This window comes from Schistocerca cancellata, chromosome 1, assembly GCF_023864275.1.
Source record: "Schistocerca cancellata isolate TAMUIC-IGC-003103 chromosome 1, iqSchCanc2.1, whole genome shotgun sequence".
Taxonomy (NCBI): Eukaryota; Metazoa; Arthropoda; class Insecta; order Orthoptera; family Acrididae; genus Schistocerca; species Schistocerca cancellata.
The window spans coordinates 337,547,831-337,619,919 of record NC_064626.1 but is presented as its reverse complement, the minus strand read 5'-3'; the positions used below and the strand labels follow the sequence as shown (position 1 = coordinate 337,619,919).

At 42.9% G+C, this 72,089-nt stretch overlaps 1 pseudogene; it reads left to right on the top strand.

The window, feature by feature from the left end:
• Positions 1-40,083: 40,083 nt before the first annotated feature.
• On the top strand, positions 40,084-40,201 carry LOC126104555 (5S ribosomal RNA; annotated as a pseudogene).
• The last annotated feature ends 31,888 nt before the right edge of the window (positions 40,202-72,089 follow it).

Here is a 72,089-nt window from a genome sequence, read left to right as displayed (position 1 = left end):
ATTTACTCTCTGATTCATACGGCGTTCATCCATGCTCATATATGGAAATGGATTTTTCACACAAAATTCCCAAATGAACACGAACCATTAAATTACTAGTGAATCTATGAACACTACTTTCTTTAATCATTCAATAAAAAATTAAAACTCTTAGCTTCTAATTATACCACCTATTCCTTTTAAAGTTCAACATGAATCAATTTATCCTCGCGTTTGGTGCGAGTCTCTTACAAAGAATATTTGTATCGTCTATATCGATTTTAATTCTCGCGCTGACGTCAACTGTTTTGCGCGGGAAATAATCGTTGCGGCGTTAACCGTCACTCACGATTCACTACCACAATTCACATATTTACACATTTAAGCGTTCACATGAGATTATATACGAATCTTCACTCGAACCTCTTTAGATTATTCAGCGTCATTTGCAGGGAAACATTTTATTCTTCTTGAAGGTCAGTCAGATCTTTTATACATCTTGATAACATTAGCAATGCTAAAGTTCTATGTTCACCCAAACCACAGGTGAAGCCTATCTCCACTATCCTTTTTTACAACCCTCAATAGTACTAATTAGTCATTATTTCTATACTCTATGTCACTAACTAACTATTTCAATTTAAAGGCTTTTAACATTACACACACACAGTTTATTGTTATATTTTTTACGAGTGTTCATCTCTGTCACTCGGAACACCATTCCTCCCTATCTTCTAATCTTCATTATATCTTTTTAAGTCGTTATGAGGAAAAAACCCTTTTATTTTGTTCGATCCCGGGTATGCTAACAGATAAGCTCCAGGATTCGGAATTTGTAGGATAATGTATGGTCCAGTAACTCCCACTTCTTTATACTTTTCTTTATTACGGATGATTTGGTATGTCGTTTGACTAGTACCTTCTCGCCGACATGGTATGTCTGTACCCTCTTGATCAATTTGTCATATCGTTGTTTTCTTTGATCAGCCTTTTTCGTCATATTTATGATAGCTTGTCTTATTTTTTCTTCCCAAGGCATCTCGGTTTCCTGAGTTTTGGGGATATGGTGAGTCCAGAAGTTTTCCTCCTTCTCTTCGAACATCAATTCACGAGGTGTATATCCAGTTGAGGAGTGTGGCATGTTATTGTATATTTGCTCAAACTCTTCCACATAATTTGCCCACGCAGTTTGCTTATTATGGCAATACGTCCTCATAAATCGATTGAATTCTCTAAAAATCCTCTCGATCAAATTACCTTGTGGGTGGTAAAATGATGTTAGTACGTGTTTCACACCTACTTGAGACAAAGTCTGCTTCCACCGGAGTCCCGTAAATATTTTAGCATTGTCAGTTATGATCGCCTTTGGTATACCCACATGTGGAAGATAATCTCTTATTAATCTTAATACAATTACTTTTGCTGTAGCCGTCTTTATCGGGTATAGCTTTACGTATTTCGTGCACACATCCAGAAATGCTAACACATATTTAACACCACCTCTTGAAGTAGGTAACGGTCCATACAGATCGCACGAAATTAATCCTTTTGGTTCTTGTACTACTATAGAGCATAATGGGTGCTTAGTCCCTTTTCAATCCGGCTTTGTTTTTTGGCAGATTATGCACCTCTTTAAGACCTCGTGCACTCTGCGCTTTATGTTGGGGAAATAACAGTACCCACTTATCTTGGCTGCACATTTTGTCGCACCGAAATGTCCCCAGGTCAAATGAGTGAACCAGACAAGTTTCTCTATTTGTGCCTCAGGTATACAAACACACCAACGGACTTTGTTTGGCCTTCCACAGCGGAAAAATAATACGCCATTTACTAGTTTGTAATAATTTGCAATCTGATCCGAAGGTTGCTGTTGTAACCTTTGAATGACACTTCCCCATTGAGCATCCTTTTTCTGTAACTGGGCCATATCCACACACAAATTGATGTAGTACGTCTTATATGGATTTTCCTGCAGCAGCAATATCGGGAATTCTGAGGAATTATTTACTTCAATCTCTTTGGTTAAACCCTGCGGTGACCTTGATAGAGCGTCCGCAATAATGTTTTGCTGCCCTGAGACATGTACGATCTGAAACTGGTATTGTTGCAGAGCGAGAGTCCATCTAGCCAGTCTGGGGTGTAACAGTTTACACGTTTGTAAAAACGTTAATGATTGGTGATCGCAATATACGATAGTCTTCGACCCATATAAGTAATAGTGAAATTTTTTAAATCCCCAGACGACCGCAAGAGCCTCCAATTCTGTCGTCGTGTACGTTCGTTCACAGTTGGACAAAACACGACTAGCAAACGCAATCGGACAAAAGTTAAGCTGTCCATTTATCTTGCGTACTTGGAAAAGGCACGCTCCAAGACCCACATTTGACGAATCTGTTGACAAATAGAATTCCTCTTGCATGTCCGGATGGTACAAAAGCGGTGCATTTACTAATTGCTTCTTTATCTCTTCGAATGCTTCTTGACACTCTAATGTCCAGAGCTAGGGCACATCCTTCTTCAGCAAACTATTCAGTGCTGCTGCATTCATGGCCTGATTCGTGATAAATCTTCTAAAAAATGATGCAAGACCCATAAACCCTTTTAATTGCCTCCTATTTCTTGGTGTTGGAAACTTACTAATCGCCATTAACTTCTCCTTGGTCGGTAAAATTCCCTTTGCGTCAATTATATGCCCCAGGAACTTGATTCTATTTAGTGCAAAATGTGATTTCTGTAGGTTAGCAGTTATTCCCATGGTTTTGAAAACGTACAACACCCGCCTCAGTAAAGTAATATGCTCTTCCCAGGTCTTCGATGCAATAAGCATATCATCAACAAATACTGTTATCCTGCTTCTTAGTTCTGGGCCTAATGCGTAATCTAGCGCTGCTATAAAAATTCCAGCACTAATGTTGAGTCCGAAAGGAACTACAGTAAATTGGTAACTTCTTCCTGCATAAATGAAAGCTGTATATTTCCTCGATACCTCATCCAGCTTGACTTGCCACTAAGAACTCCGCAAATCGATGCTCGTCAAATATTGGACATCCTGGAACCGTTGTATCAGTTCGTCTATGTTTTCCGGGTGTGTCCTCACTGGAATTATAATTTTATTTATTTCCCTGGCGTCGAGTACCAGTCTCACAGTTCCATTTGCTTTTGGCACAACCAACAATGGGGAGCAGTATGGGCTTGTAGAGGGTTCGATGAAACCCCATTTCAACATGCGATCTATTTCCTTTTGAACTTGAGCCTTTAACCTCCAGGGAACAGGATAGAAAGTTCTACAATACGTTTCGTGCGGCTTAACGTAGAGATGGCATATGTATCCTTTAATCACTCCTGGCCTTTCATCAAACACGTTTTCATACGCTGATAATAACCCTTTGAGCTGCTTCTTCTGATCTTCCGTGATGCAGTCGGATTCATTTAACTTCTCATCCACTAATTGACCGAAATCTCCTTTGACTTTGAACTCATTATTCACGTGCTGTTTAGAATTTCGTGCAGTCCTGATTACTTGCACACTGATTCCACTATTATATTTTCTGGTAAGGCTTTCTTTTTTCAACAAGTCCAATTCAATTTCTTGTTTATTTACATCTAACCAAATTTTTCCTGTTTTAAAATCTATTCTGCATCCATATTGACGCAGGCTGTCGACTCCAATAATGCAGTCTACCACCAAATTTTTCACCACAAGGAATGTGCTTAATATTGCTACATTTCCTACTTCTACACTAAGTAGTGACTGCACTTTTACATTCGCCGATCGAGCCCCAACGGCGCCTATTATTTTGCAATTTTGAACTGGAAAAATTGGTACTCGTCTTATATTTCTGATCTTGTTGAATAGAGCCTCCGAAATGACATTTGTGGTTGCAGCTGTGTCTAAAACTGCCACTATAGGTACAGTTTCCAAAATGACTTGCACTTCGGCTACTGCCACCTGTTCCCTATTCTCATCTTGGGGTTCTAAGTCCTCGGTCAATTCATCTGCCAGTAATCGTCCATCATTATACGTTAGCATGGGTATACATATCCTGTTGCCCCTCAACCTATTGTTGACCGCTCCTCCGGGACACGAGTGGGTCCTTACAAGTTTGTTGGATTTTGATTCACCTGGTGGTTGACCTTATCCGTCACTTCGGTAATTACCGGTTGATTCGCGGATGTCCGTCCCCACTGATGTTGGTTATTTGAGTTTGTTCCCCCCGGTTGGTTCCACTTTCTATTACTGTTATTGTTCCAAGCTTGTGGTCTGAAATTCCTTTCGTTCCCCCATACGGGATTATATCGTTTCCCATTCCTGTTGTTCCTTGGATAGCCCCTCGCAAGACTATTGCCGGTATTATTATTGAGATTTTGAGGGGTTTCTCCACTATTTATCGATCTCTGTGCGTTCCCTTGCCTACCATTTGGCGGAGGTTCTATCTCCCGATATTGGAATCTGTTGTTACGGGCTTTCTGGTTGTTCTCTTCTATAATATCTATATGATCTAACGTCGCGAGGAACGACTCCAGGTCTTTATCGTTGCCGTAAATTAATTGATTCCGGATGCTCGTTGGTAATCTTGCTTTAAGTATGTTTATTATGTCTGGCAAAGGCATAGGTCTGTCCCAATATCTAGTTTTATTTATATATTTTTCAAAATACTTCCTAAGGCTTCCTTTCGAAAAGGAGAAAGGCTCTGGGTAGAGCACCTCCTGCCTTAGGCGTTCCTGTACTCCTTCTGACCAGAACTTTGCTAAAAACGCTTTCTCAAAATCGTCATAGGTCGAGCAAACAGAAGTCATATCCGAGGCCCATATCGCCCCCGAACCTTGTATATACCCAGTAACGAAACTGATCTTCTGCCACTCCGACCAATTTCTGGGTAGAACTCCTCTAAAACTTCGAATAAAAGCAATCGGATGGACCCCCCTTTTGTCAGTATTAAAAATCTGAAATTGCCGATGCTTTATCATTTTTTCTTCGGCATGGCAAAGGCGTTCGTAATCTCCGTCAGATAAAACTTCACGCGAACAACTAGCTCGTGGCAATTTAATATTTGAGTTACTCACACAAGTCGGTATTGTGTGCGAATGTGCAGTAACTGGCTCTATAGTTGCTGGCAACTTCTGCTGCTGGCCGGTATTCATTTGTTCTGAGCTTTGTTGTGAAACGCGTATCGACTCTGCTATCGTTTGTTTCCAATGCTCGAGATCAGCACCTAACTGCTGTCGCACTTCCTCTAGTCCTTTTGCAAACAAATTCTCTTCCTGTTTGCCGCACAGACTCTGGAATGCTTCTTTAACATTATGCTCAACGTTTTCACACATTAGCCTTTTGTTTTCTAATGTGATTTCGGATAATTTACCCGTTAATACATTAATCTGGTGGTCTATAACGTCTTGACGTTCTGTCAGAGGTTCCACACTTTCCTTTATGTTCGTCTGCGTACGTGCCAATTCAGGAAGTTGCGCAATTGCACACGACATGGCATCTTGCTTTTGTACTAATTGCGGAACCATTTCCACCTGTTCGCGTACGGTATCTATCTTAATAGCCACGTACTCCTTCATTTCTACACGTACGCGGTGAGTAGATTCCTCACATTGAGCTTTAACCAATTCGATTTGTGCAGTTAATTTTCGTTCCGTCTCTTCGGCCTGATCTTTAAGTTCCTTTGTCTTCGCCTCTATCCGTTGTTCTAATTCGGAAAAACTGTCGTGTAATTGCTGCTTAATCTCAGCTTTCAGCTTTTCCTGCCCTTCAGTAACTGATGCTAACTTCGTATTCAAATCATTTTGCCCATCAGTAACTGAGGCTAACTTCGCATTCAGATCATTTTGCCCTTCATTCACTGCGGCGAACTTCGCGTTAATGTCGGTTTTCAAATTTTCTTGCCCTTCAGTAACTGAGGCTAATTTTGTATACAAATGGTTTTGCCCTTCAGTAACTGAGGCTAATTTCGCGTTAATGTCAGTTTTCATATTTTCCTGCCCTTCAGTAACTGAGGCTAATTTCGCGTTAATGTCAGTTTTCATATTTTCCTGCCCTTCAGTAACTGAGGCTAATTTTGTATTCATAATATTCACGGTCTCCGTTAACATCTGCATCTGCCTCATGATAATGACCAATGGGTCTAATCCATGTTGCGTACTGGCTGATACATCTCCCGCCGTGTCTACCGGGCGTTCTATTGCGCCATCTGTAGCGATCGGTTCTACAACACTCCTTACTACATCATTATCATCAGTGCTCACAGCTGAAGGCTGTTGCGTATTGCTCTGCTCTGCTTGACTCATCTTAAACATTGCCCTCGTTAAAACCATATAAATGTTCTACCGTCAAGATATATATATATATCTCCCTTCACACGAATACTTCTGTGGCTACTTTGGTATGGTACTTATACAGGTAAATGCAACTGGTACTTATACAGGTAAATGCAACTAGGGCAAGTGAATCAAACTACTTCTGTTATGAACACAATTAGAAAATGTTCAAATCTACGACTACTTCCTCAATACTATCAAATTTACAAATAAATTATGGATCTCGCCATTTTTCTGCTTTTTTTTTTTTTTTTTTTTTTTTTTTTTAAAGGGGACTTGTAGTCCGGGGTGATAGGTTACAACAAATCTACGACTACTTCCTCAATACTATCAAATTTACAAATAAATTATGGATCTCGCCATTTTTCTGCTTTTTTTTTTTTTTTTTTTATTTTAAAGGGGACTTGTAGTCCGGGGTGATAGGTTACAATACAGCATCACCGGTCTATTGCGGTCTAACTGTGTTGGTGAGCCAGTAAATTTCCACTGTGCAGTGACTGCGTCACTGCAATTCACTTTGGAGGTGTGGCGGTGGGACTCGTGGTCCCGTACCACCCTCTGACGGTGATAGTACTACATGAGTCAGGCAGAATTTATTGCCTAACATGTGCAGGTGAGGGTGTGGCGGTGGGACTTGGTCCCGTACCACCCTCTGACGGTGATAGTACTACATGAGTCAGGCAGAATGTATTGCCTAACATGTGCAGGTGAAGGTGTGGCGGTGGGACTTATAGTCCCGTACCGTGGATGCCATTTTTCTGCGTCCAGCGTGCTGCTTTTATTTGTCGATGAAATAATGCGCCTGCGAGTATTTCTTCTCTTTTCCACGTTAAGTTGTCTCGTCGTAGTTCACATGAAACAAAGAACAAAATTATTTTAACAACGTCCAAAAACGTGTCCTGTCACGGATTGGCCATTCTAATGAATGCCCTTACTACTTAAATCGATTTTGCTGAAAGTCTTAAGTTACATGAAATCAGCCTATTATAATCTCTGGTGGAGCCCTTCTTCTTAATATTCAGCGGCTGGCTTGCTAGAAAAGATCTTCACATACGTTATTATTATTAAGCGCTGCATTCAGTTGGGAAAAAATCGATCGTTTTGAACACTTCGTTCAGTTTACGACAGATCTAAAATTTCAGATGTGGACGAAGCCTTTTTGGACGATTTCAATAAAACTCAGAGATTGCAGGTTCTCTTCGTCACAGCTGAAACTTCCCAATTAATTACAGGCCCCAGACAATCATCAACAATTCAGACAGAGAACGCATTCGTCATTCACTCTAAAATGAAATGGTCACAAACCTTATTTCTGAGGAAAATTGTATATTGAATCCATTTCCGTACATGTTCCGTTTCCGTGGATGTTTAGTCTCATGAAATTTACTTTTACAAGTCCTTCTTTCTCTTTGTCTACCCCGCTAGCGGCACAAACTTTCCTGCCTCGCTTTATCGCGAAGAAGAGTAAATAAATCTCCTTTTGCAATACGAAAATCTTCCAACCGATACTTTCCGAAGCTGTTCCTTTCTCTCTCTTTCTATCTCTCTTTCCATAACTATAATGACCATGGAGCATACACCTGTGTACCTCTGTTGTTCCAAAGAATAAACGTACTCGAAAAATACCTTGGCGTCGACGAGCTGTCGGCGCATATATTACTAGAAAATCTGCTCAGATACTTTTCATACGTAAATAAATGTGGATGATTTGATTGACCATTATTAATTATTGCGTGGTAGAGGGTAATTTTCCGTGGGGAGATTACAGAGTGTCGTGACTGTGTCGACATTTTAAATTTCTGGTAGGTGCGAAAAACATTTTTATCTTTCAGTTCAGGTTTTTTTCTAGTTACGTCCACTGATAGGTGAATTTCTTTATTTGTTATAGATCGAATATTGTGGTCGCGAAATAGGGCAGTGTCCAAGCAATAATTTGTCAAATTATTAAATCATGCCAGAAGAGAAGGAAATGATTTAAAAAAAGCTTTCTGGTTCAGAAAATCGGAAAAAAAGCTGAAAAAGAAAAAGTTCTTCAAGAAACTAAAAAGCACATGAATATTTATAAGTACCTTAAAGGAAATTCTAAGGCAAATACTTCGGATATTGAATCAAAAGTCCATGTATCAGCAAATATTTCTTCAGACTGTGAACAATTATACCCAAAAAATATACAATCACCTATTGAAGGTGATCAAATTGACCAGCGCAGTACATCTTTGCATGAATCCTCTGATATTTCTCCAAGTCAAAATCAACACATGACATCTGTGGTCGATGAAAGTATCAACGTTCTTGCAATAAAAGAATACAATGTTTCTGATGTAGGTACGTGGCCAAAAGTACTTAATGCTAGAGATATAGATCGCATTATAATATGTGGACCCTCACAAGTATGTCTAAATAACTTTCCAAAAGATGCAAATGGGCGTCATTTCTCTTCAACCCATTACACAAGAAAACTATCAAACGAAGAAACTATCAGACGACGGTGGCTAGTTTATTCTGTATCAAACGACAGTGTCTTTTGCTTTTGTTGTCGACTGTTTGATTTAAAGTCAACTACTAATTTGACTACCACTGTGGTTTTCACAAATTGGAAACATTTAAGTGAAGCTCTGAAACTGCATGAAAATGGTCCTAACCACTAAAAAGCATTTACTCAATGGACTGAAGCTGAAATCAGGTTTAAAGCTGGATTAACTATTGACAAGGAAGAACAAAAGCTAATTTCTAAAGAAAGTTTACGATGGAGCAATGTGCTTCAAAGATTGATGCACATTACTTTGTATTTGGCTGAAAATAATATGGCATTCAGAGGGTTATCAGATAAATTATTTACCCCAAATAATGGAACATTCTTAGGTCTTGTACAGTTATTGGCAAAGTTTGATCCAATCATGGAAGAGCACGTCAGACTGGCATTGAATGGTGATTTGGCTGACCATTATTGCGGCAAAAATATACAAAATGAATTAACAGAACTCATGGCATCACACGTTATGTCTACAATCGTATCCCGCATAAAGGGTTCAAAGTATTATGCAATCATAGCTGACTGTACTCCAGATATAATCCACAAAGAACAACTTTCGATAACTTTAAGATGTGCCGACATAACAGAGGATGGCGTAAGTGTAAAAGAACATTTCATCTCATTTCTGCAAATAGATGATACAACCGGTGAAGGCCTCACAGAAAGCATTTTAAAAACATTGAGTGATCTTGACCTTAACATTAATGACTGCAGAGGATAGGGCTATGATAACGGCGCGAACATGAAGGGGAAAAATAAAGGCGTCCAGAACAGAATTAAGAAGTTAAATCCACTAGCTTTTTTGTGCCATGTGGATGCCATAGTTATAATTTGATATTGTGTGATGCGGCAAAATCATCAGTAAAATCCGTGACACTGTTCGGAATGTTACAAAAAATGTGTAATCTATTTGCTGGATCGGTAAATAGATGGAAAATTTTGACCGACCATTTGAAGATATACACCCTGAAAAATGTAAGTGACACACGCTGGGAAGCTCGAATTGATAGCGTCAAAGCGGTTCGTTATCAATTATGCGAAATGCATGACGCTTTGGTTTCCTTGGCCGATGCTACTGAACAAAGCGATGCTGCGGTGTCACACGAAGCGACAACACTAGGAGGACAATTAAAAGACTTCAGCTTCATTGTTTCTCTCGTGACATGGTATGATGTTCTGTTTCAAATTAACGTTGTGAGTAAAGTAAGTCAGTCACCCACAATCAACTTTGTCGAGTTTATGGGAATCCTTGACAAATGTTGCTCTTATTTGGAAACATATAGACAAACAGGTTTCGAACAAGCTATTGTAACAGCAACTGAACTGGCTTCGGATCTTGATACGCAGCCATTATTTAAACCACAAATGCGATTAAGACGTATTAAACGCAGGCCGGGTGAAGAGGCTGTTGATGATCAAATAACTGACCCAAAAAAGAAGTTTAAAGTAGAGTTTTTCAATGCACTGTTGGACACCGTGCACATATCCATGAAAGAAAGATTTGAACAGATGCAAGAATTTTCTGCGACGTGGAGTTTCTTGTTTGACATTAAAAAAAATCAAAATAAAGAAGAACTAATACAATGCTGTTCTAAATTACAAGAAAAGTTAACTGTCAACATGAAGTCAGATATTGATGGAAATTTGCTGTGCGACGAAATTTTAGGCCTGCAACAATATCTCGAAGACAGCCAGGCAACGCCTATTGAAGCCTTAAACTTCATAAAAAAGCATAATCTTCAAGAGTTATATCCCAACATCTGGATAACGTTACGTATTTTGCTAACAATACCAGTGACTGCCGCAAGCGGCGAACGCAGTTTTCCCAAACTGAAGTTGATAAAAACGTACTTGCGGTCTACAATGTCTCAAACAAGACTAACCAGTTTGTCCTCACTGTTCATTGAAAATGAAGTTCCAGAAAACCTGGACTTTGCTAATCTGATCAGAGACTTTGCCGACAGAAAAGCGAGAAAAGTAAAATTTTAGTCGTTTATAATTGTTTTTCATTAGGCGTAATATGTTTTGTGTTCAGATGACTGACAGAAAATATAGGTTTATGGCTTACAGTTATATTAAATTCAATAAAAATATGGTACCCAATTCAAAATTAGTGTTTTTTCGTTATACATATTACCTCCTATATATAAAAATCAATTGTTGTGTGTTAGTCTCACCAAAACAAAGAAATGGCTTGACCAATTTGAATAATTTTTGTTTTGTTTTGTTCGCTTTAGTACAGGGGTGCTTCAGAAAAGAAAAGAAATATTTGGGATATACGAGCCTGTTTCAACCACATTTTACGCATCTTTTCTTTGTTTGGAACACGCAAAAACAGTTTTCTGGAGTTGTTGTAGATGTACAGTGCAGTACTACGCAATATTTTTAGACAATTTCCCAAAACGTGAATGCCCAAACAATATATCACTGCTATACTGACTGTTACGGCAGCGACAGCAGCATGCTGGACTGACGTCACAGGCTACACAAGACTCACATGGAGCGTCTTAGCGGGCTGTTGATGATCAGTTAACAGACTTGCACTTGGTTAATAACCTGAGAATCCAATAACAATCAAATAACGAAATTAGTAGCTGCAAAATTGGCTTGAAGTCCAACAGAAGGTATGTTTCATTGGTAAACTAAAATAATTTAAGTTACAAGTCGGTGCAATACAGTACAGTTAACAAAATTAGAGTGCAAGTCCAATCCAAATTTATTCTTATCAAATGCTCCAATCGCTTAAGCCCCAGTAATAAATGCCTACCATAATAAGGTAGCCGGCCGAAGTGGCCGTGCGGTTAAAGGCGCTGCAGTCTGGAACCGCAAGACCGCTACGGTCGCAGGTTCGAATCCTGCCTCGGGCATGGCTGTTTGTGATGTCCTTAGGTTAGTTAGGTTTAACTAGTTCTAAGTTCTAGGGGACTAATAACCTCAGCAGTTGAGTCCCATAGTGCTCAGAGCCATTTGAACCATTAATAAGGTATGCAACTGCAATGAGAATACAAAGAACAATTACAGATGAAGAAAATAAGTGCTGGAACCACCGATCGTACTTGGCAGTTTCACGAAATGGCCAATGGCCCACTGTAATCTACTAACAACGATGAATCATAAATAAAATCATAACTTTATAATACGTTTTCATAGACTGAACTTTAGCAGTATTCAGACAAGTAAAAAAATGAACAGGTTAACTGAATTAACGGACTTTCACAATGTAAACAAGTTTTGAAGTCGCTGAGTGAGCTTCAGAGTTTGCCATAAATTCGCCAAAGGCGCAAGCAATCCATTAGTAACAACATAGTTAAAAAGAATCAGGAGGACACGTCTATCAACGTTCGTTATATTAAATTTGTTTTCATTCATGCAGTACATTTGATCTTATGGCAAGACTTGACATCTTCGCTTTTAACGTGTGCAATAATGAAAACAAGACGCCATTAATTTGCTGTGTCACGCTGTACAGTGTCAGGTGACCTCTCAGAATGAAGTGACTACCGGTGTACCAGTGTTTCCTAGCAATGTACACAGATGACATTTGTGGACGTTATATTCAACCAAGCACATACGATGCGACATGTTAATGGAATGAAAGATGGAAGTAAGAACTTTTTGATCCGAAAAGGATAGACTTTCCGTTGTGTGGCAGCAGATGCTAATGTCTATCTATCTGTCATCGACAGGCTGTAGATACATATAGAGAGACAGGTCAGTACACAAGTCAAGAGACACCAGATCGCTGACACATTATTAACTCCTTGTGAAGACCGGTATCCGATCATCTCTGTGTTGCGACCCACTGCTAGACGATGTCAGAATGGCCAATGGAGCCGCTGCGTCACATGAAACTGTAATGAGCAGGTTACGAGAAAGGACCGTACGACCTAACTTGTTCGACTACATGCCTGACACGTTAACGTCTTGCAGCTGGTCTTCAGTTATGCCGTTCCCACGTCAACTGGCAACTTCGTCGCTGGCGAAAGGTGTTTTGCACAGAGGAATCTGGATATCCACTAACAGAAGGTGACGCCCGTGTTCGTGCGTGGAGATCCGTGATGAGCAGTACCTTATAAATGTTGTCCAGGAAGTTGGATGCTGCCCAAGGTTCTATGGTGTTGTTGGGACGCTTCAATGTCGACAGCAATACGGATCTCGCCGTTGTCCATGGTCGCCTTGTCGCCAGGCAGTACATTGAAGATACCCTGTTGGACCACATGGTGGCCCTGAATTTATTGTAATGCCGGGGCCTACGTGGCGGGCGTCAGCAGGGATGTCTTGCGAAGCCGGGAGATTGAGGTAATGAAATGGCCGCTGGTGAGTCCCGACCTAAACCCCATCGTGCATATGTGGGATATGACAGATGCGCTTGTAGTCGTGTTAGCTGTCCTCCCGTTCTAACATTGATTCTCCGCGAATTCTCACGAGCTTTCATTGAAGATTGGGAATGGATGCCACAGGTGACCTCAATCGACTCATAACGAGCATGCCACGTAGGCGTCAGGCAGTGATAAACGCTCACACAGAGCATACGCGTTACTGAAGCTCTCAAAATCAAGCGAAACGCATCCAGCATGACTGGATGAAAGATTTTTTTCACTTTGTTCTCGACACCTGTCGGATAGTTCAGGTTTTTTTATGTAAACGGTCGAGGCTGTAATGAAGTTTTGTTATGCACTTACTTTGTGAAAGATAAAGCTTTAAATCCTTAATTATTCATCAGTGGAGTACGGCAGACACCAAAAGGTATGTTACCCTAGTTCTTTGCAGCAATTTGTGTAGTCATATTTACAGCACAATGACCAAGCAACAAACTGGCTGAACTTGTATTCAACCAGCTCTCCTTTAGGCTGCATTTCTTAGACCTATAAATATTTTTAAAATGTTTACTTAAAATAAACCGCAATCTAGATAAGTGAAGAATTTCAAATGAGGTAAACCTCTAGTCATAAGCCGACAGATAATCATACAATGCTAGTAGTCAATCAAATACCCAAAAAGAATAGACAAGGCTCGTGTGCAGCAAGGTAAACACAGATACAACAAATAATATCACTCAGGCGGGTCGGTTCTAACAGGTAATAAATGACAAGCCATACGGGCTTGATGTAATCAGCTAACCATCTGCGTTATGAAACCAGGCAATTTTAAGAGTCGTGTAGCAAAACTGTTTTATGAATGCATCTGATTCATTAAGGCATACATTAAAGTCCCTGACAAATAGTTCGTTAAACAATGGCCGAATAGTCCTGCAAAATACACCTATCAGCAGAATTAAAAATCACTCTACATAAATATAAGCCAATACACAAGCTTCAGTAGGCCAAAATATAAAATCAACTGGGCCAAAACAAAAGGTTAAGTAGTACTTGAATGAAATCTCAAAATGAGTGGAGGCTGACAACTTCAAGTTAACACTGTTTTCGTTAAAATGCAAGTCACTATATAATGGTAATAAAATACGAGGTGCCTTAAAGGAAACTAGCAAGCATGGCATTAAAGATCACGCCATGAAATTTACAGGGTAAAGTTAAGGAAAGCGCCTTCAAGCTATTACAGGTCACCCACGCCGTTCAGTAATGTGACAACAGACATAATGCCCGTGAGACCTGAGTTTCTCCTGAGGTATACAACTTTCAAATAACTTCCGGGAATTCAGCCAGGTAACGTTTACTATCTGATTCAGCGTATCGTAGAATCGATGCTGACCCTACAAAAAGTGTTGAGAGAAAGACCAACAGCCTCCTGAAAAAAAGTGGTTTGTCGCAGGTCACTATCAAGAGTCTTAACACCTACAGTGCTGTTCCCCCTAGGTTATATGGCCTTCGAAAGGTTCACAAGGAAGGGATTCCTTTCCGTCCTATAGTGAGTAACATCGGCTCTCCGACATATCGTGCAGCCAAGCATCTTGCTTCTCTGTTGAGTCCACAAGTAGGTCGGTGTGAACATCATATCAGGAACTAAGCTGATTTTTCACGTCGTTTCGAGTGACTGAGGTTGAATGACTCTCATATTTTAGTGGGTTTCGATGTGGTCTCTCTCTTCACTCGTGTTCCTCTGTCTGATTCGTTGCGGTTAATAGAGGCCAGGTTTGGTGCTGAATTAACTAATCTCTTTCGGCATGTGTTGACATCCACTTACTTTTTATTTAATGACCAGTATTACGAGCAGACAGATGGAGCAGCGATGGGTAGTCCGTTGTCTCCAGTGATCGCAAATTTGTTCATGGAAGACTTCGAGGAATGTGCATTGGAGTCGTCGCCTTTGAAACCCGCCTGTTTCTTTAGATGCGTTGACGATACCTTCGTTGTTTGGCCACATGGGAGGGAGAATTTGATGTTTTTTTAGAACATCTGAACTCGATCCACGCGAACATTCATTTCACGATGGAGGTGGAAGAGAATGGTTGCCTTCCCTTTCTTGACAGAGCACATGTCGTTTCTGACGCTGAGACTTTGCCAGCTGAGCTGTCCCATCTTGAAGTTACATTTCGTCAAAATGGTTATAGTGATAGACAGATTGAACGTGCGTTGCGCTATCGACCAACTGTACATGATAATTGATGATAATTCTGAGTCAACACCTAAGTCTACTGCCTTTTTGCCTTACGTAGGAAACACGTCCAACAAGATCGGTCATATTTTGCGGAAATACGATGTGAAATGTGTTTTCCGACCTCAATCTAAAATTAGAGCACTTTTGAGTTCCGTTAAGGATGATCTTGGATTGCTTAAGGCGGGTGTATATCATATTCCCTGTAGCTGCGGCATGGCATATATTGGTCAAACTATCACGACCGTGGAGGACCGATGTACTGAGCACAAACGGCACACACGATTACAGCAGTCAAGTAGATCTGCTATTGCTGAATATTGCCTGGATACTGGTCACTCCATGTTATATAACAACACCGAGATATTGGCATGCACGTCCAGCTATTGGGACAGTGTTATTATGGAGGCAGTTGAGATTAAATTAGCGAGCAACCTCATTAACAGAGATGGAGGTTTCTGTTTAAACTCTGTTTGGAATCCGTCTCTCTCCCTTGTCAAAAAAACAGAGGGACAGGGTCAATGCTACCTCACCTGCGAATTCATAGTCTCACTATCGATAGCTCTGACTTTGGTCATCTTTGGTGGCAATAGCGTTCAGTGTGTGTATTATCTTTCCTGCTTCAGTCGGAGAACCGAGGTTTTAAATTTTCATGTACGCCGCCTGTCCATTGCAGTTTGCCTTGAAAATGGCGGTGTGTTCTACCACCGAAATATCGGCGGACGGTGAAAGTGTTACCTGGCTGAATTCCCGGAAGTTATTTGATAGACATAATGCATGTTCTCCACAACTTGCGAAAAATTGCCTTACATGAAAAACACAAACGAGCACCTTTTGTAACAACACCACACCGGAGTAATAACACAAATATCAAATAGAGGTGAATGGAACCAGGATGCAGTTATTAAGCACAAAAATTATGTCTATTGTCAAATGACCTCACCATGGATCACGGTATGCACAAGCAACGCTTTCCCCGAGCAGACTTGCTTCCATCAATGGTCGAGTGCAAGACAGATAAATTCCCAAACGTCGTGACAGAGCCGAAAACACTCCACAGGTGACGCCGCCGCCTTGCAACAACGTTCGGCGAAAACGGAGCGCTCACAAGCCCCTGTTAAACGTGAATCTCCAACCGCCACCGCTGTCAGTCAGTCACCTCCATGTATGTAGCCTAGCGGGAACGTACACGGCGTCTGCTTCTGCATTGTGCACGATCTTTCGGCCAGGTCTCCTCTGGTCTCCCAGCAACGGCACCGTGACAAGCCACCGCAGATCCAATCGACACTACAAAAAGACATCGCACACGCACGACACACATTTTTCTCTGTAGAGAGGAGGTGCTGCTGGAGACAATTTACCTGAATTTTGCAAAAATTCCAAATCGGAGAGGCACCCTATCAGTGTTGTCTTTTGACTGACACTCAGTATGTGCAAGAAAAGTTGGCAGCAGCTCTTTCTCTTGCCGTAAGATTTGTAAAAAGCGATGCTGTTAACTCTTTCTTTGTTGATACTCAATTCATTAAATTTCAAGTCCTATGACAGATATCTGTTTTGTGCCAGCGTCTATCACATTTTCTAAAAGTAGCCTGTTGTAGAAATTGTTGATATTCCATTCGAATATGTTGTATCAACCACAGTTTATTTTCCGTTTCGGATGTGTTCAAAACTGTCCAAAACATCGGTTTATATTTTGCATAATTTCAAGAACATGTGTCTCCGTTTATGATTTCGTCAAATTTTGTATCGAAACATGAAACATATAACTTGCATCATCCCATTATCCCACGAACTACAACAACTTCTGGTTAGCCACCAAAGACAAATCTCTTTCAGCTTGATATTTTCGACATATGCACAAGAGGCTCTTCGTAACCTGTGTTGCTGTTTAGATATCAGTCCCTTTACCGAATTGTTTAGGTCCAGCTTCCATGCTAAATGCCGTCCATTATAAAACACCATCACTTACGGAAATGAAGACAATTTTCAGCCTAAAGTCTCATGGAATTGATCTATTTGATGTTGCTATAAACGACGTAACTGAGTTTAGCAGTCTTAGCACCAAAGATGAAATGAAATCTGATAACGTCAGTGGCTTCGACGCTATGGCCCACAGGAATACAACAACGGAGAACAACTAGTAGAAGGTTTACTAATTCTGTACGAAATCAGTTACATTTGCTCCCATTCATCATATTCGTACGTCACTGTCATGAAGTGTAAAATATTTAGCTCCGTTTAAGGGTATGGATTGCTCACGTAGTTCATTATTTTGGTAGCGATTCACAAATCAATGTCTCTTCCGAACTGGGGAAGTAACAGAAGCCAGAAACCAGTCGAAACACGAAAACAAAAGACGCCTTGTGGGGCAGATAGTGAGGCTTGCTAAAAGAAATTACTATCACTTGACAAAAGAAGAAAGATCAGAAAGTGAACGGTTGTAAGTGAAACATGAACAGAGAAGTATCATACCACCGTTTTAAACGTGATATCTTAATGTCACATTAGAAAATAAATGTATAAGGAATTACACCACGAAAGATTTCAAACCAATTGCGAGAAAAAATTATTATGGAAAGTTTCCACTAGATTAAGTGAAAGACTGTTGTGATTTTCATGAACGTATACTTAGCAATGGAAGCAGCAACAGTGAGAAAAACGTGCTGCAGGTGTGCGGATACAAGAAAATGATTAGTAGAAAATAGGATCAATTTCGGTGAAAACAAGAATGGGTGATGAGCTAAAACTTATAATAAAAATGTAACGCAATTTCGATTTTAATTACATAGAGGAACAGTTGCACAGCCAGTAATTTGTAACGGTATCACATACAGGAATCAAGTTTTCTGCGTTCCCCTATATCAGTTTATGCGCACACGATATGTGGAGATTTATGACTGAAGACTCAGCATATAGGCACGGATACGAGACTAGAGAACACATTTCCTTGCGCTTTTCATAAAAATCCTCGCTGGCACGCATGGCATACATTTACAGTGCGGCATCCCATGTGGCCGATACGAGAAAATTTACAGCCGCTCAGGGAGTTTAGAGGGGAAAACGAATTTCTAGTGACATCTACCGGCCAAGTTCGCATTACGTCTACAAACTTAAAACGAAAAGCTTCGTTTCGTGTTAAACAGCAAAATGAGCAGACGTCCCCGTTTCTGAAGTTGTCATTCATCCTACAGCAATAGTTCTTGTGACAATTGTGCAGCAGTAATATATTGATTCAGCTGTTAAATGTTACTCCTCTTATTAGTTGCTGTTTCCTATTTCGTAACAGCTACTACTGTCATGGTGCAAAGTCTGTTGCTCAACTTCAGAGAACCCTACCATATATATGTTGTTATTATAATATCGTATAAACGTTTCTTTCTTTGTAACGCTGTTTGTGGTATGCGGCACGTTACATTATATAAAAATGTACAAGTCTAGTTTCAACACACAGCATTGCATGTGAGAACCCAATTGTGATCGTAATACATGCAAGGACTTTAATAAATATTAATTACGTTACCTACCGAGTACAACAATAGTTACACAATGTGATATTATTACCCAGTTCCACGCAAACGTTTCTGGTTACATTTTTGGACTGGCAGGAGCTCACTAACGGAAATTCACTTACATAATACCATTATTCTTCCAGAGCCACGCTCATATCGATGTGTTTCTCCAGAGCCCCTGCAAGAGTTTTGACGCATTCCGGAGAAAACGCGTTTGGTAAGCTTGCCTTCGAGCTCAGTATCAGTATGGGAAGAAGAAACACCTTTCACCGTTTACTTAACTACGCCGGGTAAACTCTGAGAATTGGTGAAACAATTAAGGACGAGGTATCGTTCATTTATGGAGTTAGTTGCAGTATACATACGAATGAATTCTAATGCAAGGTTTCAACAACGTTATAAACCGGATTCTAGGGGCCAAATTGAATAGATGCTGATCAGTGACCTCTTGGAGTAGCATTTAAACCGGTTCAGTCGTCCTGATTAGAAATTTCGTGAGCATAGACTGACTTACAAACAACGAGAGGGAAACATAACAAATCACGTATTTGAATTTCATATGCAACTGTAGTAATAGAAGGTTTACCACTTTATCGTTGAAACGAATCTTGCAAACAGTAACATGTAGAAAAACATTGATTCAAATGGTTCCACATCGACGAAATGAAGGTAACAACGGTACAGGTATGTAGACGACGTGCATCTCACAATCAGCATAGCACGATAGTGCAAGAGGCGGAGAAACTTCGTGATCGAGTTACGTACGTTGGAACAATGGTTGTGTTCTCTGACGAGTTGTGAGTTATCGTTAACACTGACAGTCACTGCTTTTAATACCGACACTGAGTGGAAGAGACCAGCCTCGGTTCTCCAGACATTCCATCGCAGTTTTAGTAGAATAATTGTGTAGACAAACACCAGCAATGGCTGACATACAGACGGCCTCGTCAGCTTCCCTGATTAAAACTGACAACCAGATATTCTTCAGTTTTTATTGACGAACGATAGCGCCTTTGGTGATATTTTTCCTTTCCGAGAACTGCAGTTACTATCTCAACTAAAATAATTTACTTACTTTTTGCCAGATCTGGAACTAACTCTTCTTCAGTGACACCAACACGTGCCATAATAAATCATCTGTTTTAGAACTCAGAGCAGCCTCAGAAGAATAAAGTGGATTTGCTTTCCCTCTATAACCACGTACCTGCCTACCAGGAATGTAATTATTTAGCCTCCTTGATGGCTGAATTAATATACATGTGTCTCCCATATGTGTTACAGAATTTACACAGTGATATTGGACACTTACAAGATTTGAGGCGTCAAATACGGAATGTAATACTAATACGGAGGTTGCTACCCCAGATTCTAAACTGCTAAACATTTTGTAAACGTAGTCTTCTGTGCCGTTGTAACAGTCAATAAAGTTCTTCTGTGTTTGTGACTGCATGCGTTGACTGCAAAACGTTTTAGATCTGTTGAAAGGTATGAATTACTCACTTAGTTCATTATTTCGGTAGCGACTCGCAAATCCTTACTTGTTACAAAAACAATGTCTCTTCCGAATTGAGAAAGTAACAGAAGCCAAAACCTAATCGGAAAACAAAAGACTACTGGGGCAGATAATGGGGCTTTCTAAAAAAATTACTATCACTCGACAAAAGGAGAAAGATCTGAAAATGAATTTCAGGTATACCCAACACATCTACTGATAATACATGACCCCATCACTGATAAACATAAGTCCATCGTTCGTTTTTTCATTATAAGTAAGTTTTGTACTTGAGGTGATATGATGACTGCGTCGGTGGCTTCTTGTGTCCAAAATTTCCCAACACCAGTTATAATTTCTTATCTGTAATCCCTATATGTAGGGATCAATTGCTAAATTCTATAATAGGAAAATATGACAAACAATGTAATATAAACATTCAACATTATTTTTAGGAAAAATTAAATAGTAAAACAAGTTCGAAAGTCATAATATAACATTATAATACAACGTTATTTAAAAGAAGGTCCAGTGCTTCAAAGGTATTTTTGTTAAAACACATAGCCAGATATAGTATCTTAAATTTATAAGGGTTTTCATCTGCCGAACACTGTACTGGCAACAAAGATCCAGTACGACTGTGTGACTGCACAGACCATGACTTGTCACGGAACAGACCTGAACTGGACAACTCGCAGTGTCGCACCAGCACTATGGGTGTAAACCAATCACTGCGGTACCATGGGTCTAAGTTCAGTCAAAAGATATCCATTTGTATTCCATATACAGGGTGTTTCAAAACTGACCGGTATATTTGAAACGGCAATAAAAACTAAACGAGCAGCGATAGAAATACACCGTTTGTTGCAATATGCTTGGGACAACAGTACATTTTCAGGCGGACAAACTTTCGAAATTACAGTAGTTACAATTTTCAACAACAGATGGCGCTGCAAGTCATGTGAAAGATATAGATGACAACGCAGTCTGTGGGTGCGCCATTCTGTACGTAGTCTTTCTGCTGTAAGCGTGTGCTGTTCACAACGTGCAAGTGTGCTGTAGACAACATGGTTTATTCCTTAGAACAGAGGATTTTTCTGGTGTTGGAATTCCACCGCCTAGAACACAGTGTTGTTGCAGCAAGACGAAGTTTTCATCGGAGGTTTAATGTAACCAAAGGACCGAAAAGCGATACAATAAAGGATCTGTTTGAAAAATTTCAACGGACTGGGAACGTGACGGATGAACGTGCTGGAAAGGTAGGGCGACCGCGTACGGCAACCACAGAGGGCAACACGCAGCTAGTGCAGCAGGTGATCCAACAGCGGCCTCGGGTTTCCGTTCGCCGTGTTGCAGCTGCGGTCCAAATGACGCCAACGTCCACGTATCGTCTCATGCGTCAGAGTTTACACCTCTATCCATACAAAATTCAAACGCGGCAACCACTCAGCGCCGCTACCATTGCTGCACGAGAGACATTCGCTAACGATATAGTGCACAGGATTGATGACGGCGATATGCATGTGGGCAGCATTTGGTTTACTGACGAAGCTTATTTTTACCTGGACGGCTTCGTCAATAAACAGAACTGGCGCATATGTGGAACCGAAAAGCCCAATGTTGCAGTCCCATCGTCCCTGCATCCTCAAAAAGTACTGATCTGGGCCGCCATTTCTTCCAAAGGAATCATTGGCCCATTTTTCAGATCCGAAACGATTACTGCATCACGCTATTTGGACATTCTTCGTGAATTTGTGGCGGTACAAACTGCCTTAGACGACACTGCGAACACCTCGTGGTTTATGCAAGATGGTGCCCGGCCACATCGCACGGCCGACGTCTTTAATTTCCTGAATGAATATTTCGATGATCGTGTGATTGCTTTGGGCTATCCGAAACATACAGGAGGCGGCGTGGATTGGCCTCCCTATTCGCCAGACATGAACCCCTGTGACTTCTTTCTGTGGGGACACTTGAAAGACCAGGTGTACCGCCAGAATCCAGAAACAATTGAACAGCTGAAGCAGTACATCTCATCTGCATGTGAAGCCATTCCGCCAGACACGTTGTCAAAGGTTTCGGGTAATTTCATTCAGAGACTACGCCATCTTATTGCTACGCATGGTGGATATGTGGAAAATATCGTACTATAGAGTTTCCCAGACCGCAGCGCCATCTGTTGTTGAAAATTGTAACTACTGTAATTTCGAAAGTTTGTCTGCCTGAAAATGTACTGTTGTCCCAAGCATATTGCAACAAACGGTGTATTTCTATCGCTGCTCGTTTAGTTTTTATTGCCGTTTCAAATATACCGGTCATTTTTGAAACACCCTGTATATATACACTCCTGGAAATTGAAGTAAGAACACCGTGAATTCTTTGTCCCAGGAAGGGGAAACTTTATTGACACATTCCTGGGGTCAGATACATCACATTATCACACTTACAGAACCACAGGCACATAGACACAGGCAACAGAGCATGCACAATGTCGGCACTAGTACAGTGTATATCCGCCTTTCGCAGCAATGCAGGCTGCTATTCTCCCATGGAGACGATCGTAGAGATGCTGGATGTAGTCCTGTGGAACGGCTTGCCATGCCATTTCCACCTGGCGCCTCAGTTGGACCAGCGTTCGTGCTGGACGTGCAGATCGCGTGAGACGAAGCTTCATCCAGTCCCAAACATGCTCAATGGAGGACAGATCCGGAGATCTTGCTGGCCAGGGCAGTTGACTTACACCTTCTAGAGCACGTTGGGTAGCACGGGATACATGGAGACGTGCATTGTCCTGTTGGAACAGCAAGTTCCCTTGCCGGTCTAGGAATGGTAGAACGATGGGTTCGATGACGGTTTGGATGTACCGTGCACTATTCAGTGTCCCCTCGACGATCACCAGTGGTGTACGGCCAGTGTAGGAGATCGCTCCCCACACCATGATGCCGGGTGTTGGCCCTGTGTGCCTCGGTCGTATGCAGTCCTGATTGTGGCGCTCACCTGCACGGCGCCAAACACGCATACGACCATCATTGGCACCAAGGCAGAAGCGACTCTCATCGCTGAAGACGACACGTCTCCATTCGTCCCTCCATTCACGCCTGTCGCGACACCACTGGAGGCGGGCTGCACGATGTTGGGGCGTGAGCGGAAGACGGCCTAACGGTGTGCGGGACCGTAGCCTAGCTTCATGGAGACGGTTGCGAATGGTCCTCGCCGATACCCCAGGAGCAACAGTGTTCCTAATTTGCTGGGAAGTGGCGGTGCGGTCCCCTACTGCACTGCGTAGGATCCTACGGTCTTGGCGTGCATCCGTGCGTCGCTGCGGTCCGGTCCCAGGTCGACGGGCACGTGCACCTTCCGCCGACCACTGGCGACAATATCGATGTACTGTGGAGACCTCACGCCCCACGTGTTGAGCAATTCGGCGGTACGTCCATCCGGCCTCCCGCATGCCCACTATACGCCCTCGCTCAAAGTCCGTCAACTGCACATACGGTTCACGTCCACGCTGTCGCGGCATGCTACCAGTGTTAAAGACTGCGATGGAGCTCCGTATGCCACGGCAAACTGGCTGACACTGACGGCGGCGGTGCACAAATTCTGCGCAGCTAGCGCCATTCGACGGCCAACACCGCGGTTCCTGGTTGTCCGCTGTGCCGTGCGTGTGATCATTGCTTGTACAGCCCTCTCGCAGTGTCCGGAGCAAGTATGGTGGGTCTGACACACCGGTGTCAAAGTGTTCTTTATTCCATTTCCAGGAGTGTATATATATATATATATATATGTGTGTGTGTATGTGTGTGTGTAGCATATTGGAATACGCACATAAAAGTTGTATTAAACGTATTTTAACATCAGAAATAAATTATTGAAAAATATAGGAAAAATTTTGTTTTTAGCAATTTATTCATTTCTTTCACGTAGTGTTAGACAAACTGTGAAATATAAGCACGTACACAGGGAGCTTGTGAATGCCTTTTAACACATGCATGATGAGTGTTATATAGTAATTTCATTTTGACAACATTTTATGAAGTCAAATTTCGTGTTGTATGTACATAACACTGAGAAAAAATCGGCTAAGTGCATGGATTACAACAAACCAAATGAAATCTTAATCTTGCAACTGAGGTATTGTTTCGGTAGGATACATGTGCAGTGATCAGGAGTAAGTAAACATTACGAATGAATCCTGGTAACAGCTTACAGATAAGATGATAAATGGAAGCTGTATTTCGTTACACATGTTTTTCTTGACGCGAGATTCACTATTATCCAGCATCAGTGATAAAATCTGCTTGCAAATTATACAACTACTGCGAATTTTATCATCGATGTATTTTATTACTGGAGATAATTGAGACGAATTGTGACGTGAACAATGTTTGTAAGACGACAAAGGTCACAAACTGGAATCAGTCTCCTCAGAAATTGTTTCATTAGATACAATTGGGTAGTTAGACTTCATCATTGATGTCACACAGCGCTACGAGTAAGGAAAATGAGACCGTAGTCCTACCTACGTGGGACCTGCTAAATTTATATGTTGGTGCCTTTTGGAGAAAATCAACGATCAGTGGTTGTGCAATAGATTTTATTGACCGTCTAGGGTGCACATATTTCCAAAATGGTGACCAGTTTCGGTGACATGGAACCATTTTAAGATCTGAGTATATCAGCTATACGAAAAACTAGTCGAATTTTGCAAGTAAATTTGCATGTTTCATCACAGAACAATGCCTTTGCATGCTGTTTTGCAAACAGAATTTGACAGGGTACTCTTGTAGCTAACATGCATAGATCTGGCGACGGTTCAATGAAACAGAAGCCGGCTGTAATTCCATATATGTATTCAACACAAACGTATAGTACCATTTGTAGTTAAGAAAACTAAATCAAGAGAAAGTTATTATTACACGGCAATTCAACACGAGTACCTGTTGCTTCAGAGTTACAATCAGCAACCATCAAAGTAAAAAGAAAGGACAATAGAAAAATAGAGATGAAAGAATGAATAGTTCTAAAAAAAAAAACTGCCGGCCGCGGTGGCTACGCGGTTCTAGGCGCTGCAGTCCGGAACCGCGAGACAGCTACGGTCGCACGTTCGAATCCTGCCTCGGGCATGGATGTGTGTCATGTCCTTGGGTTAGTTAGGTTTAAGTAGTTCTAAGTTCTAGGGGACTGATGACCTACGATGTTAAGTCCCATTGTGCTCAGAGCCATTTGAACCATTTTTTGAAAAAAATTCTTTGCTAGGAAAAAGCCGCGGCGACAGGTATAGGGAAGAATATCAGTCGTTCGTAATATGTGCATAGATAAACTACCGAATTCTTCGCCCATATCTTAAGTGTGAATGACAAGAAACCCACTAATATAATTTACAACCACTTTAACATGCCAAACATAAAAATTAACTCACATTATAATCGGTTTACAAGCCAAGAAGGAGCTACCGGCAATATTCGTTAAAGAAATTGTTGTTGTTGTAATCTTCAGTCCTGAGACTGGTTTGATGCACCTCTCCATACTACTCTATCCTGTGCAAGTTGCTTCATCTCCCAGTACGTACTGCAGCCTACATCCTTCTGAATCTGCTTAGTGTATTCATATCTTGGTCTCCCTCTACGATTTTCACCCTCCATGCTGCCCTCCAATACTAAATTGATGATCTCTTGATGCCTCAGAAAATGTCATACCGACCGATCCCTTATTTTAGTCAAGTTGTTCCACAAGCTCCTCTTATTCCCAATTATATTCAATACCTCCTCATTAGTTATGTGATCGACGCATCTAATCTTCAACATTCTTCTGTAGCACCACATTTCGAAAGCTTCTATTCTCTTCTTGTCCAAACTATTTAGCGTCCATGTTTCACTTCCATACATGACTACACTCAGTACAAATATTTTCAGAAACGACTTCCTGACACTTAAATCTATTCTCGATGTTAACAAATTTCTCTTCTTCAGAAACGTTTCGCTTGCCATTGCCAGTCTACATTTTATATCCTCTCTACTTCAACCATCATCAGTTATTTTGCTCCCCAAATAGCAAAACTCATTTACTACTTTAAGCCTCTCATTTCCTAATCTAATTCCCGCAGCACTACCCGACTTAACTCGACTACATTCCATTATCCTCGTTTTGCTTTTGTTGATGTTCATGTTGCATCCTCCTTTCAAGACACTGTCCATTCCGTTCAACTGCTCTTCCAAGTCCTTTGCTGTCTCTGACATAATTACAATGTCATCGGTGAACCTCAAAGTTTTTATTTTTCTCCATGGATTTTAATACCTACTCCGAATTTTTCTTTTGTTTCCTTTACTGCTTGCTCAATATACAGATTGAATAACATCGGAGAGAGGCTTCAACCCTGTCTCACTCCCTTTCCAACCACTGCTTCCCTTTCATGCCCCTCGACTCTTATAACTGGCATCTGGTTTCTGTACAAATTGTAAATAGCCTTCCGCTCCCTGTGTGTTACCCCTGCCATCTTCAGAATTTGAAACAGAGTATTCCAGTCAACATTGTCAAAAGCTTTCATTAAGTCTACAAATGCTAGAAACGTAGGTTTGCCTTAATCTTTCTTCTAAGATAAGTCGTAGGGTCAATATTGCCTCACGTGTTCCAATATTTCTACGGAATCCAAACTGATCGTCCCCGAGGTCGGCTTCTACCAGTTTTTCCATGCCTCTATAAAGACTTCGTGTTAGTATTTTGCAGCCGTGCCTTATTAAACTGATAGTTCGGTAATTTTTACATCTGTCAACATCTGCTTTCTTTTGGAAACATCCATAAACGTACATAAAAAGCGTAAGGATCGAATTAACGTGGATAGACCATAAAAAACTAATCAAAGGAAGGTAAACAGCAGCATGAGGTTAATTGGAGGAAACCTCTGATTTTAGTCCACCTAAGAAGGAGGTAGCTTAAAAAATCCTTGTTCGAAAGATATTTGAATGTCGCTCGTGAATCGGGAACGCATACCAGACAAGACTGGTTCAGGGTATAGAGAGGATCAGAAAAAAATCTGAGAGATTCGTCACAAAGGTCGTTCAGTAAGAGAAAAATCAAGAGCCCCGATGAAAGAGGACCTCTACATGATTCTGTAATGCATCGATACTCGTTAAGACCAGTAGCACTATTGTTATTGTCTTGGTAAAAAAGCTTTACGACTAAAGCCATAATTAAGTCAATGTGAATTAATCTGGGTAAAATTGAGTACCAAAGAACGGTCAAAAATGGAATTGTTCTGAATGTCTTGTCCGAAAATTGCCTTGACCAGGTAGTTAGAGAACCAACTCGTTAGGGTAACGTCTTAGACCTCCTGGCAACAAACAGGCCTTAACTTCTCGAATACGTTAACGTAGCGGAAGGTATCAGTGATCGTAAGTCTGTGACAGCATCTATGGCGGCATGTTCTACAAGGAATGTTAAGAAAGACTGGAAGATATATTTGCTCATCAAGGGTGTCAGGATACAAATTTCAGATTATCTCAGCAGTCGGCATCAAATATTCGGTGATGAGAACGAAGATGTGTTGAACAAATGAAAAAAATTCGAAGGCATCGTTCAATATACCCTAGAAAAGTAAGGTTTTAATGGATGGGAAAGATCCACCATGCTTCAATAGCCGTGTTAGAAAAGCACTACGTAAACAAAGGGCACTTTATCTCTGATTCAAGAGAAGTAAAAGCCTAGCTGACAAACAAAAGCTGAACGAAGCGAAAATGAGCGTAAGGCGAGCAATAAGAGAAGCAATCAAAGATTTCGAAAGTAAGACGTTGTCAACTGACCTGAGTAAAAACCATAAGATATTTTGGTCGTATGTAAAATGGGCCAAAATCGTCTATTCATTCTCTCAGCGATCACACCGGCACCGAAAAGGAAGTTAACAGAGAGATGGCCGAAATACTGAATTAGGTCTTCCGTAGTTGTTTCACCGCGGAAGATCGTAACACTGTCCGTCCTCTCAATCGTCGTGCTCAAAGTTGAAATGCCAGATATTGAGATAACGGATCGCGGAATTGAAAAGCAGCTATAATAGCTTAGTAGTGGAAAGGCTTCAGGACCAGATGAGGTACCTATAAGATTCCATAATGATTCTACGAAAGAACTAATTGCCCTTCTAGCAGTAATTTATACTAGATCGCTTGAGAAACGAAAGGTGCCTAACGACTGGAAAAAGCGCAGGTCTTTCCCGTTTTTTAAGAAAAGCCGTAAGACAGATCCAGACAATTATAGGCCTATGTTGTTGACGACAATCTGTTGTAGAATTATTGAACATGTTTTATGCTCAAGAATTATGACGTTCTTAAAAAATGAATAGTTTCTCTATAAAAATCAACATGGATTCCGCAAACAGGGATCCTCCTAAACTCAGCTCGCTCTGTTCCTCCATGAGATCCACAGCGCAGTGGACAACGGCACTCAGGCTAATGCCATGTTCCTTGATTTCAGTAAAGCATTTGACACCTTTCGTCTGCCGTTTGACGAAAAAATAAGAGCTTACGGAGTAACGAAGCAGACCTGCAATCGGATTCAAGACTTTCTTGCAGATAGAACTCTATACGTCGCTCTTAACGGCTCGATATCGACAGATTTGAAGTTAATATCAGGAGTACCACAGGGAAGTGTGATAGGACCGTTGCTTTTCACTATATTTATAAATGATGTAGTAGAAAGGGTCGGATGCTCTTTAAATCTATTCGCAGATGATGCGGTTGTCCATACTAAAGTAGTAACGCCAGAAGATGGTAACACCTGCAGAGAATTGTTTGATAGTGCAGACTCTGGCAGATGACATTGAGCGTAAATAATTGTAACATGCTGCACATATATAGGAAAATAAATCCACTACTGTACAGCTACACTATTGATGACGAACAGCTGGAGACAGCATCCGCCGTAAAATATCTGGGTGTAACTATCCAGCGCGACCTTTAGTGAAATGACCATGTAAAACAGATAGTGGGAAAAGCAGACTCAAGACTCAGATTCATCGGAAGAATCTTAAGGAAATGTAGCTCATACATGAAAGAAGTGGCTTATAAGATACTTGTGCGCCCGATTCTTGCGTATAGTTCATCTATTTGGGATCCCTATCAGGTAGGACTGATAGAAGAGATAGAGAGTATCCAACGAAGAGCGGTGTGTTTCATCAAGGGGTCGTTTAGCTTTACGGAGATGCTAAACAAACTCCACTGGCAGCCGTTACAAATGTTTCAAATGGCTTGAGCACTATGGGACTTAGCTTCTGAGGTCATCAGTGAAGTGTTGGCAGAAGAGCCAACACTGTGTAGCTAGAGGAGGCCGAAATGCACGCGTTTAATTACACGCTGACTGGCGTAAGGTCTGGAACAGTTAAGGGAATTAATAGTAGCAAATAATGTACGTAGTTGATATAACACTTAACTTTAATCCACAATTGGAGTACATCGGTCTGATGGTTCATGCTTCATTAGATACATAGCAAAGGATAAATGGCGCCTTGCTAGGTCGTAGCAAATGACGTAGCTGAAGGCTATGCTAACTATCGTCTCGGCAAATGAGAGCGTAGTTGTCAGTGATCCATCTCTGGCTAAGTCGGCTATACAACTGGGGCGAGTGCTAGTACGTCTCACTAGACCTGCCGTGTGGCGGCGCTCGGTCTGCCATCACTGACAGTGATAACACGCGGGTCCGTCGTATACTAGCGGACCGCGGCCGATTTAAAAGCTACCACCTAGCAAGTGTGGTGTCTGGTGGTGACACCACAATCAGTCCCCTAGATCTTTGAACTACTTAAACCTAACCAACCTAAGGACATCACACACATCCATGCCCGAGGCAGGATTCGAACCTGCCACCGTAGCGGTCGCGCGGTTCCAGACTGTAGCGCCTAGAACCGCTCGGGCACCCCGGCCGGCACAGCCGTTACAAGAGAAGCGTTGTGCATCACGGAGAGATTTACTATTGAAATCTCGGGACAGTGCTTTTCAGGAAAAGTCAGACAACATATTACTTCCCCCCCCCCCCCCCCAGCCCCCCCACATACATCTCGCGTATTTATCACGAGTAGAAAATTCAATAAATTAGAGCCAATACAGAGGCTTACCGACAATCATACTTCCCACTCGCTATTCGCAAGTGGAACAGGGTAGTGGGGATCAGATAGTGGTACCGAAAGTACCCTCCGCCACACACTATTAAGTGGCTTGCGGAGTATGATGTAGATGTCCAGAACCGTGTCGACTGCCTGCAACCATAATGCACACTGACTGTTTGAACGGTAAGTTGCCGTACCAATGCCGGCGCCTAACTATAAATCATGATACTAACACTACTAACAACGCAAATGCGGCCGCGCAAAGTATGAACGCTATTCCTCATACTGTAAAGAATTATCCATTTGCACTTGCTCAAGTAGCTAAAGTTTTTTTATAATAAAGAAGTTCATTCTCAGAAAAGTCAACAAATATATTTCTTCCTACTACACATTTACCCTGAAAAAATCGTAACGTTGAAGTTAGAGAGTCTGAACTCACACGAACGCAGTGAAAAATCGTTCCTCTCGTACCCAATTCAGGACTGAAACAGCAAAGGGGGAGAGAGAGTACAGATGGATATATGGATAAAAAATGATACGCGTATCCAGAATTAATATCCATTGTGCAATACAACGTGCACTGATTGGAAACTTCCCGGCAGACCGAAACGTTGAACCGGAACGAGACACGAGCCTGTGATCTTCGCCATTCGCGGACAGTTGCTCCACCGACTTGCACTATATGATCAAAAGTATCCGGACATCACCAAAAACATATGTTTTTCATATTAGGTGCATTGTGCTGCCACCTACTGCCAGGTACTCCATATTAGCGATATCAGTAGTCACGAGACATCGTGACAGAGCATTATTGGGCGGCCTGCGGAACTCACGATGTTCGAACATGGTCAGGTGATCGGGTGTCACTTGTGCCAGACGCCTGTACGCGAGATTTCCACACTCCTAAACATTCTTGAGTCCACTGTTTCCGATGTGACAGTGAATTGGAGACGTGAAGGGACACGTACAGCACAAAAGCGTACAGGCCGAACTTGTCTGTTGACTGTCGGAGACCGTCGACCCTGGACGTAATGTGCAATACACAGGAATTCCAAACCGCATCAGGATCCACTTCAAGTATTATGACAGTTAGGAAGGAGATGAGAAAACTTGGAATTCATGGTCGAGTGGCTGCTCATAAGCCACACATCATGCCGGTAATTGTCAAACGACACCTCACGTGGTGTAAGGAGCTTCAATATTGGCAGACTGAACAGTATGGTGAATCACAGTGTACAATGTGACCATGCGATGGCAGGGTGTGGGTATGGCGAATGGACGCTTAATGTCATCTGCCAGCGTGTGTGGCGCCAACAGTAAACTTCGGAGGTTCAAATGGTTCAAATGGCTCTGAGCACTATGCGACTTAACTTCTGAGGTCATCAGTCGCCTAGAACTTAGAACTAAGTAAACCTAACTAACCTACGGACATCACACACATCCATGCCCGAGTCAGGATTCGAACCTGCGACCGTAGCGGTCACGCGGTTCCAGACTGAAGCGCCTTTAACCGCACGGCCACAACGGCCGGCTAACTTCGCAGGCGCTGGTGTTATGATGTGGTCGTGTTTTTCATGAAGGGGGCATTGACCGCCTTGTTGTTTTCCGTGGCACTATTATGACACAGGCCTACATTGATGTTTTAAGCACCTTTTTCCGTTCATCTGTTAAAGAGAAATTCGGGGATGGCGATTTCATCTTTCAAAATAATCGATTCATGATGCACGGCCTGTGGCGGCGTGGTTATATGACAATAACGTCGCTGTTATGGACTGGCCTGCACAGAACCCTGACCTGAATCCTACAGAATTTCTTTACTATGTTTTGGAGCGCCTACTTGGTGCGAGGCCTCACCAACCGACATCGATACCTCTCCACAGTGCAGCACTCCGAGAAGAATGGCCTGTCATTCCCCAAGAAACCTTCCAGCAACGATTGAACGTATGCCTGTGAGAAAGGAAGCTGTCATAAAGGCTAAGGGTGGGCCAGCACCATATTGAATCCCAGCATTGCCGACGAAGGGCACCACGAACTTGTAAGTCATTTTCAGCCAGGTGTCCGGATACTTTTGATCACACAGTGTAGCTGTTCAACCATAACTCACGGAACGACCTGACCGTTTTACTTCCGCCAGTACCATATCTCTCACCTTCCAAACTTCACAGAAGTCCCCCAGCATATTCAGAGAAAACAGCACTCCTTGAAGATAGTATAATGAGGAGACATACTCCAGCCACAGCCTGGAGAGTTGTTTCGTGGCTCCATACGCCATAAACAGCAACCAGATAGAATCAGCCTCAGACAGGATAGACATAAGGCATACCAAGTGTGAAAATAATGAAACATTGGCCTGTTCACATGCCTGTGCTAGATTCAAGAAGGAGGCGTTTGGATGATCATTCATTACCAAAGTTACTGATGTATCACACAAAAACACCTGGTACTTGTCAGTGTCGCCAGATTGTTTGTAAATGTCGTCGGAAAATACTGCAAATTACGCAACAATCTCAGTAACGCTGTCAGATGCTGGACGGTGAATCCCAAGTGGCGGGTTGCCCTCGGGGATCCCCCGGTGGGAAGGGAGGCGCAGCAGGCACTCGGCACGGCCGTTGGCCGCGACGCCCCGCGGGCAATCGATAAACCTTTGCCCGCCCCACCTCGCTGCCGCGGCCGCCGACGCCGCCGTCTTCACGCTAATGGATTTTTATTGCCCCAGCTGTCATCGACTCTTCATTGGAAATAGAAAATAAGACGCGGCACCGCGGAGATAAAATAACACAGAATTCAATTTACGAGGCGTCCGGAGAAGCCAGGCAAAAAATACCAGAATACAGCGAAAGACACTCTGCAGCGCCTTTGCAATTTACTTACAACTCCCCGTACACGAATACACTTGCCTCGTTGCTCAATGACAGAATGCTGTTTAACAACCTAGGACATTATGTTGTAGTCTGGCTACTGTTTGCACCCATTACATTTTCATCCAAGAGACTTTTTATGCAGTTCTGTAAACAGAAGCAAGCTGGCTAAACACTAGCGCTATTCCAGGAATGAAATTTATCACTCCGTTCATAAAAAAAGAATTATTAAAACATGTGTATTGACAGTGCTTTTTCCCTTCTCAGGAAGCAATGAAAACAAATAACTTTAATAAAAGTGTGTAGCTTGTAATGATCCTATCATCAACAGATCTGTAGATACACTTAACAACAATAATTTTTGTATTGGTTCAAATTACGAACGAAGTGTTACGCAAATATACACTCCTGGAAATTGAAATAAGAACACCGTGAATTCATTCTCCCAGGAAGGGGAAACTTTATTGACACATTCCTCGGGTCAGATACATCACATGATCACACTGACAGAACCACAGGCACATAGACACAGGCAACAGAGCATGCACAATGTTGGCACTAGTACAGTGTATATCCACCTTTCGCAGCAATGCAGGCTGCTATTCTCCCATGGAGACGATCGTAGAGATGCTGGATGTAGTCCTGTGGAACGGCTTGCCATGCCATTTCCACCTGGCGCCTCAGTTGGATCAGCGTTGGTGCTGGACGTGCAGACCGCGTGAGACGAAGCTTCATCCAGTCCCAAACATGCTCAATGGGGGACAGATCCGGAGATCTTGCTGGCCAGGGCAGTTGACTTACACCTTCTAGAGGACGTTGGGTGGCACGGGATACATGCGGACGTGCATTGTCCTGTTGAAACAGCAAGTTCCCTTGCCGGTCTTGGAATGGTAGAACGATGGGTTCGATGACGGTTTGGATGTACCGTGCACTATTCAGTGTCCCCTCGACGATCACCAGTGGTGTACGGCCAGTGTAGGAGATCGCTCCCCACACCATGATGCCGGGTGTTGGCCCTGTGTGCCTCGGTCGTATGCAGTCCTGATTGTGGCGCTCACCTGCACGGCGCCAAACACGCATACGACCATCATTGGCACCAAGGCAGAAGCGACTCTCATCGCTGAAGACGACACGTCTCCATTCGTCCCTCCATTCACGCCTGTCGCGACACCACTGGAGGCGGGCTGCACGATGTTGGGGCGTGAGCGGAAGACGGCCTAATGGTGTGCAGGACCGTAGCCCAGCTTCATGGAGACGGTTGCGAATGGTCCTCGCCGATACCCCAGGAGCAACAGAGTCCCTAATTTGCTGGGAAGTGGCGGTGCGGTCCCCTACGGCACTGCGTAGGATCCTACGGTCTTGGCGTGCATCCGTGCATCGCTGTGGTCCGGTCCCAGGTCGACGGGCACGTGCACCTTCCGCCGACCACTGGCGACAACATCGATGTACTGTGGAGACCTCACGCCGCACGTGTTGAGCAATTTGGCGGTACGTCCACCCGGCCTCCCGCATGCCCACTATACGCCCTCGCTCAAAGTCCGTCAACTGCACATACGATTCATGTCCACGCTGTCGCAGCATGCTACCAGTGTTAAAGACTGCGATGGAGCTCCGTATGCCACGGCAAACTGGCTGACACTGACGGCGGCGGTGCACAAATGCTGCGCAGCTAGCGCCATTCGACGGCCAACACCGCGGTTCCTGGTGTGTCCGCTGTGCCGTGCGTGTGATCATTGCTTGTACAGCCCTCTCGCAGTGTCAGGAGCAAGTATGGTCGGTCTGACACACCGGTGTCAATATGTTCTTTTTTCCATTTCCAGGAGTGTAGTTACAATCGCCGCAGAATGTTAGAGAAGTTTTAATTAACTGATCATTATTATTACGCCAACAATAAGTGACCAGATCTATCTGTCGCATTGTTGATGCCTTTGAATTCATTGCAGTGGGACTCTAATCAGTGGCCAACACGTCTCTTTCAATTTTTCACCGGCCGCGCGGATAGCCACACGGTCTATTGCGTCTTGTCACGGTCCGCGCCGCTTCCCCCTTCGGAGGATCGAGTCCTCCCTCGGGCATGAGTGTGTGTGTTGTCCATAGCGTAGGTCAGTTTAAGTTAGAGTAAGTAGTGTGTAAGCTTAGGGACCGATTACATAAGCAGTTTTGGTGTCATAAGGTCTTAACACAATTTTTTTTTCAATTTTTCACAACAGTGTATTAAACTTATGAGTTTTTTTTCTTCTTCCTCCTCTTCATTTCGTCAAGGATTATGCTTATAGCCTTTTCTATCTTCATGAAAGCCATATTAGCCTTGTTTATGCTGTATCTATTTCCGATGGTTTGTTATATGTCCGACTATATTTCTTGCCCACATTGTTTCAAAACGCTCCCTCCACTTATTCTGTATTCCATTCCTTCATTCAAGCAAACAAACATATGCTTGTTTCATTATTTCAGAATTCGTTATCTGATCTCTAAGATTACATCCGTTCAATGTCCTTAAGAATTTAATTTCAGCTGACTTCATCCCCCTCTGGTCTTACTTATTATCTAGGTCTCACTTCTGTATGCAAGCACAGATGTACCCAGTGCTTTGTAGAATTTTGTCTAAGAGTCTTTCCTGGTTTCATTGGCTAATGTTCTACGTATAGGGCCACATATCATTTGAAACTTGTTTATGGAGTCGTTGAGTGTCACACGACTTCTTTCAGATCGTAATAGCTTACAGTGAAATACCTCAGCATCTGTGTTTTCATGTAGCACTATCTTAGAAAGTACTGGATAATTCGCTTTAAAAACCAAAAATTTGGTTTTATTTTCTGATATTTTCAACTCGTACAGTTTGTCTGTTAAGTCAAAGCGATGTAGTGCCAACTGTAAATCATCCTCACTCTTTTGTAAAGAAAGATCTCCTTTTATTATAGTGACTGACAGGGAGATCTTCTCTGAGTGTGGCCAAAAATACACTCACTCATAGGTGACGCGGCCACGCTGTATGTAACATTTTAACACGGCAAATGTTTCGTGATACAAGTATTATTACAACAGCCAGTGAATTAAATCTGAAATTTGAAGTTATACTGTTCCAAAAAGTTAGTCACATCAGCCCATTTTTCAAATTTCCTGAAAGTTTTCGTCACAGATACAATCTTCAAAGATAATTGTCTTCATTACGTCGTTGTCTAATGGATACTTGATTAAATTAATAACAGTATAATCAGTTTGCATATTTTCATGGCGGGAACGAAATGAGAAAATTATTTACATACTGACAATGAAGATGGCATTGCTGATCTTCAGTAATGCATGTCCGCAGCTCATGGTCGTGCGGTGGCGTTCTCGCTTCCCGCGCCCGGGTTCCCGGGTTCGATTCCCGGCGGGGTCAGGGATTTTCTCTGCCTCGTGATGACTGGGTGTTGTGTGATGTCCTTAGGTTAGTTAGGTTTAAGTAGTTCTAAGTTCTAGGGGACTGATGACCATAGATGTTAAGTCCCATAGTGCTCAGAGCCATTTGAACCATTTTTTTCAGTAATGCATGATAAGATAGTAAGAAGCACAGAACACAGGTGAGAGCTTCGAAATGGTGCGAGAAGCGACCAGGAGCCTCGGTGAAGTGAGGGAGGGACAGCATTTCTTCTGCAGAGCACGAGCGGACCACGGCACTGCAGGCGGTCCAGCGCCCCACTTAGAGCGAATTGAGCGTTGGGGCTGATGCACTAGTGTAGTGAGATAGTTATAGAGACGGCATCTGGACGACAAAATGCCACTCTACCATTGGCCGATCACAAAACTAGCAGTTGAGTGCGGCATTTTCCACGACACAGCTAAATAACGCGGTCGCCGATTGGCTGGCGTAATGTAGGAGGGAGATGATGCCACCATAAACAAGAGCTGTCATCGGGCGGTGAAAGTAAACTCCATCCTGTAACGTAGGGTGTGGGGCCTTGATTTGCTCTGGGAGCAGAAGCGAGGCAGTCAGAGTTGGGTCCTCTCAGAGTGAGGAGGAACTCTGTGTGTCCCAGAATGCACAAATTAGAGGCGGAACTGATTCTCAATTTTTGTGAATGTGCCAGCGTGTCTCAGACAGTTGTACATTTGTCAAACTGAGCGCAGAGTGACGAATTTAATACGCCACACGAGCAGTTGATGCACTCAAAGTACTCTTCTATACTGGTGTGCTAACTTTGAATTATGTCTTTACCTGGCCTATGGGCAAACAGTAGATCTCAATCGCGTACAGAAGAATACAAAACTAGTTCATGGTAGGAGTTTTACGGGACAAGCTTTAGTCCCAATGTGTAGGTAGGTTTCAGCACTGGTGAGAGCAGCCACAGAACTTGGTACTGCAGCGGCCAGACTGGCATGCGCCAGCCGTTATCATATACGATGGCAACTTACGGTTATATCGCTGCACGGCAAATTAGGGACGTAATTTAATTAAATGCGTCGAGTTTCATTCTCCTTTTTCTGTATTAGAGGCTGCCAGGTTTAGAGTGGATTTGCGTATCTTCTTCACCGATATCAGCGTCTTCCACATTGTCAAAATGGAATCAGATTCCATCGCGCAACATTTGATAAGGTCGAATATTTTAATAAAATCAATTTACCAGACAAAACTAGTTAGAAAAGGATAGGGACATTAAGTGTGAGAGGTACAGGGTGACAATTATTGCCGGCCGCGGTGGTCTAGCGGTTCTAGGCGCTCAGTCCGGAACCGCGCGACTGCTACGGTCGCAGGTTCGAATCCTGCCTCGGGCATGGATGTGTGTGATGTCCTTAGGTTCGTTAGGTTTAAGTAGTTCTAAGTTCTAGGGGACTGATGACCTCAGATGTTAAGTCCCATAGTGCTCAGAGCCATTTTTGTGACAATTATTTAACCATATAAAATTAAATCGTCACAGCTTCTCAACGATTTGCACTGGGACATTCAAACTGCGCGGTTGGCCACGGGGCATGATGGGAAAAAGTATGCGCATTTGTATATGCCTTCGTGTTGTCAGCCATTTACGCGTGAAAATGTAACGGTACAGCGTGCCTGAGCATATAGCGCTGGTGAAGGTCTACTATGCGAGCAACAACAGCCCCTCTGCGCCTCAAAGGAAGTTCGCCACCGAGTTCAGGCTGAAGACAACCGGTATGGTAACAATTAAGCATTGGATTCGCAAATTTCTGAGGAGGGGTAGTGTTCGTGATGACAGTTTTGGTAATGTCGGTCGTCCAAAAAGACTGAAAACATGCAGAAGACCTGCATCTCGTCCAACGCAAAATTCAAACCAATCAGCCATTAAGCCCAACGGCCATGGAATACAATTTCTGTTTCGAAACACTATTGTCCACAGAATTGACGAATAGGACTCTGATGTGAATATGGCTTGGTTTAACGAAGACGTCCACTTTCATTTGGATGGGTTCTTCACATTTGGGGAACTGAGGATCCGCATTTCGTGATCGGGAGGTAGCGTGCAATGTCGAGTCACAGAATAATCGGAGCTATATTCCTTGATGGCACGGTGAATACCGAACGGTACGTGAAGATTTTGGAAGAAGATTTCATCCTCATTATCCAAGGTGACACTGATTTGGACAAGATGTGGTTCGTGCAAGACGGAACTCGACGTATCGAAGCAGGGGAGTGTTTCATGTCCTGGAGGCACTTCGGAGACCACATTCTGGCACCTTTGTACCCAGAGGCCACTGGCGTGGGCGTCGATTGGTAACCATATTCTCAGGTTTTGATCACATGCGATTCTTTTTTGTGGGGTCATATTAAAGACAAGGTGTAAAGCAATAATGCCAAAACCACTATTGAGCTGAAACAGCCATTGAGAAGGTCATCGACTGCCTCGATTTTCCGACACTTCAGCGGATCATGCAGAATTTCGGTATTCGTCAGCGCCACATCATCACCAATGATGGCAGGCAGGCAGGCAGATATATCGAACAGGCCATGACCTAGATCCGAATATCTTTAGTGACGGTTACACGTTGAATAAAGTGTGTGCACGCCATAGTTTGTAACTAATTTACATTTTTTGCTTATAGTTCAATAATTGTCACCCTGTAGACGTTACAGAAAAGGCATAGTAATACACAAAACCTATGTGTGTGAAAATATTGTTACGTTTTTCCCACCCCCCTTCCAGGACAGGTAGCAATATTCTTTCAACGTAAAGTTTATCCTACATACATCGAGACACCTTTCGTTAACATGTTTTCTGAGTTACTTGTGGAAGTATTATGTTTTACATCAGCTATTTTCTGTATAATATAACTGGATATACTTTTTGATAGAAATAGTTTCGTGTTGATTTTACACAGACGTAATTTTAGCATAAAAATAATTTCTTCTCTAAGTTTGATTAGATTTTATATATATATTTTTCTTTTACAACATCGAATAACGGATACTAAAGTAGCGACAACAAATATAAAATGTTACATTTTTCGCCTTACTGGAACAGCTAATACATTCAGAGTAGCATGAGGTAAAAGGATATGTGGAAATGACACTCACTGTAAAAAATAAATTAACGTTGTGCATTACGAACGGCTGGGAGGCCTCTAAGTGTAGGTTCAGCTGCCTTATGCGGAAGATGAAGTGTGAAAGCTCTGTAAGTAAGTGCATCTGCCAAGTGTAGGTGACTGTAACGAAGGAAGGAGAGTTTGTGTGTGTGTGTGTGTGTGTGCGTGCGTGCGTGCGTGCGTGTGTGTGTGTGTGTGTGTGTGTGTGTGTGTGTGTGTATGTGTGTGTGTGTGCCAACAGCCTTGCCGCAGTGGTAACACCGGTTCCCGTCAGATGACCGAAGTTAAGCGCTGTCGGGCTGGGCTAGCACTTAGATGGGTGACCATCCGGTCTGCCGAGCGCTGTTGGCACACGGGGTGCACTCAGCTCTTGTGAGGCACACTGACAATCTACTTGATTGAGAAGTAGCGGCTCCGGTCTCGGAAAGTGCCCTACGGCCCGGAGAGCGGTGTGCTGACCCCATGTCCCTCTATATCCGCACCCAGTGACGCCTGCGTCGTTCAGAGGATGACATGGCGGCCGGTCGGTGCCTATGGGACTTCATGGCGTGTGCGGGAGAAGTTAAAGTTTAGTTTTTTTTAGTCTGTTTGTGTGTATGTGTGTGTGGGTGTGCGTGTGTGTGTGTGTGTGTGTGTGTGTGTGTGGATGTTGGAGATGATGAGAGATGGGAGAGTGTGAAACCTCTTGCTGGCACGTAGCCTATTCCTCTCGAACAGGACCAAGGATGCTGCCGAGCTTAATGTTCCCCTCGGAGGACGAATCAACAACAGTGTCGCATGCCCTCTGTGAGACTGTTTGAGATACAGCGAAGAGGAACGAAATTGAATCCAGGACATCGTTGCAAGGACTGGCGATAAGAAACTGTACGCTAACAGCCCTCCTGCCCCTCTGTCGTAAAGGCTCATGGAAAATTATCGATAGCACGCGGTGTATCCGCATGGTCACCCATAACTTACTTGCCACGCATTGGCAGAACCTCTTCAACCAGAACTCTTTCTGGTCAATGCCGGACTAGTTAATGAGTCCTCTGGGACACAATCACATAAGAGAATTTAAACTACAGCTGAAACTAGCAGACAACTTGTGAATGAGATGGAAAATAGAATATTTCATACAGCTTAGGGGCTTCCACGAAGCTAGGGTCACATTTGCAAAATGTATTGACTTCCGACCTGGTAACCTGACTTTGATACAAGGGATGTACGCGCACAACAACTATGAAAAAAAGGGAAAATAAAAATGTTGTGTACAGGTAAGAGACAATATGATAACGACATGAGAAGGTTACAGATAACACGTCTGGTTCACCTGGTCACCTTCCTGAAGGCTGAACAGAGGGACAAGCGGGAAGGGGAAAGGTGTTCAACATAATCGATGTAATCATGACTTCATACCTCTACTGGTAATGCTGATCTCTAAGATGTGTCTTGCTGTGAACTTTTTGTTTTATATGTTCTGTGACATGAAAAAAAAAGTGTGGCCACTTGCCAATGATCTGGCGGGAACTGGAGTGACTACAGCACAGCCGTTGACATACTCACTCTTACAAATTACTTATCATCGAAAAGAAACTCATTGTTAAGCAACGACGAGTTTTAAGATGTTAGACACACTGCGCGCAGTGTCATTTGATCGCGAAGGTTGATAGCGAGAGAAATCAATATACTGACAGTTCGAATTACAGCGACCCTTGCCAACTTCGCACTAGGGAGCAGAGAATCCAAGAATATGTTCTGAGCTTCAGGATGTGAAATGCAGTTGCATAAACAAGAACGTCGACGTACCATATTTGATTATACGAAAGCAAGAATAGGACTTTAAAATTGCATTTAATTCCGTCTATAAGACAGCTAGGAAATACAGTTTAATGTCTAAATTCGCCTATAATCGTCAGATCTTCTTATAAAAGCTTATTATTTCTTAAGATAGGTACACAGAAAAGACGTGTTTCTAGACAACACGGTGATACTTGGCTTGTCGAACATGGTCTGTCTGAGCGAAAACAAATATCACTGCACACAGAAACTTCGTAGAAGAATGTATAGCTTTTGTGTTGGGATTTTCCTGTAATTACCAGATTTATAAAACTCACATAAAAGTATAAACTGCCTCACACAGAAATTGGTAAACAGTCTCGATAATTTGTGAGCAAAACCAAATAATAACCTGAATATAACTGCAATGCCGAAGGTATCCACATTCATTAAATATATGTGAGAATTTGTGTTAAGCATCCAAAGTAAGGTGCAACCGATTTCATGACTGTGTTTCGGATGCCATGGATTGGCAGTATTCAGATGTTTCTCGGTGGCTTGCCTCCAATACACTATCGTTGCTCCATCCCATTAGAGCATTTCACGGTTTTCTGATGCTTTTGCTGACTCATTACTTGCCAGTCGTCTCGTCTCAAACTGATACCAAGCAACGGCCAGCAACATCCTACACTGTTGACAACTGTATGGCGCTCCAATCTCCAAACCTCCTTGTACGATGGTAACAACGGCTGCCCAGTGGGTACCGTACGTACGCGGAAGAGCCACTGCTAATGACAATGCAGCTACCGGTTCTAATCTACCTGACGGCCGATCGGCGGGCATAAGTAACGCCCTGGTGACAGTTTTCGTGCCCAGTAGCGAAGGAATACCCCATCGCATGGACACGTTCACCCCATTCACCACGGCAAGAACGACAGTAGTAGGAAACTATCTGCAGCCTGGCACAACACTTTTTTTTTACATGTCACAGAACATATAAAACAAAAAGTTCACAGCAAGACACATCTTAGAGATCAGCATTACCAGTAGAGATTGATTATATCGATTATGTCGAATACCTTTCCCCTTCCCGCTTGTACCTCTGTTCAGCCTTCAGGAAGGTGACCAGGTGAACCACACGTGTTATCTGTAACCTTCTCATGTGTACAATATTATCATCGTTATCATATTGTCTCTTACCTGTACACAACATTTTTATTTTCCCTTTTTTTCGTAGTTGTTGTGCGCGTACATCCCTTGTATCAAAGTCAGGTTACCAGGTCGGAAGTCAATACATTTTGCAAATGTGCCCCTAGCTTCGTGGAAGCCCCTAAGCTGTATGAAATATTCCATTTTCCATCTCATTCAAAAGTTGTCTGGTAGTTTCAGCTGTAGTTTAAATTCTCTTATGTGATTGTGTCCCAGAGGGCTCATTAACAAGTCCGGCACTGACCAGAAAGAGTTCTGGTTGAAGAGGTTCTGCGCCAATTTCGATAGGGCTAGACATCGAGTTGACTGCCGCTCTCTGAAACGGAACACCTAGACATCTGCTGCACTGACAGTGTGGAAGCTGAGATTAACTGTATAAGTCATCATCTTCGGATAGCTGTCGGAAACACCCTACGATACTTCCAGTTTCCATATGTTGCAATATCTTCCACATTTTTGTCAATGAGAAACATCGCCTCTGTGTTTTATTTCTATCATCCTGTTTGTTGTGAAACCTGCACAGTTTACACCATGCAATATTCAGATCTCTGTGAGAGCCAATGGATCAAAACGTGTTAATGCGATTTAGCAGCTGACATAGACCTTGAAGTCATGGTAGAAAACCAAAGTGTACGGCAGTGTACACTGCTTGGAAGTGTTACACTTGGGGAATAATGTATGAGGGTTGGAACTTTAATAGTGGCAACTATTTACTTAAAGCTCGTACAAAATAGGTACGTGTTTCAAATTTTTACTGACGTTCATAGTAGTCACCAGCATTGCGTATAGCCCTTTTCCAGCGATTTGTAAGTCCTAGAATACTCTCAGCAGTGCCTGTTGTGTTGACAGATCGAGCAGAGCAGACTATATCCCGACGAATTTGTAGCAATTCTGAAGCGAATGCCGTGATGTGTTTCCTTCAGTTCAGAAATCGAGTTGACCTCACTAGGGCGTAAGTCAGTGGAGTACAGTAGGAGATATAGCACTTAGCAGCCCTATCAGTCAAACAAATCCATAATAGCTTGCACTGTACGTGCGTGAGCATTGTCCTGCAGTTCCTGCAGAAAGTGTCATCACTTCTGTCTCTATGCTGTTCCTTTTTGGAACACAGACAGAGGTGATGTCACTTTCTGCAGGACCTGACCATCATTTTGAGACACAATGCTCAAACACGTACAGGGCAATATGTTACTGATTTGCTTGACTGATGGGGCTACTAAGTACTATACCACCTACTGCACTCCCCTGAATTACGCACGCGTGGGTTCAACTCGATTTCTGAACTGAAGGAAACACATCACGGCATTCGCTTCAGAACGGCTGCAAATTCGTAGGGCAATAGACCGCGCCGCTCGAACTGTCAACGCAACTGGCACTGCTAAGAGTATCCTACGTCTTCCACATCGCTGGAAACTGGTTATACACAATCCTTGTGACTAATTTCAAGGTCAATAAAACTTTGGAACACGTACCTATTTTTTACGAGCTGTAAATAAATAGTTGCTTCTATTAAAGTTCCAACCTTCGTGTTAAATTGCTTATTAAGGAGCAATTCAGCAACCCGCTGTTGTGGTTGATTGTCTGTTGGATATGGTCTTCCTCCAGTACAGCTGACAGAAGCTTGCGCAGATCTGTACAAGTGACTTTGACCACAGGCTTCCAGCTCCAATCGAGCGATATGTTTATCTGTAGTATGCTCGATGTCAACAAACAGACGATATTTGTTTTTCGATATATCGGTAGAGAGAAAGACGTGGTAAAATCTTATAGAAGATTCTATTACATGGACTGGTATAACTCGTTAAAGTTTGGATGCATATAGTTCTCTCAAAACTACACAGATTTTTCTCATAAAACTAACAGGAATCGGACTACCGATTCTCATCATGACTGTTTTTGTTATTGTCATGATTGCATATTTAAAAATGGGTGATACCGCAAGTCCTATTTATTTCATTCTTCATAACCCTTAATTGACGAGTTGTGGTCTCTCAGACCGCGCGGAAATGTCCGAACTCGCTCTCCAAGGCCAGTTGTGGTGGAATCCTTCTATGCTCCCCCTACCCTCCTTAAATTGTCAAGCTTACCCCGGTTTGCTGTCGGCCGGATTATCGCCTACTGTTTCTATTGTTGACACGTCTTACTGATAGGTGTCGGTGTCTTCTAGACCGCGCCTCGTGGACTACGTACCTGTTTTGTTTTTTTATTTTTTTTCAGTACAGTACCGTATAGCTCAAAATGTGTTCACACGAATGTGTCAGTTTCAACTTTCCCGAGTTTGATGAAATTGTTAGTCTATGGAGGAAGGTGTCAGTGACATAGATCAAGAAATAAACGAAAAAGACGAAGATTTTACATTAGCCAGTAATCATAGTTCTGCTACCAAATAGGAGTTGACCGTATCATTCAGAGGAAGAACTTCAGGAAAGTTGTGATGGGGATCTGTCCGTTTCTTCAATGAAATAGTTACAATGTCTGTTAAAATCGAATGTGTTCTGAGTGGTGGTAAGAAAAATGTAGTTCCCAGCAATCCATGTGTCTTTGACAGAGTTTCTTTTTGTAGCTATCGGGAGCAATCTTCATGCGCAAATTTAAGCCCTGGATTTTAGTTCTATATGGAAATATATATGCTACAGAGATTGTATAATTTTTCAGATTGTAAAATTCAGTATTCTAACAGTCCCTTTATAGGTGCTACTTAAAATAACGACACAAAATTTGTGTAGCTATTTTGTGTGATCAATATTAATTTTGTGTGATAAATAGTAAAATGCTGCAGGCTTTGTTTAGCGCAATAAAATAAATTAGAAGGGTTCAAACAACATTTAAATAATTGTGAAAATAAATGTTATTTAATATAAATTAAAAATTTCATGTGATTTTTGCCTTAAATCTCTATTTAAACATACGAATCCCAGAGACTCCACCTTGTGGTATATGTTACAGAAAAGTCACCTCGCGAGTTAAGGGATAACCTCTAAATATAAAGTAGAAACCACGTGAATTATAACTTGTTGCGAAACCTAGAAATGATAATGTTTTTCTCAACATGTGAGTAGATTGTATGAAATCAGCTGTGATGATCATATTGCTTATAAATGGGGCAAATGTGGAGCAAATGTAAGCATATCGTATTTGGTTCTGATGTAATGGAAGAAACAGGTATGGTGAAGTCTTATAGAAGGTTCTATTACAAGACAGGCTCTCAACATTTCTTTCGTAAATCCTGATCCGATATATGTTCGCATTGGTAAAATGGTACTTTTCATAGTGTACGAAACAGCAACGTCCTCTTGAATCACAGCTTGTTCTCGTCAAACGTAAAATGATAGTGTTTCTTCCGACATGTGAGTAAATAGCGTGAAAGATTATATTCCCTAATGTTATTTCACTTGTCTCAAGTGTTTGTAATACATACATGGATGTCAGTTTAATTACAGGCACAGATTTGAGAGCGAGAGATGCTCTCAGGTCATGCCAGTTGTCCTAAAGCTGAAAGAAATAGCTTAACATAAATGTTATTTTTTCAGACTTAAATTGTCGTCTTTTCTTTACTCGGAAGACAGTTTCGATACAGCTAGGACATTCTGCAGTGATTGGTATTTTTCGCAGCGAAATAGTGCAAGTTATTTTTCCTGATTTTATGCATGGTGTACGTGTACAGCGAGTGTATAGCACGCCTCTGAATTTTTGTCATTTGTATTCGGTGGCAGTGCACTTCGTGGGATGCCGCAGAATAAGACATACATCTTCCATAATTGTATCCTACAACTGAATGTAAAAACTACACTGATTTTGCTCAAAAAACTAAAAGAAAATGGACTGTGAGTATTTTTGTTCAAAGGGGACACTTATTATCATCGTATTTGTGGTTTCCTTTTTAACCCATGCTCGATTATAAGAGGTAAATTGACGTCTAATACAGTTGTTACAGTACAGTGTTTTCGCATCCAGAACGGCGGGCACTTGCAGGGACAGTGTTGCGACGGTCCAGTGTGTGTATGATCTCCCTAGGTAGATGTGCCCCGACCAGGGCGCGACGTGTGGGGCGGGATGGCCTTCATTAATCTCATATTGTTTAGTTGGCTTTACACCCTTTTGTCTTGACAAAGGACTGTCACCTCAAGGTGAGCCGGATGTCATCAGTGACCGCAGACGAATGGCAGTATACTGCAGATAGATCTACAGCACATGGCGGCAGTTGACCATTTAAATAATGATGTGTCCCACTGTAGGTGGAAGAAATGAGGTAGGAAGGGAGAAGTGGGATGAGGGGAGGCAAGAGGGCCTCTAATTGCGGTAGTTGGTGATCGTACATCGAGGAGACGCACATAAAACTACCGCCTCATCAGCAAACCTATGGGACGACGATTTTCCCCAGTAGATGTGTTGCATTATGACCTGTTGATTATGAGTGCTGTTGTAATCTTATTTCACGACAATTTCGATGGAAATTAGAGCAGTGAAGCATGTGCCATCAGCTGCGGTGGCACATAGTGGCTTCAGTTGGCTGGGCTGCATGGTGAGTCTCGAGCAGGGGTGTTTAACTCTGACGTCAAATAGCAATAGACCAAGCCCTTAGCTGTATACTTACATATAATAAACTTATTGAACTCCTCTCTGTCCAAAATGAGCACCTCATCAGTTTAATATATTTCCCACCAAAAAAATAAAGATAGTACCTCCCACTCCAGCCTTGTTTTTCTGCCAGCTTGTAGGTAAAGGATGTAGTTTCAGTGCTTCTACCACTAGTTTCGAGTGGTACTGTGAAATTTTTTCCCATCAGGACAACACTCGCTTTATGGCATCGTCAAATTTTTAGCAATATTGTGATTTCTGGCAGGTCTTATGTAACGCTACGCATACAGTTGTGTAATTAGGATCGATTTTTATGATTACTTGAGTAATCAGCAACGAACTTTACTTCAACTTCAAAGCCAAAATAAATAAAGTCATTAACCTAAACTTCCTCTTCTGCATCTGGACATTTTCCGTGTGGAGGAGGGTGTATTGGGCTTTCTGTCCAGAAAGACCAGGGTTTGAGTCCCAGAAAGGGCACCACAATTTTTAAATTCCCGCTAATTCCCAGGTGGCGGAAGGGTGGGGTGGGACATTAACGTAGCCCTGGGACAAATAAACTCCCACTATTTTGTAAATTCTCTTGAAAATTCGGTATTCCCACAGAAATTGAGAATTCACACAAAAATTCAAAACTCCCAGAAAAATTCGAAATTCCGCCAATAGGATAGGTGGCGGAGGGTTAGGGGTGGGTAGGGGAACCCGTGTGCACGCTGAAGAAAGCACATGACCTAATCTGCGTGCGGAAAGGGGGCGAGGGCTGGGGATGAGGGTGTGAGGGCGAAGTAGTTTGCATCTCAATTTGATATCAGTGTGATGTCAAAATTGTACCAGGGGCTCCAGTACCATTGTTCTGTCCTGGACATGATAAAGCAGATCACTCTAGTAGGGAACTTCTGCGAAATCAAATCCAGTCTGCACTTGTTTGTTGTTATTGACCACAATGTCTTTCACTCCCAGAAGAGTGCTGATCGGCTCTTACTCCCAATTTGTGAAGTGAGCTCCCTGAACATAAGCATGTGATACCGCAAACTGTATCCCACAGTTTCATAGGCATTTCGTAGTTCAGTTCCTACAGCCGACTAATTGCTAGAAAAGGCATGATCCGCACCTTCAAAAACAAGATTCGTCCCAAACATAAACTTGCTAGAGAGTTAACAGTAGTTGAGCGTGCAAACGGACGTGGTCACTGTATCTAAATATTCACATGCCAGTGTTTCACGTAGGAAAGCCATTCACACTAGAATGGTAAACTGTTCTACCTAGACTCTAAGACTAGATGCGTTCATCCATTCACTGAAAATGGAGTATTCCGTCAGGGGGCAGATTACAGCTGTAGACCTGACCAGTGAGCAACGGCATCTAATACTCCTCGATGGGCACATCGTTTCATGAGACTCATCTTTCAGACGCTCCTGTCTCCACCATCTTGGAGTCGTAACTGTGTTACGCGAACTTCGGTAGGAAATTTGGATACTTTAAAGTCATCAATCGATAAAAACATTCTGCATAAAAGTTTACCGTACAACATCATAAAGACTCCTTGAACGCAATAAATTGAAGCTCCCTTGCCTAGAGATCGAATGAGGCTATCCAAGTCTTTTACTGTAACTGGCATAGACTTTACAAATATTCTCTACATCAAGATGGACGTTATCATTAAAAATGCCTATGTAAATAACTTCACTTGTGTCACAACATGTGCAGTACATTTATAACCCTGCTGCATCTTGAATACCGAAAAATGTTTGATGTCTTCACAAAAATTTGCTAGTAGTCAAGGATTGCTGCGCTCCATCTACACTGACATAGCAAATACCTTTCGCGCCACCATCAACGAATTTTTGGAACTATGGAACTCACTGACCGCCTCAGAGACCCAAAATATCCTATTCAAAACAGAGTCATTTAGAAGTTCATCGCACCATGGGCGTCTTGGTGCAGAGGTTGGTGGGTACCGTTAAATAGCACTACTGAAAGTGTTGGGGCGATCTAGACTAACTGCAGAGAAGCTCTGTGCCATCTTGGTGAGTATTGAAGCTGCAGTCTATCCCTCTTGAAAATGGCGAGAATCCCCTTCAAGCACAATACTTTCTGGTCGGTGACGGACTAGTTAAGGAGCACTCTGTGCGAGAACCTCCTGTACATGATTACTGTTCCAGTGTTGAACATCGCTGGGAGGTGCTGTTGACAACACTCGCAAGGTAGTAGAAATGAAAACAAATTCCGTTACCTTGTTCGAGAAGTAAAGAACATTCTGGGGACATCACAGCATATGCAAATAGGACAATGTAGCATTGATGAACGCTTCCAAACAACTGTCTGAAAGTTGTGACGTCTACATTTAATCTCATACTCCACAGTGACAAATAGTAGATATACAGTGTACCATCAAGGTTCGTCCCATCTCCACAGGTGTTGTGAATCAATCATTATGTGTAATCAATAGTGTGCCAGTGGATGGATGGGATGTGGAAGACACCATGATATGGATGATGTACTGTAATATGCACCACAGTTGATAGCACGATCAGTTTTAACAATTTTACCAGTTGTCCTGTAATTTCAACGCCACTCAGTTACCTGGCCGAATGCTTTCCAATTTCTGCATCACCCCTCCGATACATTCGAGGTACCGTATAGTAGATAGATGACTGTCCTGTACGTCCATATGGCCATGAATACCGAAGTTCACCAGCCAGCGATCTGTACCAATGCAATTAGGTTACCTACTGAGACTTGGTACCTACTGGAATTAAAGAAAACGTGGAAAGGAGGACCCACCAATATAACTCTCTTTTCCCACAACCTGTTTATTTAACAATAAACAACCATAACATTATTTTTTTTACAAAATGAACAACTTGCAAAAATTTAAAAGACAGCCGGACCTGCAGCCCACCCGTTATCGGGTCAAACAGCGAAGTTTACTATTGTGCTGGACACGGTGTGTCTTATTAAATGTCCTTCAGCAACACTTAAAAACTATATAAGCACCACTGATGACAAGAGTGATTATGTTACTCAAAACAGATGATGTAACTTTTAATTTGAAAGCTGTATGTTGAAAGATTCCGGATTAAGATGCGCACATGCATTAATGTATGTAATAGCAAATGGCAACGACATATAAATGTGTCAGCTTGTGTAAAGTAGACATGGCTTAAAGCCAAAACATCTGCACTTGATAATGGCGTAAGCCCGAAATTGCAATAGTGGAAATAAAAAGTATAACAGTCACTGGCGTAAAAATGATGTCTTTCAAGAAATGCTAATCCTGTCCCAGGACAGCAAGTGACCCTAAAATGACACTTGCCACTTAGTCAAGGTTATCTTTGAGCGTTTCACTGTCAGCCCCGCATCCCTGAGCCTGGATAGTAGCTTTCGCATGTGCTCTAAATATTCTTCAAAGAAGGCACTAAATATTATTACATCGTCCAAATAATTGAAGACACAATTAAACTTTAAATCACCTAAAATTTTATCCAACAAACGGGATGAAATTGCTGCACCGGTTGACAAACCGTACTGAACCCGGTTGAATTCCTGTAAATTCTAATCCGTGGAGAAGGCGGTGAGATGCTTAGATTCCTCTGTTAAGGGTATCTGTTAACAAGCCTGATTAAGATCTAACAACTTAAACCAAGATGGCCCTGAAAACCGGGTGAAACAGTTGTGAAGATCAGGCAGTGGCACCGATTCCAAGACCACCTTTTTATTGAGAAGCCAATAATCAAGCTCACGTGGAAATCTGCCCTGACCTTTACGTACTAAAAAAATGGGGGAGGCATAGAGGGAGGTGGACGGTCTTATGACTCCGTCTTTTAACAAGCCCTAAATTCTGTGCCACAATATCCTCATCTTAGTTGGTGACAAGCGTTATGGAGACTGGCGAATCGGTGCGTCATCCATGACATGAATATGGTTTCTAATGACGTCTGTGACTCCCAACCTGTCACAAAGAACGGCAGGAAAGTCTCTAAAAAGTTCACTTAACTCTTTTCCTTGTTGACTAGCGAGATGGTCTACCCCAAGCAGGCACGTATTACTACTGGTGTCACGTCCCACCCCCACATGAGCACATGAACAAAAGCCTATTCGATCGTTGGGGCAAAATTGGAAATAAAAGGTCTTGTAACCAAAATCTAACACTATACCAGTCTCACGGATGAAATCATGCCCTAGAATTAAGTCAGGCACCAGTCCCTTAACTAATAAAACTTGACAGGCCATGAAAATTGACACACGGAAAGATTTCCCCGCAGTTCCCCGCACAGTCGTAACTCTTCGCCATTGGCCACCCGACATCTCTCAATCGAGGAACGTAATGGAAATAATCTACGTAAGTGTCCATATTCAATAAACCAATCATAATTAAGGAGTGACACAGAGTTGTCTGAATCTAATAACCCACGCAACAGTACGCATGGCGGCTGCCTGTGTACGACTACACCACCCGTGTCTCCGAGGATGCGGCCCCGCCCCCACCTGGCGTCATTTCTCAGCGCGAGACGTCCTTGGAAATCGGTATCCCCGTAATAAATGATCACGTGCGCCGCCTCGAAAAGAGCCTCTGATTTCATTGACCCGAGCGCTCTACCTGTCATGCTACCTTCTGGACCGGAGTTAGATAAATATTGACGTCCCTTCGTTAACTCATTTCGCTGGTTGTCGGCGAAAGACAATTTCGTAACAGAGTTAAAAAAATTCTCTAACTCACTAAAAGTGACCAGACGAAGAAAGAATGTGATTTTACACCTTTCTTTAGGCCGAATACCTTCCAAAACATTAGCAATTAAATTCGCCTCGCGAACATCCATACGTAGTGCCGATACTGCCTCACGAACCAACTATACATATTCAAACAATGATTTGTGGGAGCCCTGCATGCGTCAATAATATCTACACTCTAGTTCATTGCACAAACGGTCTGATGACTTACCCTCCACGACCGATTGCCTCAGTTGCCCGATCGTCTTATCCTGCTGTAAGGTTTCGGATAGCAGATTACTTAAGCTACTATGTTCTAACGAGTAGAGGGCGATAAGTACTACATGATGAGGGATCCTTAATGCATCAGCATGTGACTCAAATTTAATTAGCAGCCACCTAACTTGTTGTATGTTTGCTAAGGTTTCAATTGACAGTTCCCGAATACTATTTAAGAGACACGTCATCGGGTTAGGGAGGCGGTAAAAATATTCCCCAGACCGATCACTTGGACCACGGGCGATTGATCCACATTCGGCTGTTGGGTTGTGAGAAACACATTCTCTGTTATTTGTAAAAGCCCCAATTCCTAATTCTAAAGCTGCAGTTAGGATTATCAAATCAAACAAAAGATAATTTAACTGACTGACACGTGCTACCTGCTCAGGGCTCGGTTCTAGAAGTTTAAGATCCTTTACACTACTGCCCAGGTGGACTACTTGTGCATGAATGCGCTTCACCTGCCTCACGATTGGTTGATTATTTTGGAGGAAGTTGAGATTTTCTTGTGTAAGTTATTCAATCATACCGTGATTGTCTGTAAATTTTAGCTCACCTCGCCAGCCGTGCTGACAGAAATGGAGAGTGGTGTTCACAATGCTGCTCGTAGCCTAGCTGTCGGCTCTCCACCGTATGTTAAACATTTTGTTGACTAGTGCTATAATTCGCAAAGAGCGTACCACACGACGCTTTGCGCCGTAAAATCGTGTAGTTACTCGTTAAGTAATGCCAGTAATCTAACAACTCTGCAACGCTTTCATTAAAGAAGTATGACACTGCCATACTCTCAATGAGTAGCAGGGAAGTATGTGACGTCGGAATGGATCAGTTCGGTTGGCTCTACGGACTGAGGCGTCCGTCGCAGCGACAATGCCAACATGCACCGTGTGAGGAGCCAGCAGTCGGTAGCCCGTACCACAAATGTACGGCGCATGTCGGTGTCGACAGCGGCTCATCTGGAGCAGAGAGGATCCCCGGCAAGAAGGATCAATTGTAAACGCTGTCTGGTGGGGAATTTTTCAGTCGTTATCTCAAACCACAGCTCCCTCACCGTGGTGGGAAGTAAAATGGTGATGGACACACAACGCCCAGTCCCCTGCCGGGATTTGCGTTCGGTACCCAGTTGGTCCCCCCCCCCCCCCCCCCCCCCGTAACGTCTCACACCAGATCAGTGTAACCCCAATGTTTCATCTACATCTACATTTATACTCCGCAAGCCACCCAACGGTGTGTGGCGGAGGGCACTTTACGTGCCACTGTCATTACCTCCCTTTCCTGTTCCAGTCGCGTATGGTTCGCGGGAAGAACGACTGTCTGAAAGCCTCCGTGCGCGTTCGAATCTCTCTAATTTTACATTCGTGATCTCCTCGGGAGGTATAAGTAGGGGGAAGCAATATATTCGATACCTCAACCAGAAACGCACCCTCACGAAACCTGGACAGCAAGCTACACCGCGATGCAGAGCGCCTCTCTTGCAGAGTCTGCCACTTGAGCTTGTTAAACATCTCTGTAACGCTGTCACGGTTACCAAATAACCCTGTGACGAAACGCGCCGCTCTTCTTTGGATCTTCTCTATCTCCTCCGTCAACCCGATCTGGTACGGATTCCACACTGATGAGCAATACTCAAGTATAGGTCGAACGAGTGTTTTGTAAGCCACCTCCTTTGTTGATGGACTACATTTTCTAAGGACTCTCCCCATGAATCTCAACCTGGTACCCGCCTTACCAACAATTAATTTTATATGATCATTCCACTTCAAATCGTTCCGTACGCATACTCCCAGATATTTTACAGAAGTAACTGCTACCAGTGTTTGTTCCGCTATCATATAATCATACAATAAAGGATCCTTCTTTCTATGTATTCGCAATACATTACATTTGTCTATGTTAAGGGTCAGTTGCCACTCCCTGCACTAAGTGCCTATCCGCTGCAGATCTTCCTGCATTTCGCTACAATTTTCTAATGCTGCAACTTCTCTGTATACTACAGCATCATCCGCGAAAATCCGCATGGAACTTCCGACACTATCTGCTAGGTCATTTATATATATTTGCGTGGTAGAGTAATTATGGTGTACGCGCACGTGGAGAATGTGCTTGCGAAGCAATCGCCGACATAGTGTAACTGAGGTGGAATACGTGGAACCTGACCGCATTCGCTGAGGCAGACGAAAAATCGTCTTAAAAACCATCCACAGACTTGCCGGCACATCGGACCCCGACACTAATCCGCAGGGCGGATTCGTGCCGGGGACCGGCACGCCTTCCCGCACCTAGACGACGGGCAGCGTATGGAGCCAAATGTTACGGCGTTGTGAATACCTAGTACGTATTAGACTTGGTGCTTTTGACGCCTTCGATCTCATTGCGCTGTAATAGATTATTTGAGTAAGTCTGACAAGCATAATCGCTTGATTTTGGTTGGCTCATGAGGCAGTGCACTTCGTAGGGTGAAGGTTCTCTGCGAGTCTGAGTTATCTTGTAGAATGTTCAGACGATTTAGGGAGTGGAATCGTGTTTTGAAGAAACTGAGATTTGCAGTAATCGTGCAGCATCCACCTTGTTTGTTCGTCTTCACGATGTAATGCCGTGAAACTGTTATGTCTCGCCGCACGGGATTATCCGAGCGGAGTAGGGCGCTACAAAATAATGTGTGTGAAATCTTATGGGACTTAACTGCTAAGGTCATCAGTCCCTACGCTTACGCACTACTTAACCTAAATTATCCTAAGGACAAACACACACACCCATGCCCGACGGAGGACTCGAACCTCCGCCGGGACCAGGTTCGAGTCTTCCCTCGGGCATGGGTGTGTGTGTGTGAAGAAAGATAAACAGATCAACAAGAGAAGAAAGAACCAGTAGAAACTAAAGAAGAATCTGTTTAAGCGAATAATAAGAAAGTAAAGACACTATGGGGAACGGATCCAGTAAACTGGAAGAATACTTTTTGTAGAATACAGTAAAGAGGGAACACTGCGTGTTTGGAAACCTTCTCAGTAAATTATCCTAAGGACAAACACACACACCCATACCCGAGGGACGACTCGAACCTCCGCCGGGACCAGGTTCGAGTCTTCCCTCGGGCATGGGTGTGTGTGTTTGTCATTAGGATAATTTAGGTTACTTATTGCGTAAGCGTCGGGACTGATGACCTTAGCAGTTAAGTCCCAAAAGATTTCACACACATTTGACCTTTTTTTTTCTTTCTGTCATGTCTCCTGTTGCGGGTATTCTGTGTGGTGCACTGGCGAAAGCAGTTGTACTAAACCTTACCTGACACAGTAGTGCTACATCATTGTAGATAGATGTTAAATAAATATTTTTTATGTTGACAGTAATTAATATTTTGAGTGCAGTTGCTTTCAACGTGTTTCATTCACAGCACACACTTTTTCCGGTTATTCGACAGCGCAAAACAACAAACGGAAGCCGTACATAGGCAATCTTGCTGCGACGCAAGGTAGCCCGTTAGAGCAGCTAGGCGTCCCATAACCACCAGCAACCTGTGTGTGGCCGCATCACGCTGGCGTAATAACTGCTGTTTGTGCAGGTTTGTGAGGCCCAGATTTACGGGCGTTGTGTCCTGAGAGCTGTAGACATTTAAGACAGCGAGACTGAACAGTTACTCGAAGAAAATTTGTGGCTCTGTGTATGACTGCTTTGCACTGGCACTGAGGTGTGTAAATAGTGCTGTCCTGTGCGGCCCAGGCTTAAGGACGTTACTTTACTGTTTTGATAAGTGTTGGTTTTTATGGACCTGGCGGTAGTGTTTAGAGCATGTGGCCTATCTCATTGCCTCCTTGGAAATTTCATTTACAATTTGTTGACAGCTGCCAAGGCTGCCTTGTGTATCTAAGAAAATTATTTTATTACTAGTTATTTTTCTTATAGTTTGTGGATTAAGATATTAATGCGGCCTTAAAGTGGTTTTATTAAACTTATTTATCATAGATGCGTTGCATTTGAAATCTAGGGGGCAACAACGTTCTCGGAAGTTTAATTGTTTTTCGTTGTAAGTTATAAACCTTTACGTCAGGGAAGGATTCTGTTAATCGTACTGAGCTTGGAAAATTGCCATTGGTGTTGTTCCTGTTGTTAAGATGGGTGATAGGGTCTTGGCTAAGCTATTTCCAAGACTATGGTAGTTATTTGTGGTGATGGTTTCACCCTTTTGGGGCCAGTATGCCGGTGTTTCCGCTGGAGCCGGATAGGAGAATGTGAAGGCGCTCTTTGCATTCGGAGCGACAGGGGGACACTCACGGATCAGTCGTCCTTGACAGATTCAGACATTTCAGTCTAAGCCTTAATGAATCGGAATCAGATCGACTTCATCGGAATTAATATCCAGCCCCCCACTCCTATCGCACGATCATACAGGGTGTTTCAAAAATGACCGGTATATTTGAAACGGCAATAAAAACTAAACGAGCAGCGATAGAAATACACCGTTTGTTGCAATATGCTTGGGACAACAGTACATTTTCAGGCGGACTAACTTTCGAAATTACAGTAGTTACAATTTTCAACAACAGATGGCGCTGCAAGTGATGTGAAAGATATAGAAGACAACGCAGTCTGTGGGTGCGCCATTCTGTACGTCGTCTTTCTGCTGTAAGCGTGTGCTGTTCACAACCTGCAAGTGTGCTGTAGACAACATGGTTTATTCCTTAGAACAGAGGATTTTTCTGGTGTTGGAATTCCACCGCCTAGAACACAGTGTTGTTGCAACAAGACGAAGTTTTCAACGGAGGTTTAATGTAACCAAAGGACCGAAAAGCGATACAATAAAGGATCTGTTTGAAAAATTTCAACGGACTGGGAACGTGACGGATGAACGTGCTGGAAAGGTAGGGCGACTGTGTACGGCAACCATAGAGGGCAACGCGCAGCTAGTGCAGCAGGTGATCCAACAGCGGCCTCTGGTTTCCGTTCGACGTGCTGCAGCTGCGGTCCAAATGACGCCAACGTCCACGTATCGTCTCATGCGCCAGAGTTTACACCTCTATCCATACAAAATTCAAACGCGGCAACCCCTCAGCGCCGCTACCATTGCTGCACGAGAGACATTCGCTAACGTTATAGTGCACAGGATTGGTGACGGCGATATGCATGTGGGCAGCATTTGGTTTACTGACGAAGCTTATTTTTACCTGGACGGCTTCGTCAATAAACAGAACTGGCGCATATGGGGAACCGAAAAGCCCCACGTTGCAGTCCCATCGTCCCTGCATCCTCAAAAAGTACTGGTCTGGGCCGCCATTTCTTCCAAAGGAATCATTGGCCCATTTTTCAGATCCGAAACGATTACTGCATCACGCTATCTGGACATTCTTCGTGAATTTGTGGCGGTACAAACTGCCTTAGACGACACTGCGAACACCTCGTGGTTTATGCAAGATGGTGCCCGGCCACATCGCACGGCCGACGTCTTTAATTTCCTGAATGAATATTTCGATGATCGTGTGATTGCTTTGGGCTATCCGAAACATACAGCAGGCGGCGTGGATTGGCCTCCCTATTCACCAGACATGAACCCCTGTGACTTCTTTCTGTGGGGACACTTGAAAGACCAGGTGTACCGCCAGAATCCAGAAACAATTGAACAGCTGAAGCAGTACATCTCATCTGCATGTGAAGCCATTCCGCCAGACACTTTGTCAAAGGTTTCGGGTAATTTCATTCACAGACTACCCCATATTATTGCTACACATGGTGGATATGTGGAAAATATTGTACTATAGAGTTTCCCAGACCGCAGCGCCATCTGTTGTTGAAAATTGTAACTACTATAATTTCGAAAGTTTGTCTGCCTGAAAATGTACTGTTGTCCCAAGCATATTGCAACAAACTGTGTATTTCTATCGCTGCTCGTTTAGTTTTTATTGCCGTTTCAAATATACCGGTCATTTTTGAAACAACCTGTATGTTCTGTTCCCCTACTATCTATCATGTCACTCGTGTGTCAGGAAACACAAACACGGTCAGCTCTCAGCAGTAACGACGTGTAACATATTGTATTGTATTGTATGTTAACCAGGGGCCTAGAAACGACGGAGAGGTCCACAACACCACGACGACTACCGCAGTCAACCCCTCCGCCGCCACACACCGATCCACTCTCTTAGGGTTATTGTGCGGTTCGGCCCACGGTGGACCCCCCCCCCCCCCCACACACACACACACATACACACACTCCTCCCCAGGGAACGTCTTCACCAGACGTGTGTAACCCCTATGTTTGCGTGGTAGAGTAATAGCGGTGTATCGGAACGTGGAGAACTTGTTTGCGCAGCAATCGTCGACATAGTGTAGCTGAGGCGAAATAAGGGGAGCCAGCCCGAATGCGCCGAGGCAGATGGAAAACCACCTAGAAACCATCCACAGACTGGCCGGCTCACCGGACCTCGACACGAGTCCGCCCGGTGTTCGTGCCGGGGACCAGGCGCTCCTTCCCAATCCGGAAAGCCGTGTGTTAGGCCGCACTGCTAACCAGGCGGGCCTCTGTAACATGAGTAACGAATACTTTGTAACGGGTATGTGTTTCGACAATTCAGAACACATACCGTGCCAAATTTAGTCGCTACTTTCAAAGCTCTGTGTTCAAAGCAGAATCTATGAATACCCTTCAGTCGCCTTCTGCAAGTTGGTCGATCCTTGAATGGAATATAAATAACAATGTATAGTGCAACTAAACTGTTTGTTGTGCCATGTATTTATAAAATAGGTGCAGATTCAAAACTACTACACGATCCGGCCGGTACAAAATGTACTGCCTCCATGTCGCGGCTGTAATTCTTGTGCAACGGGCTCCCGCCTACAAAATTTAAATGATGATCAAAGCTCCATTTTTCGGAAACAGTGACAAGAGCACGATGAACCAGCACGATCCCCTACCACAAAACTTCAATTATGGAGACTGCCCGACGGACAACACAAAATTAAAAAATTCCTCATTACCGTGGATGCGTAATTTACTTGACGCCTTCCACAAGTGTTTTAGGCGTCCCAAATACGGGCCATCGACACGCCACGCGACGTATGAGGGCGTGGGTGGCTGTGGCGGGAGTCGGGTGTGTGTGTGTTATTAATGACGCAGCATCCACGCCATTAGCACCGCTGCAGGCCACATGACAACACGCGCTCGCGCACGTACGCACGGCGTATTGCGGGCGATGCGTGGCCGATAGCTTTGGCGTCTCGCCGAGACGGTGATGGCAGCCGAGAAAATGAATCGCTGCGAACTGTGTCACTGGATGCAGACGGAACGTGTATAGAACAGACCTATATGTGATGCCTGCCCCACCTCATCTGACTGATAGCTTTGCTGAAAATGGATTGCCAGACCTGGAGGGTATCGATGCTGACAAATTGTTGCTCTGCCTAGGAAATGTGTGTCTCTCCTGGATGTCATGTTGTGTGCAACACGTTTTGAATGCACTGTTTCCTTACGCCAATACTCATAGGCCAGTCATATAGTGAAATGTGATGTATAATGGAAACGATACACGTTATAAAAATGGATGTATATATTTATGTATGTGTATTCCACACTTCCTCCTAATTCACTGAGCCTGTTTCTACCAAACGTGGTACATGCATCACTCACCGTATGACTCTAGGGATAGAAGCACATATTTATCAAGTGGGCGGGTGTTGGGTTTGAAAAACCAGTGCAAGCGATGTCGCGTGAATGTCTATATTTCATGTATCCAGTATTTGAGAATGAGAGCACTTCGTAAATTGAAAAAAAAAACCTGTCCACATGATTTCAAAAATTTATAAAATTTTTTAACCCTGTCGATCCCCACAAAATGATGAATGGTAAAAAGTTTGTCGCCTACTACGTTTTCGCTGTCCATGCAGTGAAACAGCTGCATGAAGCGCGACGTTTCAGTTTATTACTTCTTATTACTAGCAGTGTTTTCCACACACAGTATACACCTACATCACTGAATGTACCAGCAAAATTATACAACCGTAAGGCACACAGTTGAGGAGATGTAACTTAAAACACTGGGATACTTGAAAACCTGATGTATCATACATGACATTTTAATTTATTGCTTCCTTCATCATGAGTGTATTCCCAAAAGTTTTCACAGACATTACGCGCATATGTCGCTGAATATGCCAAGAAAAAATATTATTGTTCGACAGATAGCCCGGGAGACACGACTTAATAAACAACGAGCTGCGGGAAACCGAAAATGCTGGGCACAATTCTGTAAAGATGAAGGTGAAATATGTCATATATAATCAAAACATATTTTTGAAATAGGCATACCCTGGCAAGTTGATGTGTAACGAGCACATCCTAAATCCCTGCAACGAGTTCAAAGAAATATGGTACACATATTACTTATGATCTTGAAAGAATCAGGAACCTCCAGCCACCTACTGGGTTGGGGGGGGGGGGGGGAGATTAATTGGAGAAACGAAAGGTGGATGAGGCGGATAGTGAGAGGGACAAAGAGAGTAGAGGGAGAGGGAGCTGTAGCGATATAGGGGAAGCAGGAGAAGTACAGAGGGGATAGAACAAATGGAGAGAGGGGTGAAGAGAAGGTGGACAGAAAGAGGGCTTCAAGGGAAGGGACAGAGACATAGGCAAAATGAGACACCCAGAGAGTAGGGTGGACGAGGTGGAAAGAGAGAGAGAGAGAAGGAGTGGAGGAAAGGGACAGAGGGGGAGGAGGAGATGGATTGAGAGAGACGGGAACAAGGACGTGGACTAATAGAAGATTAGAATAAATTTATAATCCGGCAACGCCGAATACTCAGCTAGCTCAATATAAATAAGTTTTTATGAAAAAATAATTACAGCTCTGAGCAATCTTCATTGCGTTTAATGCTATACAGTCAGCTGGATGGCTTTTTTATTTCTTGAAAAAATGTATATTGTTACAAGTAAACGCAATACTCATTTATGACAAAAGCAACCATTTCAGCCAACTGAAGAAAGAAAGACGAGTAAGGCAGTGTTGACTGGCAGACTAGGAACCCGGAAAGGATATCCTTCCTTCCTACCCACAAGCCAGCTTCCTGGTGATTTGTGGAAGATAAGAGATATACAATAGTGTACAAAATATGAGGACTTAATATCCAAGTGCGGACTGTATTGTACTGAAAGCTAGTGAATTTTCTCAGTGAAAGAGCACTTCCTTACTTGCTACAACAGAGTTCGATTCCGCTGGCAATAAGTAACAACTATTGGACCAAGAACGTTAATAACTACCACTTACTAACCTTTTTCAGTTTATCAAAACTCTGTAGTGAACAAGAAAATTCTTCCATCTCTTCCACCAAGTGATATGTAGATTACTAATTACCTTGCACCACATACGGTGCCAAATTGTAGTGAACTGACAGTTCTTTGATATCTAATATACAATGACATGTATGTTAGCAACTGCATTGTCCCACGCTCGGAGCCAAAAATGTAGTAAATCCTTCCACATTCTCAATGACATTACGTAGCGTGCAAATTATCAATGAGACAGTCCCATTTTCAGGGCAATAATTAAGTGAAATGGAACAGCAAAATGTTATTCGATTAAGGAATAGATAAGTAAATAAAACAGGTTGATAATGATGAACAAGATACGGACTGACTACATTTATTACAGTTCTTACGATTTATTTTAGTGTCTACAGGGGTCCACAGGTATCTGCACATTTCGGACTGTCCGCCAGGCTCTTCGCAAGGCGTCCATTCTTAAGCGAGGCTAGCCGCTGCACGTTTATAGAATGCGTCTCTGGTGCTCGCTCTATGGGAGGCGATATGCCCTTCAGCCTGGGCCTCTGGCACTGTGGGTCGGGGAAAGTGGCAGTCAGTGGAGGTATTATAAGTCACAGTAACATCTAAATCTAGACCACTCTCTCTTACGAAAGAGAATTCCCCTTTTTTTCACAAATTTTAACCATTGATGGCAATTCTCTTTCATACAGTTTTAATGGTCGAGAAGCGATGGTAGATCCATGCTCCTTTAAGAATCATCGTTCTTTCGATTATTCTTCAGTATTTCCATTAGCTATTGTAGAGTATCTTTCCACTAGCTGTTTTTTCGCATGCCACTAACCTTATTCGTAAATAGAGATTCATATTTAACAATTTTTATATCTATTGATATGTGATGTTTACCATCTCATTAATACCACGGATCCCTATGTGACGATCTGCTTTGAAACTTCATTTTTATCGACAGGACAATCAAAGATAACTCCCTTACATGTACGAAAGTACAAGAACTCCATTGCTCATACTATTATGTTACTTTTGATTTGTCTGATAATACACAGTTAACAGCGCTGGCACAAAATCGTCATGCCTCTTCCTGCAATGAAAGTTCATGCGATAATGCCTCGAAATTTTTCGCAGTAACATGGTTGTATAAATGTGCAGCAATGACAATACAGTCACCTGTATGTATTAGTTGTTATTTATTTGCGAGTGGTTTCGGTGTTACAATCCAATACCTTAAAGCCCCTAAATACAGCCAGAATATCCTTTATCATACATATAAAAACATCATAATAACTATATCTACTTTTATAAGTGTTCAGATGTTAACTACACTCCTGGAAATTGAAATAAGAACACCGTGAATTCATTGTCCCAGGAAGGGGAAACTTTATTGACACATTCCTGGGGTCAGATACATCACATGATCACACTGACAGAACCACGGGCACATAGACACAGGCAACAGAGCATGCACAATGTCGGCACTAGTACAGTGTATATCCACCTTTCGCAGCAATGCAGGCTGCTATTCTCCCATGGAGACGATCGTAGAGATGCTGGATGTAGTCCTGTGGAACGGCTTGCCATGCCATTTCCACCTGGCGCCTCAGGTGGACCAGCGTTCGTGCTGGACGTGCAGACCGCGTGAGACGACGCTTCATCCAGTCCCAAACATGCTCAATGGGGGACAGATCCGGAGATCTTGCTGGCCAGGGTAGTTGGCTTACACCTTCTAGAGCACGTTGGGTGACTCGGGATACATGCGGACGTGCATTGTCCTGTTGGAACAGCAAGTTCCCTTGCCGTTCTAGGAATGGTAGAACGATGGGTTCGATGACGGTTTGGATGTACCGTGCACTATTCAGTGTCCCCTCGACGATCACCAGTGGTGTACGGTCAGTGTAGGAGATCGCTCCCCACACCATGATGCAGGGTGTTGGCCCTGTTGCCTCGGTCGTATGCAGTCCTGATTGTGGCGCTCACCTGCACGGCGCCAAACACGCATACGACCATCATTGGCACCAAGGCAGAAGCGACTCTCATCGCTGAAGACGACACGTCTCCATTCGTCCCTCCATTCACGCCTGTCGCGACACCACTGGAGGCGGGCTGCACGATGTTGGGGCGTGAGCGGAAGACGGCCTAACGGTGTGCGGGACCGTAGCCCAGCTTCATGGAGACGGTTGCTAATGGTCCTCGCCGATACCCCAGGAGCAACAGTGTCCCTAATTTGCTGGGAAGTGGCGGTGCGGTCCCCTACGGCACTGCGTAGGATCCTACGGTCTTGGCGTGCATCCGTGCGTCGCTGCGGTCCGGTCCCAGGTCGACGGGCACGTGCACCTTCCGCCGACCACTGGCGACAACATCGATGTACTGTGGAGACCTCACGCCCCACGTGTCGAGCAATTCGGCGGTACGTCCACCCGGCCTCCCGCATGCCCACTATACGCCCTCGCTCAAAGTCCGTCAACTGCACATACGGTTCACGTCCACGCTGTCGCGGTATGCTACCAGTGTTAACGACTGCGATGGAGCTCCGTATGCCACGGCAAACTGGCTGACACTGACGGCGGTGGTGCACAAATGCTGCGCAGCTAGCGCCATTCGACGGCCAACACCGCGATTCCTGGTGTGTCCGCTGTGCCGTGTGTGTGATCATTGCTTGTACAGCCCTCTCGCAGTGTCCGGAGCAAGTATGGTGGGTCTGACACACCGGTGTCAATGTGTTCTTTTTTCCATTTCCAGGAGTGTATAATACACCCAACCAGTTTTCGTTACATGTGTGTGTGCGATCAGAATAGCACTTAGAGTGTAACGACATCAACTGCAAGTAGTATCTCCATTGTAAGATATTTGTAATAATTGTTGGAAAACTGAAGAGCGGAAACTCCGTAAGGTGACCGCCATAAGTAAGATGTTTTCTCCGACCTGATTTCATAGATATGCATTAAAGTACATTTGTATAAACTGTATACATTCTGTAACAACAAAACCACTGTATTGTTACTCAGATTCTTGTTTTGTACAAGGAATGTGAGCTTAAATAACAGTCCGTGAAATGGACACGTTTTGCCTGGCAAGTAGGACAAAATGCCTAGAGACAGACAAAAGGAAATATAAGAACCATCTGAAGAATTTGGGACACTGTCAACAGGAAGAGAGTGTGATACACATTTATTGAACGAAACAATTTTTAATTTGAAAAAAGTTTGAATACATTTAAAAAACAACCAAACTATATAAAGTGTTCATAAATTTTGATTTCGAAGATACAGAGCAACATTTGTTAGATGCTTGAAATCAACTTATGTTCAATACTGAAGCAAAGAATACAACATTCAGACATGATCACGTCTTTGACCTCGTCACGACCAGCAAATTCTTCATAAGCTCACTGCACACAACTAGAGCCTCTAAGCCTTGCTTCATAATCCTTACTGAGAAGGTTTCCAAGCACGAAGTGTTCCCTCTTTACTGTATTCTACAAAAAGCTGCTTCTTCCAGTTTACTGCATCCGTTCCCCATAATGTCTTTACTTTCTTATTATTCGCTTAAACAGATTCTTCTTTAGTTTCTACTGGCTCTTTCTTCTCTTGTAGATCTGTTTATCTTTCTTCAACTGTCTTCTGGCTTTTTCTTCTCATATTGATCTGCTTATCTCTTTTTAACTTGTCTTGTAACAATTTATTTTTTACAGGCACAACTTTACTTTTTCTGGCTTATCATTTCTCTGGCATTTGTTTCTTTGGTGTTGTTGGCCTAATTTTAATTTTTGGCAAAGGTGTGACGTGTCTTGGACGTACTGTAAAACAGGACGGCAGTGTTGACACCTCATACGTCAGTGACGTGTGGGCCGACATCACTGTTATTGCCTCTCACTTCTCCTTTATACAGCTCTCCATTCTCGTAGGCATCTTTTTTCCTACTGTTGTGTCCAACTTCTAGGACAGAGGGGTGGTCAGTACTAATGCAGTTAAATAAAAGACTCTGAATAAGTAATACTTTATTAATTACAACAAAATTATCTTCGTTCGATATGGTCGTCTGTAGCTACGAATCTGCACACGTGGACTTTCGATTCATCAAAAACACTAAAAGAGCCTGGATTACTGAGTGACGAAGTGACACAGGTGGAGAATGGCCGCACTGTGGCTTCCGGACAGTCGGTAGAAAACACAAGTTCTGACAGCGCTGGCGCGCAGGCACGGCTCACAGGAGACGGAAGTGTCTTTACTCCCCGACGGTTGACAGTGGCTGTCACGGCGTGTGGGCAGCACGACGACGTCATTTCGGTAGGAACCTCCTGGAAGTGGGCAGGATCCGACCTCGAACAGAGCTGTCCTGCTACCATCTGATGACGCTGTTTCAGGACAGACGCGAGTCGGTGGAATTACAGGAGTCACAGTTTCTTCCTGGCATCTCACTGCCACCTCGTGACATCGCTTTGCTGTGCAGTATCTATGCGGTGGTCGATATATCTTGACCCGCTCTCGATATACAACGAACCGCACTTATAGAATCCAGTACCTACTGTATAGTTTGGGTATCCGATTATCGTTGAAGTTATTTTAATGAATAATTTGAATGCATCTTATCATACGTCTCTTGCAAGTGAACTTACCATTTCACCAAGTTGTTAGCATGTTAATGTTTTATTAAACTTGTTTTTGAAATACTGCTGTATTAATATCAAGTCAGTTGTGTGAATAAAAGATAACTACATCACAACAAATATGTTTGGGCAAAGTGCCCAAGTGGTCAAATGCCAGATGGGACTCAATTACGCGATTACGAAATTACGTGTCTTAGACATTTCATAAACACGTGGTTTCGAAGGCTAAAATACTGTCGTTTTATCAGAATACTACCAGTTGTCACAAAGTATACTTTAATACAACATAAGTTCTAAAACATGCAAATTAATGTGTCACTTACCTTACGTCCGACGTACAGGAATCAAAAAATATTCAATCACCCCTAAACTCGCTAACAATACCAAGTAAGTCCCTTTGAATAGTTTAAAGTTCAGCCGTCTCTATAAGAATAAAATTAAATGGTCACTTTGTCCGCCATGGTCACTATAGCCATTCTTACCGTACGTAGGATTGTTCAACAGGATCTTAAACCGATTACGCTGTGATAGCGTTAAAGGGAGGACTGTATTCCTCTTGTGCCGGTAATATAAAATCGTCAAATACTATGGCGTCATTTCACGTGGTGGAATATAAAGATATAATAGAAAACTTATAGTTAAGTTGTTTAAAACTGAAACATACTGCAAAAAATACTATGCGTGTAATTCAAAAAGAATATTTGGAATGGAAGAGGTTATTCATGGATACCTACGATGCTCTACACACTTCCTCCATCTAAATAAAGTATACGATGTGGAGTCATATTCCTATACAGCTGCTGTCCCAATACCCAACAAAACTTGGATGTACAGAAACCGATTGTATACAATTTCCTCGCCAAGGAGCACAATATTACAGCTGTGAATTAAGTTCCCGAAGATGTCTGTAGATGGCAGTTGCTGACACTAATGTGTGCTTCTCATAGAGTCTCACTCTGCCTTAGAGGACATATCCTGTGGGGGCCGGAAGGTAACATTCCGGGTCGAAAGTACTCAGCGACATGGAAATGGAACCGCCGCCAGGATAACTACTCCTTGACGACAGTGAATTTTAACCGTAATTTTGTAGCGCCCGCCCTTGCAGATAGTAACCGCCACCTCGATTCAGTGCTTTCGTGAACACGCAACTATGGTAAGCCATTGGCAGAGAAACATATTTTTGTTCTAGACTTCAACCGACATCTGGCTTGACGCAGCTCTCCATTCTAGTCTGTCTTGTGCAAGTCTCCTCACCTCTGCGTAACTGCTACAACATACAATCTACTTCTTGCATTAAGTCTTGGACACGCTTTTTATTTTATGCCCCTCACACTTCCCTCCGTTGCCAAAGCAAAAGGAAAACAAACAAACCGGCAGTTGTTAAATGGAAACCGCTTAATGGATCGTTATGACGTTGCCTACGGAAGAAGTTACGATCCTATTAGCACGCTGAGGCCCACAACTCACGGATAGAGAGAAACGAGCGCACACCCACGTGGCAACAGAACGAGTAAATGCACGCGTCGACCGTGCGCTGCATTCAGCAGTGCTGAAAACAGAATAATCCTGGCTTCAAAAGAAGAGCAAAGGGGTGTAGTGCGTTACCTCATAGCGGAAGAAGTACGGAGAAAGGAAACTCATCGGAGAAAGGCATAAGTGATTCGAGAGCGGTGCATGTCTGTTGCAATTGCGACGCTCGATCCGACATCGGTGTCAATAATGAGAGCATGCACCTGCTGGATAGTGGAGCAGGTAATTTCGTGTAGCGATCCAGATCGTCCATCGACGAGCAATGCCTCGTGACCTTCCTTGAATCGCTTGTGTCACGCTTTGGAGCTTGCAACGGACGTGGAGTCCTCTTCCCGTTCCCCGCATTCCTTTCCTGACTGAAAAGGCTCTACATCGCTGTGTACTTCTTCTGGAGCCTTCATTTTACCGTTTACAGCACGAACGACTGCTAAAGTCTGCATCGTCACTTGGGTGGGCGCCCGTGTTCCTCCAGCAGTGAGTGTGCCTACTCGCCGCTCTTACAGCGACCACACCTTCTTCCGTACGCAATAACTTTACGATCCAATCAGCAGTCTTTATTTGGTGGCCTATGACTCGTTTCTTTTCGAATTGCCCTTATAGTAATTATAGTAACTTCTTGATACTTCAGAAGGTGCTCTATCACTTCTTTCTTCCTTTAGTTAAGGGGACCACACCGTGGTACAGGTCGAAAAAAATCGACTTTCGGGTTTCATGACATTTCGCCAGCCAGGGTGGCCGAGCGGTTCTAGGCGCTACAGTTTGAAACCGCGCGACCGCTACGGTCGCAGGTTTGAATCGTGCCAAGGGCATGGATGTGTGTGATGTCCTTAGGTTAAATAGGTTTAAGTAGTTCTAAGTTCTAGGGGACTGATGACCTCAGAAGATAAGTCCCATAGTGCTCAGAGCCATTTGAACCATTTCGTAATATTTTGATGAATTAAGATTTTATTTAAGTACTCTGAAAAGCATTTTGCTGAAAAAAGATTTTTTCGACCATTTAAAGAGCATTTTCCTACCACGTGTGTTTATATGCGACGCCCACTTTCCTGTCACCCACGTTTCTGCATATCTTTTAGATCTTTATATCCCCTACATTGCACGTTTGGGATTTCTTTTTACTCCTGAGTGTTGGATATCCTTGGAATGCAACGGTCGGTATTCTTTTGTTTCTGCTGTTTGTAAAACAACACGCTTTCAAACACGCTGTTAGTTTTGTACAAGTGTGATTTCAAGTAGTTGTCATACTTACGTTTGCAGTGCTTGTTTATGTGTGTTTTGTTGTGTTTATTTAAGATGACGAAACGTAAAGGCATTTTCAAGAAACGACAATTTAGAGGAAGCTTTTGAAAGCTTTGTGTACAAGAGGTTATGTCGCCTGGCAACGATGTTTCTAATTCTAATTTTTCATCAAGCGTATCACCAAAGAAGCTCTCACCATTTCAAGAGAGTTACAAGGAATATACTGTAAGTGAAAAGGGGTGCAGTAACATTATTGTACATTTGAGAATATTATCCGACGTAATTTCTAAATTTGTACGTGTTGACAGTGTGGTGAGTCACAAAGCGTGATAATCTGTGAGAGTGCTAGTGGGAGAAAAGCCCTAGCAATTGCTTTGGATTTAATTTGCACTAAATGCTCAGCTGTGATTTCATTTATGAGTTCTTCAAAACCAGATGCAAGTGTCTCTTATGAAATCAATACTAGACTAGTTTATGCCTTACGATCCATTGGCAAGGGCTTGGCTGCAGGAAAACATTTTGTTCTGTGATGAACATACATCAACCCATCAACCACCAAATAAATTTAAGAAACTGACTGCAATATTAGAGGAAGTTGTATGTGAGGTCAGTGAGGAAAGCTGCGAGGGAAGCAGTGGAAGAAAATGGTGGATGTTTGGACATTGCCGTGGCAGCTAATGAAAGTTGGCAGAGAAGACGACATACTTCTCTGAATGGACTAGTGACGAGTGTTAGATGTGGAGATAATGTCTAAATATTGCAAATGTTGTAAAGTCAATGAACATAAAGAGCACAACTGATTTTAGAGGAACAAGTGGTGGCATAGAAGTTCATGGAGTACAACAAATATTTCATCGCTCTGTAGAAACAAGAGGTGTACAGTACACGAAATATTAGGGCGATGTTGAGAGTAAGGCATACAACCATGTGGTGAACTCTTAGCTATATGGAGATGCTATTATTAGCAAAATAGAATGGGTAGGCCATGTTCAAAAACGTTTGGGAACAAGGCTGCAAAAAATAACTGTTGATATGAGAGGAAAAAAATTTGAAGATGGAAAATTGTTGACCGGACAGGGTCGGTTAACTAAAACTGAAACAGAAAACTTGTAGGTACACTATGAGCAGACAATTACGAGAAATAAATAAAATCTGGAGGCAATGAAGAGAGATCTTTGGGCCATATTATTCCACAAGTCCTCTACTGATGGTAAGCTATGTCATGGGTTGTGTCCATCGGGAGAAAATTCGTGGTGCAAATACAATAGGCTTAGGCAACTGGAGAATCTTATTCTCACCAGCATTGTCTTCCTGCTGTGGTTATTACAGCAGTTAAACCTATTTTCATAGACTTGCCTCATCCTGACCTTCTATGGAAATGTCTGCATGGGCATACACAGAACCCAAATGAATGTTTCAACAGCATAATTTGGAGCCGCCTTCCTAAAATTGTATTTGAAGGCATGCATACAATGAAACTAAGAGTTCGTGATGCTGTTATTACGTTCAGTTGTGGTAATTGTTGGGTACTAAGATAGTTGGGAATTATTCCTGGTGAATTACGTTCAGTTGTGGTAATTACTGGGTACTAAGAAAGTTGGGAATTATTCCTGGTGAAAATATGATCACTGGGCTGCAACTTTGTGATAAAATGAGGATAGCCGATGCAGACAGGTCTGCATCTAATATGGCCAAGAAAGCAAGACAGACATCCAGGAAAGTGAAAAAGAAGCTGGAAGACCTGCTAGAGGCCAAAGAAGGGCCATCATATGCAGCAGGACAGTTTTAATTAACTGTAAGTAATAACTGTCAAAAGTTTTTTCTTTAAAGTCAATTTCCCACAAACTAAAATTTTCAATACATATGCCCCATCATATCAAAACTATCATAGATAAATAAATGAAATTTTCAGAGACAATGCATAACATAAAAATCCAGCTCTGGTGCTACACTCATTAATATTCCCCCATTAGGAAGTTCACAAAAAAATTTATGCCGAAAAAATTTATTATTTTCTGTTACTAAATTTTAAAAAAATATTTTTAAAAAACTATAAAATGGATAAAGTAGATTTTAGTACAGTTGCGTCTCTTAGCATCATGTAACATAGAGTAAAAATATTAAGGTTTTTCAGAAATGGGTCAAATACTTGCTTAAATTAACATGGGTTAGACAGGCAGGGTTTGTTCCCGTTAAGTAGTACCACAAATTTCTTTTCTGCTCAATTCCATTCAGTCCTTTCCAATGGCTGTCAAATTTCATGGCTCCATATTTCAGACGTTAATTTTCACTTGCTCATGAGACTATAATCCAGACAAACACTTGTGGAAAAGTCTTCTTGATACTGGAATTTACGTGCAGTATTAAAAACATCTCGTTGCCGAAGTCATTTTGCTTTTATTGTCAGTTTGCGTTCCACATCCCACTTTCTTCTCATTTCGTCCATATTTTGTTGACCAAATAGCAAAACTCATCTACATCTGTCATAGTCTCCATTATTGCTTCCTGTATGTGCACAGTAAACGGGCGATATCTTCATGGAGTGCTGCATGCCCTGTTTCATATCCTTCGTCCTATTTAACAGCAGGTTGGTGTCAGTAGAGGATGTAGATATAATTTTTATCCATGAGGTTTTTTTTCAGGATTGCAAACAGTGTATTCTATTTAACACGGTACTTCATTTCCTACAAATGCTGCAGGCATGATTTCGTTTCCCCTTAACCTATCAACCAGACGTACGACGCTTCACCAGTACTGCCTCACAGGTTTCTGCAATTTTCTCGGATTGTGTGGTAATGAACACGTAATAACATTATCATCCACTTCTGGATAAAGTTGCATTCCAGATGTCTCCATCCGCCCCGATAGCCGCGCGTGTTGTCGCGACCGCTTCCGAGACGGAGACTTGCGCCAGCCCCGAATCGAAAGCTCCCGGCAGGTTAACGGCAAGCCTGGATGTGGTCTTTAGGCAGTTTCCCACATCTCATTAGGCAACTGCTGGTCTTGTTCCCGTTTACCACCTAAGATAAAAGCTATGCGAAAAATCAGAAAATTTTCTCACTCTTGCACACATAATT